A 72,089-nucleotide genomic window follows, 5' to 3' on the forward strand; every position below is an offset into this window, starting at 1 on the left:
CAGATCAGTTTATAAGGCAACTTCCTCCTGCTTCTCCTTGTGTTTCTTTGGGGAAGAACAGCAGGACAATTAGCTGACAAAGCATTCACTTTAAGTTTCCCTTCTGGAGTATCACCTCCATAGATACTCCAAAGAGCAGGGGGACCGATCTCCCCACTTCTTCCCCCTCACCCATAACCTGAGTACTTTGGAGTAGGATGAAGTTCACACCGGTCTAAGGTCAGTATGGTTAGCATTTGGGCAGAGCAAGGTAAACTAATCTGATCCAATATCTGTTTGTAGAGGAAACCTAAAAACTCACATCTCCCCCCTTCTCGCCCACACAGAGCAATGCATTTAGGTGAGCTGTGGTCATTTCTCATTTGGAAATAAACTAGATTAGAAGACTGAAAATTAACATTACACCAAAGGTGGGGCCTCAGTCATACATGCCCAAGGGCAGGCTATTCACAATGACAATATTGCTGATGTAGAGACAGTTTGTTTCTGTATTATCTTCTGACCTGTTATGAAGAGAGAAGGGGATATGGCATCCATCACTGTGCATGTGAATAGGGCTACTCAGACCCATGCCTATGGCAACTGATCTGGGATCAGTTCTACATATTAAAGTTCTCAATGTGGCCATTGTAGGCTGAAAAGCAAGTCGGGTCCTGTTACAGGTATTGAAGGCAAGAAGCAACCACAAGACCTAGGGACCCTGGCATGGTGGTGCTGCTTTGCCCCTTGATGGTCAGTGGTTAAGATGTGCACTTGGTCCCTCTGGCGTGCTGAAGGGCGCATGCCCCCTGCGGTGACGCCGCAGCTCCATGTGTGTTGAGAAGCGCACTATTTGGCAACAGAGGCGGTAGCGGGGAGGGCAGAAAAGATACAGGGTATACCCAGATTTTTTTTTAAAATACATTGAATAATCGGAGCAGATTGTCATCATAAATCCTAGTGGCCCGGTCTCGGCTGTGTTGCGTACAATATGTATTTGAGATTGTCGTACACAAAATTCAAATTCTTATTCCATATGAAGCTCTAGTCTTACGTTGACTCTGTGTCCTTGATTCCTCAACCTCTTTCACAAAACGCAGGTTGCTCTCCTCAGACCTTCTCCTCCAATGTGTTTTGAGAAGGAGGTTGAGGAATCAAGGACACAAGGAAAGACACTTGAGATTTACCTCATGGTTGTGCTACCACAGGGACACTGAAGAAGTGGGTAGAAGTACCCCCATACTGAAACAGGGTCATTTAATATGTGGATTGGGAATTGGGATAGTAACCCCAGAAGCCCGCAGCGAAAGGTCGCTGGTTCGAATACCCGAGCCGTCAATGTGAAACATCTGCCGTAAGACTATGGCTAGGGTTGTGGGGGCATAAACTGATCCTACATATGTATTTAGAGGCGTCTTCTACCTCGAGCGGACATGAGCCAGTTACTGAGATCGGTCCTTCAGAGACTCGTCACATTATTCTCTTTATGTCTGACTTGCCGAGGAGACTGTGACACCACAGCGTAAGGTAGAAAGTGCACTTAACCGCAGGTCTAGGATCTGACTACCCCTGATCTAAATCTTAACTGTTAGGGAGATGACAAGATATCTGAACCTGTATCAGAGTGTAGAGGCCACTTCTACCCCCTCAGACAGCTCCACTGAAAGGACAGGAGAAAAACACAAATACCCCCACATAGAATCTGCTTCATCTCAATGCACATGTGTACCCCCCCCCCAATGGTTTTTGAAAGAATAGAGTGAAAAGAGATGAGCTTGGAAAGAGAGGAATAGAGAGAGAAGGAAAAGGAGAGGAGAAGGAGGAGGGGGAGATATTCCAAGGCAATGCTGTAAGCGTGATACGAGCCACGGATACTTATTAGGTAATAGGTGTCTTAGCAAAGCTCTGAGGAGGAAGCCACTTCCTGCCAAATAGTGAGTGGGGCTGATAGTGACTGGGACACCTACTTTGTGCTTTGTTATAGTACTTAATGGGAATTAAGTTGAAGCTGTCATGTTGTTACTGGTGGCCATTACCTCATGTAGGGAGAGTAGAGAAGCCACAGTCCTGACCAAGCCACAGTCAAAGAAACGCAGTGTGAATCTGAAATTAGGACGTGGTTCTTTGTTCTCATCGATTGATCATTATAAGGTGTTGTGGTTGATGAATATTTAGCAGAGAGCATTCATTCACATTGTCACGTCTTTATGAAAGACGCATAATGAATGTGGTCTGTTTTCTCACTAATGCTTACTGTAAATAGAGAGAACAACAGAGTGAGTTAGAGAGCGTGAGGGAGTCAGGGAATAAAAGGGGGCCATAGCATGAACAAACTTACATCACAAGCACAACACTTCCATTGTATTACTACATTTACACACTTACAAGTGTATGGGAAATAAAGTTGTACGACAGGACAGCAGGTAGCTTAGCGGTTAAGGGCGTTGGGACAGTAACCGAATGGTCGCTGGTCCGAATCTGCCATTTAACGCTAATTGCTCCTGTAAGTCACGCTGGATAAAGTTATCTGCTAAATGACAAAACATGTCATGACACGGCAGTGCTAGGAGGAGGGCTGAGAGTGTTAAAGAAACCCAGTTGCTGCCTGAAGAGAGTGGTATTCAGTCTTCAATGGATGGGTCGCTTCTCGAACTGCAGTAGGTCGTTTCTCACTGAGAGACCAGGACAAAGAAGCAACCTGAATGTCTGCAGTAGTCTTCTATAGTAATATCCTACTCTTTGCTCCTAGTCCTGGGGGGCTGTAGGATTTTGTCTCAGCCTAATGCCACATAGATGAATCCCACCATTAAGTACCCTACGCAAACGGAGCGACGGAGTGTCATATGCGGTTCGTTACAGAATTTGAGCTGGATGAAAGTACATAAAATGTATGCTCTCCGTACCAAAGCATAGCACACACAATTGCCTCAAGGACTAGATTGCTGGTTGTTCACAGGAAAGGAAAGACCAGGCAAACAGAGATGGCAGAGTGGAGAGGTCTGACATCATTCAGGCAAAGGGAGAACGGCCCCATTCACTGCATTATAAACAAGCAACAGGGCTTTACTCTGACACTAGCAGACACAGGAACCTGTGAAGAGATGATAGAGATGTGTGTAGTAACTTAGGGCCAAGGATAAGACTACCCTGCAGCTTACAGGATATATCAGGGGCCTTTTGTGCTCCAGGTATGAGTTTACCCATAGGCACAGCCTAATCTATATCTAACATTACATTTACGTTTGAGTCATTTATCAGATGCTCTTATCCAGAGCCATTTACAGGAGCAACTAGGTTTAAGTGCCTTGCTCAAGGGCACACAGATTTTTCACCTAGTCGGCTCAGGGATTCAAACCAGCAACCTTTTGGTTACAGGTCCAACGCTCTTAAGCGCTAGGCTACCTGACGCCTTCATTAAGGAGGGGAAACACAAAACTGACCTCAGATCAGTGTTTATGGCAACTTCATCCGGCTCCTCCTTTTGTGTCTTTTGGGATAAACAGCAGGACAGTTAGCTGATAAAGCATTCACTTTGAATTTCCATTTTTGAGTGTCCCTCCCCCGGTCCCCCTGCTCTTTGGTGTATCTATCTCACCTCTTCACCCACCTGAGTACTTTGGAGTTGGATGAAGTTCACACTGGTCTAAGGTCAGTATGGTTAGCATTTGGGCAGAGCAAGGTAAACTAATCTGATCCAATATCTGTTTGTAGAGGAAACCTAAAAACTCACATCTCCCCCCTTCCCTCTCACACAGAGCATGCATTTAGGTGAGCTGTGGTCATTTCTCATTTGGAGATAAACTAGATTAGAAGACTGAAAATGAACATTACACCAAAGGTGGGGTCTCAGTCATACATGCCCAAGGGCAGGCTATTCACAATGACAATATTGCTGATGTAGAGACAGTTTGTTTCTGTATTATCTTCTGACCTGTTATGAAGAGAGAAGGGGATATGGCATCCATCACTGTGCATGTGAATAGGGCTACTCAGACCCATGCCTATGGCAACTGATCTGGGATCAGTTCTACATATTAAAGTTCTCAATATGGCCATTGTTGGCTGAAAAGCAAGTCGGATCCTGTTACAGGTATTGAAGGCAAGAAGCAACCACAAGACCTAGGGACCCTGGCATGGTGGTGCTGCTTTGCCCCTTGATGGTCAGTGGTTAAAATGTGCACTTGGTCCCCCTGGCGTGCTGAAGGGCGCATGCCCACTGCGGTGACGCCGCAGCTCCATGTGTGTTGAGAAGCGCACTATTTGGCAACAGAGGCGGTAGCGGGGAGGGCAGAAAAGATACAGGGTATACCCTGAATTAAAAAAAAAAAACATCGAATAATTGCAGCAATTGTCACCCTAAATACCTTGGACGAAGCGCAGTCGACGGATCGCTGTCGAATCGACCGAGTAAGTTGATTGAGGTGTTCCGAAGTTTTTTGGGGGGAAGAGGATTGAGGGAAGCCTTTTATTTGGAGTTATCGAGAGCCAGCTCCTCTTCCTCCACCTATCTGTGACGATAGAGAAACTGATGGGCTGTTGAAAAGTAGCACTTCTCCGCAGAATGAAAGCGTTTACTTACGGTTGGGAACGGGATTCATACGTTTATAGAAGTTGCATCTCCGGGCTTTATTCTTATGGACACACATAGTTTGACAATATTTCGTATTTTAATTTCACGTCGCCAATCTAATTTTAGAATGGGCTCGATCGAACAGACTGTCAATCTGGATTGTCGTGGACTGGGATTATTTTTAGAGCAGCACTTCGTTATTTAGTTATCTTTTTTTGTCAACCCAGGTAGATGGCTTGCCAGTGCGAATATTCATTATCACGAAGTACTTAACACATGTTATACTACTATTTAAATAGAAAGCGACTAGATTTAGCCAGTTTTGGAGTTGGCATTCTCCCCAACGAAGACAAGCTAGCCCTGGCTAACGTCCTAGTAGCTACTTGTTTCTCACGCCTGCTACATTAGGTTAGTCATTTACTAGATTGGCTTGGTCCTGGTACCTGGTTTATTTTCTAATGCAACAAAAAAACTCGCTACCGTAGCTCAATTTGAGCTTTTCATGTAACTTAAATGCACCAAGTTGTGGTTTCGTGAACTGCGTGTTGGTGTTTCACTTTTTTGGGGGCAAATAAATAACTGGACAGGTACTGGTAGCTGGCAAGGTGGACAATACTAATTCCTTGGCATTATTTATGCCCGCTGGCAGCTAGGTTATTTGCACGGTTGCGCGGTTTCTAGACATGTTGTGGTCGAACGGTCAGAATACAGCGTGGGCTGCGTTTCGTTTTTAAAGGGGGGAGTTTGCCTGTTCGGGATTTTGATGGTTAATGTGGGGTAGACGGTGGCGTAATGGTGGACGGTGCCTTGGTTTGAGCCCCTACCCTAGTCGTGCCACTTAACCCTATCGGCTGCCAGTGTTCTACTGTATCAAAATAGTCCTTGGTAATCTTCCTACTTCTGCAACGGCCATGGTCTTCCTCCTCTTAAAGCTGAACGCACACACATTTACACAAACTCGCACACACTTTCTCTCCTCCCTAGCGGTATGAGTCGGTGGATGCAGTGCAAAAGTATCTGAGCCAGTCACTGTATTGTAAGGCATGCACAGATTCAGTGAGTTGTGTTCAGTTGTCAGTTCCTGTACACCTCTGGTGTGTCCAGTTTTCTTTCGGCTTTAAAAAAAAAAGTGCTTTTTTAAAATTTGCTTTTTTGTTCACTTATGTCAGTTTTGGGCTCACTTTGGTTGGTGAAATATAGGCCAATAATGCAGAGGATTCTTGTAGCTGGAGTGTCATTTAAGAGTAGCCTCTGGGTATGGGTCCTTAGTAGTTCCTGTTCAGGTCACATAGTCAGGAAACACTCAGGCCCCAAGTTATGTGTAACAAAGTAGTATGCTACAGGCTCCTGTTTTAAAAAAAACAATTAGCATATGAAAATGGTTTGCCTGATAAGGCTATCTGCCTGCTGTAGTAACTGACTGGTTTATCTTAGGGACTCTAGAGTAATATGAAAGAATGGTTCTGGAATGGTCAATCATTTGTTCGGCAGAGCAATCGCTTTGGGGGTTCTTTGCAATGTGTTATCACATGGTTGCATTAATAAGCACCCTAATGGAGACAGAGATCTGTAATACAATGACAAGATGCTCATGTTTCCGCCCCGGCAATGGGAGTCATTGTCCCGAAGGCAGGCGACAAGCATAGGTTCAAAATAAGCCCATAGAAACGCATTGGGCTTCTTTTTGGCGAGTCCAATCTATTGCTTTGCCTCTTCTTCTCTGACGGGTGCGTCTTTAATCAGGGGGACCTGATAGGGAAAGGTGGATACCTAGTCAGTTATGCAACTTAAATGTGTAATGCATTTAACCCAACTCCTCTGAATCAGAGAGGTGCAGGGGGCTGCCTTAATTGGCATCCACATCTTCGGTGCCCGGGGAACAGTGGGTTAACTGCCTTGCTCAGGGGCAGAACAATACATTTTTACCCTGTCAGCTCGAGATTCGATCCAGCAACCTTTCGGTTACTGGTCCAACGCTCTAACCACTAGGCTATTCAGTAAGACATTCTGGGCTCATTGTAATATGGACTAGGGTGGAGAGTAGCAGAGTAGAGACGTTGTATCACTTGGCAGGCCTAAACAGGCTGCCATTTCAGGCAGACTTTTCAAACAGGCTGTGTTATTCCATTTCAAACACAGGACAATCATGTTTTTGACTGTTATGGGTCTTCAAAAAGTTAGGAGCACAACATATCATTTAATATTTTTTTAAATCAATTTAGATATAGCCTATGGGCATTTTCATGTAAAAGGACCCATGATCACCAAAATGTGAAGTTCATAGGAGCATATCAAAATGGGTGTCAAATGAATGCTAAGAGTATATATTTTTGGGAAATGAAGGCTTAGATACATTTTTCAACCATTTTACATCTTAAAAATATGTAAGTAAAGGATTTGATTTATGAAGAAACACATGGAAAAGGGGTCTTAGAAAACATCTACCAGAAAAAGTCTTCAGAAATGCATCAAAGCACAATGTTGATAAAGACCCCTGCAAACTAATATGAACACTTTTTGTATTTCGATTTGGATAACATTTTTGCATTTTGTAAGTTAAAGAAACATTGCCTTTTGCCTTGAAATTCCATTTCCAAAAACCCACTAAAATATTTTAAAATTTCTCTCCCCTACGAGGGAGAATAAGGAAAGTTCACAGAAGTATACAGTTATGTAGACTTATCAATTAGTTATAGTGATTTTACCAATATAAATGTTGTTTTTGAAGTGATTAAAACTCATTCCGTTGTTGGGTCACCTGCTACTGTCCTCCCTTCCATACTGTTATGTTCAGTTCATAACTGTTTTCTTTGTCTTTCTGTCATCTGGTGTTTAAACCAAGAGTGTTAAACCAGTCTGAGTCTGGAGTCGAGTCTGGAATCTCGCTCTCATATATATATATAGATATATATATTTATAAGTCAGCAAAAAAAAAGTGTCAACTGCGTTTATTTTCAGCAAACTTAACATGTGTAAATATGTGTATGAACATAAGATTCAACAACTGAGACATAAACTGAACAAGTTCCACAGACATGTGACTAACAGAAATTGAATAATGTGTCCCTGAACAAAGGAGGGGGGGTCACAATCAAAAGTAACAGTCTGTTGTGGCCACCAGCTGCATTAAGTACTGCAGTGCATCTCCTCCTCATGGACTGCACCAGATTTGCCTGTTCTTGCTGTGAGATGTTACCCCACTCTACCACCAAGGCATCTGCAAGTTTCCTGACTTTTCTGGGGGAATGGCCCTAGCCCTCAACCTCCGATCCAACAGGTCCCAGACGTGGTCAATGGGATTTAGATCCGGGCTCTTCGCCCGCCATGGCAGAACACTTGACATTCCTGTTTTGCAGGAAGTCACGCACAGAACGAGCAGTATGACTGGTAGCATTGTCATGCTGGAGGGTCATGTCAGGATGAGCGAGCAGGATATCTTCCCTGTAACGCACAGTGTTGAGATTGCCTGCGATGACAACAAGCTCAGTCCGATGATGCTGTGACACACTGCCCCAGACTATGACGGACCCTCCACCTCCAAATCGATCCCATTCCAGAGTACAGGCCTCGGTGTAACGCTCAATCCTTTGATGATAAGCGTGAATCCGACCATCACCCCAGGTGAGACAACACTACGACTCGTCAGTGAAGAGCACTTTTTGCAAGTCCTGTCTGGTCCAGCGACGGTGGGTTTGTGCCCATAGGCAATGCTGTTGCCGCTGATGTCTGGTGAGGACCTGCCTTGCAACAGCCCTACAAGACCTCAGTCCAGCCTCTCTCAGCCTATTGCGGACAGTCTGAGCACTGATGGAGGGATTGTGCGTTCCTGCTGTAACTCGGGCAGTTGTTGTTGCCATCCTGTACCTGTCCTGCAGGTGTGATGTTCGGATGTACCGATCCTGTGCAGGTGTTGTTATACGTGGTCTGACACTGCGAGGACGATCAGCTGTCCGTCCTGTCTCCCTGTAGCGCTGTCTTAGGCGTCTCACAGTACAGACATTGCAATTTATTACCCTAGCCACATCTGCAGTCCTCATGCCTCCTTGTAGCATGCCTAAAGCGCGTTTGCACAGATGAACAGGGACCCTGGGCATCTTTCTGATGGTGTTTTTTAGTCAGTAGAAAGGCCTCTTGAGTGTCCTAAGTTTTCATAACTGTGACCTTAATTACCTACTGTCTGTAAGTTGTTAGTGTCTTAATAACCGTTCCACAGGTACATGTACATTAATTGTGAAAGGTCCATTGAACAAGCATGGAAAACAGAGTTTAAACCCTTTACAATGAAGATCTGTGAAGTTATTTAGATTTTTATGAATTATCTTTGAAAGAGTCCTGATAAAGGGATGTTTTTTTTTTGCTGAGTTTATATACACAGTACAAGTCAAAAGTTTGGACACACCTACTCATTCCAGGGCTTTTCTTACATTTTTACTATTTTCTACATTGTAGAATAATAGTGAAGACATCAAACCTATGACATAACACATATGGAATCATGTAGTTGGCAAAAAATTGTTAAACAAATAAAAAAATATTTGATATTCTTCAAAGTAGCCACCCTTTGTCTTGACAGCTTTGCACACTCTTGGCATTCTCTCATGAGGAAGTCACCTGGAATGCATTTAAATTAACAAGTGTGTCTTGTTAAGTTCATTTGTGGAATTTCATTCTTTCCTTAATGCGTTTGAGCCAATCAGTTGTGTTGTAGGGGTGGTATACAGAACATAGCCCAATTTGGTCCATATTATGGCAAGAATATCTCAAATAAGCAAAGGGAAACGACAGTCCATCATTACTTCTAGACATGAATGTCAGTCAATCAAGAATGTTTCAAGAACTTTGAAAGTTTCTTCAAGTGCAGTCGCAAAAACTATCCAGCGCTATAATGAAACTGTCTCTCATGAGGACCGCCACAGGAAAGGAAGACCCAGCGTTACCTCTGCTGCAGAGGATAAGTTCATTAGAGTTACCAGCCTCGGAAATTGCAGCCTAAATAAATGCTTCACAGAGTTCAAATTACAGACAAATCTCAACATCAACTGTTCAGAAGAGACTGTGGAATCAGGCCTTCATGGTTGAATTGCTGCAAAGAAACCACTACTAAAGAACACCAATAATAAGAAGAGACTTTATTGGGCCAAGAAACATGAGCAATGGAGATTAGACCGGAGGAAATCTGTCCTTTGGTCTGATGAGTCCAAATTTGAGATTTTTGGTTCCAAGTGCCGTGTCTTTTTGAGACGCAGAGTAGGTGAACGGATGATCTCCGCATGTGTGGTTCCCACCTTGAAGCATGGAGGAGGAGGTGTGGGGGTGCTTTGCTGGTGACACTGTTTGTGATTTATTTAGAATTCAAGGCACACTTAACCAGCATGACCACCACAGTATTTTGCAGCGATACGCCATCCCATCTGGTTTGCGCTTAGTCCCACTATCATTTGTTTTTCAACAGGACAATGACACCAACACACCTCCAGGCTGTGTAAGGGCTATTTCACCAAGAAGGAGAGTGATGGAGTGCTGCATCAGATGATCTGACCTCCACAATCACCTGACCTCAAGTGTGCAACGCTGTCATCAAGGGTGGCTACTTTGAAGAATCTCAAATATAAAATATATTTTCATTTGTCTAACTTCTTACGGCTGAAATCCTGTTAATGGGATCGATTTGACAACAGACAGTGATATTGAATTGCAGGGCGCCAAATTCAAACAACAGAAATCTCATAATTACAATTCCTCAAACATACAAGTATTATACACCATTTTAAAAATAAACCTGTTGGTAATCCCACCACAGTGTCCGATTTCAATAATGCTTTACGACGAAAGCATACCATGCGATTATGTTAGGTCAGCACCTAGTCACAGAAAAACACAGCCATTTTTCCAGCCAAAGAGAGGAGTCACAAAAAGCAGAAATAGAAAAAATGAATCACTAACCTTTGATGATCTTCATCAGATGACACTCATAGGACTTCATGTTACACAAAACATGTATGTTTTGTTTGATAAAGTTCATATTTATATCCAGAAATCTCAGTTTACATTGGTACGTTATGTTCAGTAATGTTTTGCTTCCAAAACATCTGGTGATTTTTGCAGAGAGCCACATCAATTTACAGAAATACTCATCATAAATGTTGATGAAGATACAAGTGTTATGCATGGAATTAAAGATATACTTCTCCTTAATGCAACCGCTGTGTTAGATTTCAAAAAAGCTTTACGGAAAAAGCACCCCATGCAATAATCTGAGTACAGCGCTCAGGCACCAAAACAAGCCATACAGATACCCGCCATGTTGTGGTGTCAACAGAAGTCTGAAATAGCATTATAAATATTCACTTACCTTTGATGATCTTCATCAGAATGCACTTCCAGGAATCCCAGTTCCACAATAAATGTTTGTTTTGTTCGATAGAGTCCATTTATGTCCAAATACCTCCTTTTTGTTCGCGCATTTACTTCACAAATCCAAATTCACGAGGCACAGGCACTTAGTCCAGACAAAGTCAAAAAGTTATATTACAGTTCGTAGAAACATGTCAAACGATGTATAGAATCAATCTTTAGAATGTTTTTAACATAAATCTTCAATAATGTTCCAACCGGACAATTCCTTTTGTATTTAGAAATGCAAAGGAACGCAGCGCACGCTCATGGCCGTGCGCTAGACTTCGCTCATGACATCCTGTCAGACCTCTTAATCAAACAGCTCTTATTCGCTCCCCCTTCACAGTAGAAGCCTGAAACAAGGTTCCAAAGACTGTTGACATCTAGTGGAAGCCTTCGGAAGTGCAATCTGACCAAATTTTACACTGTATATTGGTTAAGCGAAGACTTGAGAACCTACAAACCTCAGATTTCCCACTTCCTGTTTGGATTTTTTCTCAGGTTTTTGCCTGCCATATGAGTTCTGTTATACTCTCTGGGATAGGGGGGACGTTTGCATCCCTCTTGGCCAATAGCCAGGGAAAATGTAGAGCGCCAAATTCAAATAAAATACTATAAAAATCAAACTTTCATTAAATCACACATGTAAGATACCAAATTAAAGCTACACTCGTTGTGAATCCAGCCAACATGTCAAATTTCAAAAAGGCTGTCGGCGAAAGCATAAGATGCTATTATCTGATGATAGCACAACAGTAAACAAAGAGAGAAAGCCTATTTCAACCCTGCAGGCGCTACACAAACCGCAGAAATAAAATATAAATCATGCCTTACCTTTGATTAGCTTCTTTTGTTGGCACTCCAATATGTCCCATAAACATCACAAATGGTCCTTTTTGTTCGATTAATTCCGTCAATATATAATCCAAAATGCCCATTCTTTTGGCGCGTTTGATCCAGAAAAACACAGCTTCCAATTTGCGCAACGTCATTACAAAATATCTCAAAAGTTACCAAAGTTAACTTTGCCAAAACATTTCAAACGACTTTTGTAATACAACGTCAGGTATTTTTAAACGTTAATAATCGATCATATTGTATACGGGACTATCTGTGTTCAATACAGGAAGACAACAATCTAACGCTACCTTTCTGGTCTTGCGCAAACAGTACACATAACGTGACAGTCATTCAAGATGGCCGTACTTCTTCATTACACAAAGGCATAACCTCAAACAATTTCTAAAGACTGGTGGCATCCTGTGGAAGCTGCAAACAAGTCCCTTAGAAATCTAGTTTCCCAATGAAAACTCATTGAATAGACAATGACCTCAAAAAAAATCTGAATGATTTGTCCTTGGGGTTTTGCCTGCTACATAAGTTCTGTTATACTCACAGACATGATTCAAACAGTTTTAGAAACTTCAGAGTGTTTTCTATCCAAATCTACTAATAATATGCTGCATATCTTAGCTTCTTGGCCTGAGTAGCAGGTAGTTTACTCTGGGCACCGTATTCATCCAAGCTACTCAACACTGCCCCCCAGCCATAAGAAGTTAACACTTTTTTTGGTTTACATGATTCCATATGTGTTATTTCATAGTTTTGATGTCTTCACTATTATTCTACAATGTAGAAATAAAGGGAAAACTCTGGAATGAGTAGTTGTTTCCAAACGTTTGACTGGTACTGTGTGTGTGTGTGTGTGTGTGTGTGTGTGTGTGTGTGTGTGTGTGTGTGTGTGTGTGTGTGTGTGTGTGTGTGTGTGTGTGTGTGTGTGTGTGTGTGTGTGTGTGTGTGTGTGTGTGTGTGTGTGTACATGCACAAACACTAACGTTCAAAAGTTTGTCACTTATTAATGTCCTTATTGTTTTGAAAGAAAAGCAAAAAAAAAATATTGGCCATTAAAATATCAAATTGATCAGAATTACAGTGTAGACATTGTTAATGTTGGAAATGACTATTGTAGCTGAAAACTGCTTATCTACATAGGTTTACATATGCCCATTATCAGCAACCAAGACTCCCATGTTCCAATGGAATGTTACCTAATCTAAGTTTATCATTTTAAAAGGCTAATTGATCATGAAAACCCTTTTGCAATTATGTTAGCACAGCTGAAAACTGTTGTGCTGATTTAAAGAAGCAATAAACCTGGCCTTCTTTAGACTAGGTGAGTATCTGGAGCATCAGCATTTGTGGGTTCGATTGCAGGCTCAAAATGGCCAGAAACAAAGACCTTTCTTCTGAAACTCATCAGTCTATTCTTGTTCTGAGAAATTAAGGCTATTCCATGCGAGAAGTTGCCAAGAAACTGGTTCCCTGCCCAGAACAGCGCAAACTGGCTCGAACCAGAATAGAAAGAGGAGTGGGAGGCCCCGGTGCACAACTGAGCATGAAGACAAGTACATTAGTGTCTAGTTTGAGAAACAGACTCCTCACAAATCCTCAACTGGCAGCTTCATTAAATAGTACCCGCAAAACACCAGTCTCAACATCAACAGTGAAGAGGCGACTCCGGATGCTGTCCTTCTAGACAGAGTTGCAAAGAAAAAGCCATATAGCTCAGACTAGCCAATAAAAATAGAAGATTAAGATGCTCAAAAGAACACAGACACTGGAGAGAGGAAGACTGGGAAAAAGTGTTATGGACAGACAAATCTAAGTTTGAGGTGTTCGGATCACAAAGAAGAACATTCATGAGTTCAGAAAAAATGAAAAGATGCTGGAGGAGTGAACCATCTGTCAAGCATGGTGGAGGCAATGTGATGGTCTGGGGGTGCTTTGGTGGCGGTAAAGTGGGAGATTTGAACAGGGTAAAGGGGATCTTGAAGAAAGGAGGCTATCACTCCATTTTGCAACGCCATGCCGTACCCTGTGGACGGTGCTTAATTGGAGCCAATTTCCTCCTACAACAGGACAATGGCCCAAAGCACAGCGCCAAATGATGCAAGAACTATTTAGGGAAGAAGCAGTCAGCTGGTATTCTGTCTATAATGGAGTGCCCAGCACATTCACCGGATCTCAACCCCATTGAGTTGTTGTGGGACCAGCTTGACCGTATGGTACATAAGAAGTGCCCATCAAGCCAATCCAATTTGTGGGAGGTGCTTCAGAAAGCATGGGATGAAATCTCTTCAGATTACCTCAACAAATTGACAACTAGAATGCCAAAGGTCTGCAAGGCTGTAATTTCTGCAAATGGAGGATTCTTTGATGAAAGCAAAGTTTGAAGGACACAATTGTCATTTCAATTAAAAAATCATTATTTATTAACCTTGTCAACATCTTGACTATATTTCCTATTAGTTTTGCAACTTTCTAAGTGACCCGAACTTTTGAACGGTAGTGTATGTGTGTGCGTCATCTCGCCTGGATCTTACTGACACCTACCCATGAGCCTCCTTTCTTTACGTTTAATGTAACCAGCATCCTCACCCACTGAGTACCAACCGAGGTGAAATATACTTGACATTTGGTCAGTCCACCCTGGCCTGGATGTTAACGTCCACAAACTGACTGGACCAAATCCAAACCCATCATTGATGTTTGAATAGCACAGTATTGAGTACAGACCAGTACAGCACCATACTGTACAGTGAGTTGAGCACAGTACAATACAGTAAGTACAAGTACTAAAGTTTACCCTTCTCTGCTGTATTGTACTGCACTGTGCTCTACTGAAATTAAGAAATATCAGAACGAGGCTGGAATATTTATATATATATTATATGTACATATATTTATATCTACATATAGTGGTGTGTTTTGTATGTAACATTATTAAAGTGACCAGTGTTCAATGACTAGAATACAGTATATACCTTGTGTTTGAAAAGTATTTAGACCAATTGACATTTTCCACATTTTGTTATGTTACAGCCTTATTCTAAAATTGATTAAATTGTTCAGGGGAAAAACTATCTACACACAATATCCTATGATGATGAAGCAAAAACTGTTTTATTAATTTTGGCAAATGTATTAAAAATAAAAAACTGAAGGGCTTCCCGGGTGGTGCTTGAGTCATAACTACAGTCCTGGGTTCGATCCCAAGCTGTGTCACATTGCATTTCCTTGTTCCATTGCGCTCTAGCGTCTCCTTGTGGCGGGCAAGGGCACCTGCAAGCTGACTTCAGTCGCCAGCTGGATGGTGTTTCCTCCGACATGTTGGTGTGGCTGGCTTCCGGGTTAAGCGAGCAGTGTGTCAAGCAGTGTGGCTTATATTGTGCTATAGCTTGTGACTCTGGGTGACAACATAAGGAAGACCTTTTTTTCCAACATTAGTACTGTTTTCCTCAAAACATTTATTCAAATCAAAGGAAATTTTATTTGTCACATGCGCTGAATACAACAGGTGTACAGTGGAATACTTACTTAGAAGACCTTAACCAACAATGCAGTTAAGAAAAATAAGTGTAAAGTTAACATTTAAAATAACAAATGGTTAAAGAGCAACAGTAAAATAACAGTAGCAAGGCTATATACAGGGGGTACCAGTACCGAGTCAATGTGCGGGGGCAGTCGAGGTAATTGAGGTAATATGAACATGAACAGTTGAAGTTGGAAGTTTACATACACCTTAGCCAAATACATTTAAACTCAGTTTTTCACAATTCCTGACATTTAATCCTAGCAATAATTCCCTGTCTTAGGTCAGTTAGAATCACCACTTTATTTTAAGAATGTGAAATGTCAGACTAATTGTAGAGTTATTTATTGTAGCTTTGACGGCTGCGTGGTCTCATGGTGTTTATACTTGCGTACTATTGTTTGTACAGGTGAACCTTCAGGCGTTTGGAAATTGCTCTCAAGGATGAACCAGATTTGTGGAGGTCTGCAATTTCTTTTCTGAGGCCTTGGCTGATTTATTTGGATTTTCTCATGATGTCAAGCAAAGAGGCACTGAGTTTGAAGGTAGGCCTTGAAATACATCCACAGGTACACCTCCAATTGACCCAAATGATGTCATTTAGACTAACAGAAGCTAAAGCTAAAGCCATGACATCATTTTTGGGAATTTTCCAAGCTGTTTAAAGGCACAGTCAACTTAGTGTATGTAAACTTCTGACCCACTGGAATTGTGATACAGTGAATTATAAGTGAAATAATCTGTCTGTAAACAATTGTTGTAAAAATTGCGTGTGTCATGCACAAAGTAGTTGTCCTAACTGACTTCCCAAAACTGTAGTTTGTTAACAAGAAATTTGTGGAGTAGTTGGAAAAACAAGTTTTAATGACTCCAACCTATGTGTATGTAAACTTCCGACTTCAACTGTAGGTAGAGTTAAATTGACTGCATAGATAATTATCGAGAGTAGCAGCAGCGTAAAATAGGGAGGGGGGGGCAATGCATATAATCTGGTTAGCCATGTGATTAATTGTTCAGCAGTTTTATGGCTTGGGGGTAGAAGCTGTTAAAGAGCCTCTTGGACCTAGAATTGGCGCTCCGGTACTGCTTTTTGTGCGGTAGCAGGGAGAGTCTGGAGTCTTTGATCAAGCCAGAAGAGGACTGGCCACCCCACATAGCCCGGTTCCTCTCTAGGTTTCTTCCTAGGTTTTGGCCTTTCTAGGGAGTTTTTCCTAGCCACCGTGCTTTTACACCTGCATTGTTTGCTGTTTGGGGTTTTAGGCTGGGTTTCTGTACAGCACTTTGAGATATCAGCTGATGTATAAATACATTTGATTTGATTTGATTTGGATCAATTTTAGGGCCTTCCTCTAACACAGCCTGGTGTAGAGATCCTGGATGGCAGGAAACTTGGCTCCAGTGATGTACTGGGCCGTATGCACTACCCTCTGTAGTGCCTTGAGGTCGGAGGCTAAGCAGTTGCCATACCAGGCAGTGATGTAACCAGGATGCTCTCGATGGTGCAGCTATACAACTTTTTTTAGGACCTGAGCACCCATGCCAAATCTTTTCAGTCTACTGAGGATAGTCTTTGTTGTGCCCTCTTTATGACTGCCTTGGTGTGTTTGGACCATGATAGTTTGTTGGTGATGTGGACATCAATGAAATTGAATCTCTCAACCTGCTCCACTACAGCCCAGTCGATGAGAATGGGGGTGTGTTCGGTCCTCCCTTTCCGGTTGTCCACACTGCCAGGTCTCTGACCACCTCTCTATAGGCTGTCTCATCGTTGTCTGTGATCAAGCCTACCACTGTTGTGTCGTCTGCTAACTTAAAGAGGGTGTTGGAGTCGTACCTGGTCATGCAGTCATGGGTGAACAGGGAATACAGGAGGGGACTAAGCACGCACCACTGAGGGGCCCCCCTGTTATGGATCAGCATGGCAGATGTGTTGTTACCTACCCTTTCCACCTGGGGACGGCCTGTCCGGAAGTCCAGGATTCAGTTGCAGAGGGAGGTGTTTAGTCCCAGGGTCCTTAGCTTAGTGATGAGCTTTGAGGGCACTATGGTGTTGAATGCTGAGCTGTAGTCAATGAATAGCATTCTCACGTAGGTCTTCCTTTTGTCCAGGTGGAAAAGGGCAGTGTGGAGTGCAATAGACATTGCATCATCTGTGGATCTGTTGTTGAAATGAGGTCAAACTGATTTAAGTTTTCCTGCATTAAAGTCCCCGGCCACTATGAGTGCTGCTTCTGGATGAGTATTTTCCTGTTTGTTTATGGCCGTATACACCTCATTGAGTGCCAGCATCAGTTTGTGGTGGTAAATAGACAGCTACTAAGAATATAGATGAAATCTCTCTTGGTGAATAGTGTGGTCTACAGCTTATCATGAGATACTCTACTTCAGGTGAGCAAAAGCTCGAGACTTCCTTAGATTTTGTGCACCAGCTGTTGTTTGCAAATATTCATAGACCGCCATCCCTTGTCTTACCAGAGGACACTGTCCTGGCGAAAAGCTTAAAACACGTCAGCTGTATGTTATTCATGTCATTGTTTAGCCACGACTCTGTGAAACATAAGATATTACGGCTTTTAATGTCCCGTTGGTAGGATATACGTGATCGTAGTTCGTCTATTTTATTTTTCATGGATTGTACTTTGGCTAATAAGACCGATTTAGTGAAGGAGTGGCAGGTAGCCTAGTGGTTAGAGCATTGGGCCAGTAATCGAAAGGTTGCTGGATCGAATCCCCGAGCTAACAAGGTACAAATCTGTCATTCTGCCCCTGAACAACCCACTGTTCCCCGGTAGGCCGTCATCGTAAATAAGAATTTGTTATTAACTGACTTGCAAAGTTAAATATTTAAAAAATAAAGGCTCACCGTCGGTTCCTTACAAGGAACCCAGAACTTTGCCCCCGATATCTCCGTCTCTTTCTCCTGTGAATGATGGGGATGAGGGCCCTGTCAGGCGTCTGTAGTAAATGCTTCCCATCAGGCTTGTTAAAGAGAAAGTATTCCTCCAGTACTGGGTGAGTAATCGCTGTCCTGATATCTAGAAGCTCTTTTCGGTCGTAAGACACCAGTTACACCAATGAGAAGTCCCACATTTGCATCAATACTGTTAGATTGACCTCATTCAAATTTGACCATTGCTGATGTGATCTTGATTTCCTTTGTGATGAGAATTTCTCTATGAGTGTATATATACTTCTGGAAGTTTGAAGACCACATACCTCAAGTCCATTTGTTTTGTAACAGCCCACTGGTTTCCTCTGTCCCATTGTCTTTAACAGAATGCCCGTTGTCTTTCCCCTGACGTTGAGGTCTGACAAGCTTCTCCGTACAGAATGTTGCTGAGCTGCCGGTATATAAAAACTCATAGGTCTGTATGATTTTGTTTCCTTTAGTATGTTTGATTTGCACAGGCATGATGGCGAGACGACAGCCTTTGTTGCCGACCCCAGTGTGGACACTTGTGGAAAGAGAAACCATAGCATTGCACACAGTGTCCTCTGTTGTCTCTCCAGCAGACTCTCTGGAAGACCTTTCAACCCTGGCCTTTAGCGTGTGGGGCACACTGGGTGTTTTTTTCCGGCAGAGTTTTTATATACAGGCAGCTCAGCAACATACCGTACGGAGAAGCTTGTCAGACCAAGTGTTGCATAGCTTCCTGACTTCAGCTGAAGCTTTGGTTTGACAGTATGGGTTTTGGAGTTCTATTCCCAATGAAAGGGTCTTGGATATCTGCCTCGCAATGAAAAGCACAAGGTTAGTTCATTCTTGAATATCACAGGCTACAGAACTCAAGTTTGAATGGTCATTTTAAAAGGATTATTCTCATGTTTGAGGTGCTATTCACCTTAATCCATAAATCCAATATGTTGTATAGCATTGCAGCATCCTTGCACGAAAAGCGCGTATGTGTGAAGAGCTGACTTGCCTCGTTAAATTAAATAAATACAATTACCATCCTCAGTTTCAATGGCAGACCAGCCCAATTCTCCATGTAAGCAGTAGATATTATCATTTCACATCCAAAATGCTGTTCTAATAGCCTCCTAGCTTCCCTGTAACCCACCCCAGCTTCCATATGATGACAGCTGCAGACTAGTTTTCTCTTGCTTGACCATTTGTAAGGAATAAATCTTGTCTTGACTCCTGTCAGCTTTGCTGTCTATACTGTGCTCAAAGGCTCTTATGAATGACTGGAATCTCTCTGACAGGAAGTAGTGACAACCTTTGCTGCTTGACAATGAGTTCAGTCACTTTGTGTAGAACAGCAGCAAATATATATAAATTATATAAATTGTTTGGCATATTGGTGCCACCTGTTGGCCATGATGATATATGCTGGTGGCTACTCCTAGGCGATACATCTTGACTGTGCTTTGGGTTCAGGCGAGGACTAGTGTATATTTCATCCTCCTCTGGTCTCCACAGACGACGGATTGACCTTTTCCAGGGTTCTAAGAGGCCTCATTATTCTGAACTCCTCATGATATAAATTCATGCAAATCCTTTTGTGTCTTTGGCCCCATTTGTAAGGACTCTTCATGTTCTTCCAGAACTTTTACTTTGGCATTAGATAACCTGGAAATGCAAGCCTTTCCTTTTTGGTGTTTAGCTTAGCTAGTATTCCTGCTTCTGAGTGCTTCTGCACTTGGCCAATAGAGCAGCTCTTATCCTACTTGAAGTTGTGGAGGAAGCCTCTGAGGATCTCCTCGAGTTTTGTGACGCACTGTCATCGGCATCTATTTCAGGGTGATGTTCAGTCACCAGAGATTTTGCATCACCAACCCATTTATCCATAAATTCAACAAACCTTATCATTTTTTGGGATCAAACTAATCCATTTGCTCCCCACCCTTGTCATCATCCGATAATAGAGTTTGAACGGATTTATGAAGCTGTATTTTTATTTTAAAATTACATTTATTTAACCTTTTATTTAACCAGGATGGGCTCATCCTGGCCAAGATAGGCAGCACCAAGTCATTACACAATTACAGACAGACAACATGAAAAACTACAGGTAATCTAGTAAAAAAACTATAAAATTCACAAGAGTATAACAAGAGTATAACAATAAAACTTATACATCAAAAAATCCATTTAGCCTCAAATAAATAATGAAACACGTTCAATTTGGTTTAAATAATGCAAAAACAAAGTGTTGGAGAAGTAAAAGTGCAATATGTGCCATGTAAAAAAGCTAATGTTTGAGTTCTTTGCTCAGAACATGAGAACATATGAAAGTTGGTGGTTCCTTTTAACATGAGACTTCAATATTCCAAGGTAAAAGGTTTTAGGTTGTAGTTAATATTGGACTATTTCTCTCTATACCATTTGTATTTCATATACCTTTGACTATTGGATGTTCGTATAGGCACTATAGTATTGCCAGTTTAACCGTATAGCTTCCATCCCTCTCCTGGCCCTACCTGGGCTCGAACCAGGAACACATCGACAACAGCCACACTCAAAGCAGCGTTAGCCATCGCTCCACAAAAGCCTTGTAGAGCAAGGGGAATAACTACTCCAAGTCTCAGAGCGAGTGACGTTTGAAACGCTATTAACGCGCACCCTGCTAACTAGCAAGCCATTTCACATCGGTTACACCAGCCATTAGGCTGATAGGCTTGAAGTCATAAACAGCACTGTGCTTGTGAAGAGCTACTGGAAATACGCACGAAAGTGCTGTTTGAATGAATGCTTACGAGCCTGCTGCTGCCTACCATCGCTCAGTCAGACTGCTCTATCAAATCATAGACTTAATTATAACATAATAACACATAGAAATAATAACACATAGAAATACGAGCCTTTGGTCATTAATATGGTCGAATCTGGAAACTAACATTTAGAAAACAAAACGTTTATTATTTCAGTGAAATACGGAACCGTTCGGTATTTTATCTAACGGGTGGCATCCCTAAGTCTAAATATTCCTGTTACATTGCACAACCTTCAATGTTATGTCATAATTACGTAAAATTTTGGCAAATTAGTTCGCAATGAGCCAGGCCGCCCAAACTGTTGCATATACCCTGACTCTGCGTGCAATGAACGCAAGAGAAGTGACACAATTTCACCTGGTTAATATTGCCTGCTAACCTGGATTTCTTTTAGCTAAATATGCAGGTTTAAAAATATATACTTCTGTGTATTGATTTTAAGAAAGGCATTGGTGTTTATGGTTAGGTACAGTCGTCCAACGATTGTGCTTTTTTCGCAAATGTGCTTTTGTTAAATCATCCCCCAGCGTTGCATCGATTATATGTAAAGCAGGACACACTAGATAAACTAGTAATATCATCAACCATGTGTAGTTATAACTAGTGATTATGATTGATTGATTGTTTTTTATAAGATAAGTTTAATGCTAGCTAGCAACTTACCTTGGCTTCTACTGCATTCGCGTAACAGGCAGACTCCCTGTGGAGTGCAACGAGAGGCAGGTGGTTATAGCATTGGATAAGTTAACTGTAAGGTTGCAAGATTGGATCCCTCGAGCTGACAAGTTGAAAATCTGTCATTCTGCCCCTGAACAAGGCAGTTAACCCACCGTTCCTAGGCCGTCATTGAAAATAAGAATGTGTTCTTAACTGATTTGCCTATTTAAATAAAGGTATTTTTATTTTTTTAATTCAGCAACATCAGCGCCCAAAAATACCGATTTCCGATTAATATGAAAACTTGAAATCGGCCCTAATTAATCGGCCATTCCGATTAATCGGTCGACCTCTAGTTCCAAGCTGATGGCGCGGAGTACATAAAAGCCCTTTTTACCAAGTTCAGTTCGGACATTTGGAACAGTTAACAGGATAAAGTCCTGCAAACGAAGAGAGTACCCACCACATTTCTGAACAATAAAAATGCCCAAATAAAAAGGTACTAAACCCAAATGGCTTTGTAAATAAACGTATACCAGTGACTGAGTCTACGATTGACTAGAGATGGCCAGCCAACCCTGGTATATAAAGTGCAGTGGTGTGTAAGGGTTTTGCAGTTTAAAATAAATCTCAATGCTAAAATAAAATCCCAACTTCCGATTAAATTGTTTTGTAAGTTGTTGAATATGCAATTTAAAAGAGGCCGTCATCAATTAAAATTCCAAGATATATACGAGTTTACAGTCACAATCTCATTGCCCTGACAGGTCGTAATAGGTGAAAGGTTCAGAGGTCTATTTCTTGCTTTAGAAAACACAATTATTTTAGTTTTGTCATTATTGAGGATAACCTGTTACGGCTGTTTCGACAACATCCGGTGAAATTGCAGAGCGAAATTCAAATTAAATTATTAGAAATATTTAACTTTCATAAAATCACAAGTGCAATACACCAAAATAAAGCTTAACTCCTTGTTAATTCAGCCACCATGTCAGAATTCAAAAAGGCTTTACGGCGAAAGCAAACCATGCGATTATCTGAGGACAGTGCCTCATCATACAAACGCATAACAAATCATTTTCAACCAGGGAGGTGTGACACGAAAGTCAGAAATTACGATATAATTCATGCCTTACCTTTTGAAGATCTTCGTCTGTTGCACTCCAAAATGTCCCATAAACATCACAAATGGTCCTTTTGTTCGATTAATTCCTTTGTTATATCCCCAAAATGTCAATTTATTTGGCGCATTTGATTCAGAAAAACACCGGTTCCAACTCGCCCAACATGACTACAGATGATCTAATAAGTTACCTGTAAACTTGGTCCAAACATTTCAAACAACTTTCCTAATCCAACTTTAGGTATCTTAAAACGTAAATAATCGATGTAATTGAAGACATAATATACTGTGTTCAATAGCGGATAAAATCCAAGTGGAGCGAGCTGCAGGTCGGGCGCCCCAAACAAGAGTTCACTTGGCTTGACACTCACTCAGTCTGAACAGGGCTATTTCTTCATTATTCAAAAGAAAAACATCAACCAATTTCTAGACTGTTGACATCTAGTGGAAGCCATAGGAACTGCAACCAGGTGCCTCAGAAATCTAGTTTCCCATAGAAAACCAATTGAAAACACAGTGAACTAAAAAAAAAATATATTCACCAGACTGTGGAGGTCTACAATTTGATTTTCTGAGGTCTTGGCTGATTTCTTTTGATTTTCCCATGATGTCAAACAAAGAGGCACTGAGTTTGAAGGTAGGCCTTGAAATACATCCAGAGGTACACCTCCAATTGACTCAAATTATGTCAATTAGCCAGAATCTTCTAAAGCCATGAAATAATTTTCTGGAATTTTCCAAGCTGTTTAAAGGCACAATCAACTTAGTGCATGTAATCTTCTGACTTCAACTGTATCTTGTTTCTTGTCACAAGTTCAGGAATGGTTAAAAAATCACAACATGCACTTAAAATGAACCTTACAAATAGCAATGTTGGGTGATTTGGAAAGCCATAGCCAGTCAATAAATAATATAATAATACTCATAGGAAAGGTTTTCATCTTTCACAATCTGTGGATACTGTATGATTTAGAAAGATTATGTAAAACATCAGTGCACAATTGAAAAATATATGGCACATGGAAACCAAACGAGGATGGTCTATGGTGATAGGTGGGATGGGCTGAGGTCTATGGTGATAGGTGGGGTGGACTGAGGGTTGGGTTAGAGAGCTGAGGTCTATGGTGATAGGTGGGATGGGCTGAGGGTTGGGTTAGAGAGCTGAGGTCTATGGTGATAGGTGGGATGGACTGAGGGTTGGGTTAGAGAGATGAGGTCTATGGTGATAGGTGGACTGAGGGTTTTTTATTTTTATTTTACCTTTATTTAACCAGGCAAGTCAGTTAAGAACAAATTCTTATTTTCACGGCCTGGGAACAGTGGGTTCAGGGGCAGAACGACAGATTTGTACCTTGTCGGCTCGGGGGTTTGAACTTGCAACCTTCCGGTTACTAGTCTAGCGCTCTAACCACTAGGCTACCCTGCCGCCCCGGTTGGGTTAGAGAGCTGAGGTCCCCATATAACTACCTCCCCATATTGACTTTTGCTTCCCAGTAGAGTGGGCGGGTTCAAGAGGTCAATCATGGCTCAGGTAAATGAGCTTCCCATATTATGGTCACTTATCTAAATAATAATGTATATCCTTCAAATGAATCATAAATCATAAGTCTTGTTTAAAGGGCCTTTTGACTCCTTCAATCTATGTTTCCATATTTCCAAGTTCCATTCTTGTAGATCAAGGGGTATTCAATTAGTTGGAATGACTGGAAATCAGATTTTTTAAATGTAAAGATATAGCCTAATCGTATTAATAGGCTTATCTGTAGTAGAAAGCAGTACGTTAGGAAAAAGCCAGAACTGAGCGATTTCTTCTAAATGGGTCAACTGCAAAGTCATAATCGGTATATTGTAAAAATTCTGAAAACAAAATGTGCTTTTTGGTGTCAATTTAAGGTTAGGGTTAAGCATTAGGGTTAGCAGTGGGGTTAAGGTTAGGTTTTAAAAAATCTGATTTTATGACTTGGGGCAGTGCAAGCTAGTGATGAATGATGATGAAAAACACTAACCTTCTCCACCTCAAGGGAAACTAATCTAAAAGTAACTTAAAGTAATCAGATTATGTTACTGAGTTTGGGTAATCCAAAATTTACATGACTTATTTCAATTTTGGACAGGTAACTCGTAACTAAAGTAACCTACCAGTTCTGAAAAACCTACGCGTCAGCTATCAGTGTAGAATGTTGAAGTAGCTTAGAGGGAGGTACTGTAGCTCATCCAAGCAGCTCATTGAAATACTATACATTTTCTCTCTATCACCTTTTACCAACATAGCATTGGACATAGGTTTAACAGGGTAAAGCCTAGGGTGAAAGGCCAGACTTTTGGCTCCTCTGTGTTGGCCCTGACCCCATACAGTCACAGGACTGACTAAAGGTGTCTTCATGCTTCCCAACCAAATGAGTTTGTGCATATATTATGATGACATTTTGTGACGTTTTGGACTTTGCGAAGGGTTTTTTGAGCTATCCGGACACATGACATTTATTCTTGAGGCAAGCTAAAAAGTCTAGGCCCCTTCATCGGTGATTGGTCAACAGTAGGGATTCTTCAATCAAGTCTTTCTTGTCATTCAAGGAGGTGACTAGTTTTAATGCAACAACAAAAAATGTCATTGTGAAATACTGCAACAGACATCTTAGTTAGATGTAAAATTGAGTGACTGAGATCTCCTCCGCGGAAACGTCAAAATTGATGACATTTCTCGAGTTATATTAAATTATTTTGGACTATTTTGAGGAAGAGTATATTAGGTATGGCATCTCAAAATGGGCAAACAGTACTATTGCACCTTTTTTCATTTTTTTCAAGCAAAGGTCTTTTAAGGGAGTATGCGAGCACATTGAAGCATGCTGATGCCTTAAGACTTGGACGATCTGCCGCTCACCCTCAGTACGTAAAACCCCATCTCATCCGTTAGCCGATTAATTAGGCAGAAAGGGTTATTAAGACTGTCTTCATATGTGACAAAAAATGTGTCTTTTTGTCTGTCATTATAGGCCTAAAATCTAGTCTGAAAGAGAAGATTAGACATACGGTTTAATACATAGAGAAGGGTTTCACATGTGTTTTAGAGGAGCTTTATGTTGGCAAAATGCCAGGCCCAACCATGATTCTAGAGCTATCATAACGTGTGGCTCTGCATAGATCCTTTGAGATGGGTCGAATCCCGCAGTGCGGATTGAAAAATGTCTTCTCACCAGGGTTACGGTCTGTATTGGTGAGTAAACAGCAGGCTGAAGACTGATGTGGCTGCAGATGACTGCTGCTGAGATTGAGTTTTTTGCTGATTATCTGATCTTGGAAAATCAGCAATATCATTGCAAGCATACCTACATCTGTATCCAATAGTTGGAATCAACCTGTCAAGTAGCCTGTTTCCTGTTTTCTCCATGTCGTGTGTTGATGATGTCCTAAAGTTGATACTTGGATATCAGGAACAAAATTATATAGATATGATACTCAAAACAATCTTCAACATCTTGTCTACAATTAGGCCTAGTTGGACAGGGACGTACAGAGATTGGGTGAATAGCGGGGTAAACAAAAATAGTATAATTTGGTCAGGAAGGACAAGATGTCACGGAGACAAAGGACTGTGATTCAGATGGAGACGCTGTGTTAACTTCTATTGGTTGGTGGTGGTTGTGCAGACACCCTCAGCGTAATCTGCAAAAGTCTGGTTTTCAGGGAAAAAGGAAGAGACCCTGTAACGCAACTTCTGCTTTTGGATGTGGCTCGTTGTTTGCAGTCCCCGGTGAAACATGTTGCTTTTGGACGTGCCTCGCTGTTTACAGTCCCCGGTGAAACATGTTGCTTTTGGACGTGCCTCGCTGTTTGCAGTCCCCGGTGAAACATGTTTCTTTTGGACGTGCCTCGCTGTTTGCAGTCCCCGGAGAAACATGTTGCTTTTGGACGTGCCTCGCTGTTTGCAGTCCCCGGAGAAACATTTGGACGTGAAACAGGTTGCTTTTGCTCGTTGCTGTTTGCAGTCCCCGGTGAAACATGTTGCTTTTGGACGTGCCTCGCTGTTTGCAGTCCCCGGAGAAACATTTGCTTTTGGACATTTGCTTTTGGACGTGCCTCGCTGTTTACTGTCCCCGGAGAAACAGGTTGCTTTTGGACATGCCTCGCTTTGTCACATATTTGTCACTTGTGCTGAATACAACAGTGAGATTACAGTGAAATGATCACTTACAAGCTCTTACCCAACAATGCAGTTTTAAGAAAAGTAAGTGTTAAAGTATTTACTAAAATATAAACTAAAGTTAAAAAAAAGAATATATATATATATATATATATATATATATTAATAATAATAAAGGAATAATAATAATAAAGGAAATAGAAAAATAACTTTGGGGTAGAAGCTGTTAAGAAGCCTTTTGGACCTAGACTTGGTAGCAGAGAGAACAGATTAGGGTGGCTGGAGATGTTGGCAATTTTTGTGGTCTTCCTATGACAATGCCTGGTATAGATGTCCTGGATGGCAGAAAGCTTGGCCCCAGTGATGTACTGGTCTGTACACACTACCCTCTGTAGTGCCTTGCGGTCGGAGGCTGAGAAGTTGCTATATCAGGCAGTGATGCAACCAGTCATCTGATCAGGGGACCCATGCCAAATCTTTTCAGTCTCCTGAGGGGGAATAGGCTTTGTCATGCCCTCTTCACGTCTGTCTTCGTGTGTTTGGACCATGGTAGTTCGTTGGTGATGTCGACGCCAAGTTTCTTGGAAGGTCTCAAACTTGCTCCACTACAGCCTTGTTGATGAGAATAGGGGCGTGCTCGGCCCTCCTTTTCCTGTAGTCCACGATCATCTCCTTTGTCTTGATCATGTTGAGGGAGAGGTTGCTGTCCTGGCACTGCACGGCCAGGTCTCTGACCTCCTCCATATGGCTGTCTCGTTGTTGTCAGTGATCAGGCCACTGTTGTGTCATCAGCAAACTTAATATTGATGTTGGAGTCGTGCCTGGCCATGCAGTAATGGGTGAACAGGGAGTACAGGAGGGGACTGAGCACACATCCCTTAGGGGCCCCCATGTTGAGGATCAGCGTGACAGATGTGTTGTTACTTATCACCTGGGGGCAGCCCGTCAGGAAGTCCAGGATCCAGTTGTAGAGGGAGGTGTTTAGCACCAGGGTCCATAGCTTAGTAATGAGCTTTGTGGGCACTATGGTGTTGAACGCTGAGCTTTAGTCAATGAATAGCATTCTCACATAGGTGTTCCTTTTGTTCAGGTGGGAAAGGGCAGTGTGGAGTGCGATAGAGATTGCATCATCTGTGGATCTGTTGGGGTGGTATGCTAATTGGAGTGGGTCTAGGGTTTCTGGGATAATGGTATGACCAGCCTTTCAAAGCACTTTTTGGCTACAGACGTGAGTGCTACGGCTCAGTAGTTTAATTAGGCAGGTTACCTTGGTGTTCTTGGGCACAGAGATTATGGTGGTCTGCTTGAAACATTTTGGTATTACAGAATTGGTCAGGGAGAGGTTGAAAATGTCAGTGAAGACACTTTCAAGTTGTCCCTCTCCTTGAAAGCGGCAGCTCGACCCTTTAGCTCAGTGCGGATGTTGCCTGTAATCCATGGCTTCTGGTTTGGGTATGTACATACTGGCACTGTGGGGAAGACGCCTGCTACGTTAGGTTATTGTGCAGAGGCCTGATTGTGTGTTGTTATTGGCTGATAACTGTTGTATAAGAGAACCAGCGGTCAACTTCCAAAGGTGATGGTGGAGATGATGTTGGTGATGATAAAGATCATGCCGATGTAGACCTGGTAGCCTAGTGGTTAGAGCGTTGGGGTTGCTGGATTGATTCCCCGAACTGACGAGGTAAAAATCTGTCGTTCTGCCCCGGAGCAAAGCAGTTAACCCACTGTTCCCCGGGCGCCGAAGACGTGGATGTCGATTATGGCAGCCCCCCACAACTCTCTGATTCAGAGGGGTTGGGTTAAATGCGGAAGACACATTTCAGTTGAATGCATTCAGTTGTGCAACTGACTAGGTATCCCCTTTTCTCTTTCCTGTGTGTAGCGAAGGGGGAGAGCTTTCTGATGGACCTATCATCTTGGTGGATGTGTGTGAGCTGCCATAGAGATGTAACCTGATACATGTCTGCCATTACGTCATTCAGAACCTTCCCTGTTAAAAAGCTGAACTGCCCTTGGGCCGGCTGCTGACGGGGTCAACTTCCACTACACTCTATAGACAGTGACACTGCACTTTTCACTGTAACAATAGGATCAAATAGACTTTAAACCAGGGAAATGAACTAAATATACTTTAAAATGACTGAAGCCAAACGGTGTAGAAATGATAATGGACTTACGTTCATAGACAGTCAGGGAGCATCGAAAATGAGTTTGACACTAATCGAAAGTTAGTTTTGCGTTTTCTGCCCTAATAGATGAGTTTAGGATTTGAGGAGGGTGAGCTGATCCTAGACCTGTGCCTTGTGGGCCCTACTGCCTAGTGCCTACAGAAAAGTTCTACCCAGAGTTGTAGTCTTGACAGCAGCAGACATGAGTGTGCTTCAGTATTTTGGGCGATTTATTCCTCCCTCCTTCTCTTTTTTTTCTTCCCTCATCTTCCCGGCAGACGTGTGTTTTGGAACGCTACCTCCCTCAACCCCCCCCCCCCCCTTCCTCTCGTCTCCCCGCCCCCTCTCTCACTCCCTATCCCTAATACAAGCATCTGTTAGTGTAGAAACTGAGTTTCCGTTCTGGCCCTCAAAGGGTTAAAAACTGCTTCAGCCTCACTGACACACACACACACACACACACACACACACACACACACACACACACACACACACACACACACACACACACACACACACACACACACACACACACACACACACACACACACACACACAAATCACTCGCCAACCGGTTTAGACTGGTTCTTAGAAAAAGTGCTTTGTGTCTCCCTATGAATCCTGGGAAGGGTCATGTGTGCCTCAGTGATGTCAGAGAGGTTGAAAACAACTTGAGTCGGCTTTCTTTTATCAGATGAGATGTGTGAGCGTGTCTGTGTGGCCCAGGTACAGCCATGAGTGTGTGCTGCATATTTGCCGCCATAACTACCCTGTTCTGAGAAAAGGAAAAAGGAGGGTGGTGAAAGGGTTAATGTGGCAGTTTTTTCCCGAAGCCGTAGCTTCCTGCGTCACTGGGCAGACAAGGGGCCTGAGTGAGTGAGTGTTCTGTTTATTTATGGAGGACAGCAGTGGGACCCCAGTCCACATGTATGACGCAGGACACAAATCCTCACACTACTTTCTCTCTGTTTCTTACTATGACTGTGATTAGTCTCTGAGTATCTCCTACAGACAGTCTAGTCTTGTCTCAGTCTAGTCAAGTCTCTCAACTTCTTGTTTCCTGGCACCTCCTCTGTCTTGTCTGTTTCCCTGTGTGTGTGTGTGTGTGTGTGTGTGTGTGTGTGTGTGTGTGTGTGTGTGTGTGTGTGTGTGTGTGTGTGTGTGTGTGTGTGTGTGTGTGTGTGTGTGTGTGTGTGTGTGTGTGTGTGTGTGTGTGTGTGTGTGTGTGTGTGTGTGTGTGTGTGTGTGTGTGTGTGTGTGTGTGTGTGTGTGTGCGCGTGCGTGTAAACGGGAGGTAGGGATTAAGACCCGCTAGCATCTGGGTAGTGGGCACCAAGGTGGTCATGTGTGTTCCAATCCCATAGCCATCGGTCGCATTGACAGACAAGGGAGAGGAGAGAGAAAGAACTACTGTAAGTCTGTCTCTATTCTGTTCCACAGGACAACATCGGGAGCCCACTTAGCGAGCTTAATAGAGAGGGACTGAATCTGGCGTTGTGTTTTGCCTCTGTCCTCAGTAAATGCTTCAAGGTCAGCTGGGCTTTATGTCTAAAAAGGGATTCAAGGTCAGCTATGCCTGTCCAAGTTCTATAGACTTTATGTTTTACAACTGATTTGAGGTCAGCTATACCCATCCTGGTCCAAGGCTATGTGCTTTACTGTCTATTGTTGTCAGCTTTGTCTATTCAAGTGAATGTCTGACCAAGTCTTCTTCTTCTGTCTCTTTGTAGGGGGATGTCTGAGGAGGCTGTTCGCCAGACGCGCAGTCAGAAGAGGGCGCTAGTGAGAGAAGTCCCTCCCACTGAGTCTGACTGCAAGAAGCCCAAACTAGACCGGGCAGAGACTGGAGCTCCAGACCAGGATGATGAGAGCTCAACTAAACGAAAACCACAACCCGAAACCACAAAAGATGACCTAGACCAGTTTAAACATGTGGTCAAGCCTGAGAAGGCACCAGAACTACCCAAGGTAAAATTATCGCTAGTGTTACCATCCCAACCAGCAAAGGAGCCAGAGCGGGACTGGGCCCCGAAACGGTCAGACCCAAGCTTAGACAACCGGACTGAGAGGAATGACCACAGCGACCAGGTCAGGGTGAAGAGTGAGGTGCCTCTAGATGGGCGGAACAGGACCGTGAAGTCGGAACCGATGGTGGCTAGTGGTATGATGACTGCAACGGAGGTGAAGGCTACCATTAAAGTTGAGGTCCAGACAAGAGAGCAGGCGCTGGACATGAGCACCTCTAGAGGGTGAGACCACACTATTTATTATCTTAAAAACTGATGTGAGATCAGCTCCTTTTACTATAGTTCTAGTACCATTTACTCTATGCCATTCAAAACTGACTTGAGGTCAGTTTCCCTGTCTACTCAAGTAGTTTCAAGATTAGTTAGTTTTAGAATTCTGTTCTGACTGAAGTCAAGTCTTTAAAACCTGTTTGGTGTGTGGTGGGGGGGAGAGGGAGGGGGGCATAGTGTGAGATCAATGAGAGTATGTTTTTAAGAAGATTTTGTCATTGTTATCTAAATTGCTTTTATTGAACGGAGTACCTATTATTGGGGGGGTGCAGTTTAATTTTATTTTATTTTAATTCAAAAGAAAACTTCCTTCAAAACTTCCAGTGTCTGGCCCTCCCTCCATTTCCCCTGTCACCACCTGAACCCTAAAACTCCACTCCACAAAATGAAGCCTGTGTTGTCACAAACCGGTTCCAACCAGCCGTTGCCGTGGTTTCCACTGTGGAAGGAAGGGGGGGGGGTGAGAGGCAGGGTCACGTGATGATGCCTGAGTGGAGGGTCATGTGACCTGCTTTGGATGAGTGATTAATCCACAGGAAGTGGTAATGGGGCGACACACACACACACTCTTAAGGTGCTAAGCCCTGGGGAGGAGAAGGCTGTGTATTGTAATGCCCACTTCTGAGGATTGACAATCTGTCTCATTAGAGTTCATCATTTACTCTACATTTAACCTTCATTTTCCAATCTAAACTGGGTTATTCATATCCATAAAAGTTTACAGCAATCCACATTTCATTGATGCTGATCAAACTCAAACAGAATGTCATTAGACTAGCGGCAACTGGCAAGCCCACAGAAGGTTCTGGACCCAGGTCGAACATACAACAGATATAAACTGGTAGCCTTCCAATACAAACCCTGCTACTCCTTAACAAATCAAATTGATTTGTCACGTGCAGAATACAATGGATGTAGAATTGACCATGAAATGCTTACTTACGAGCCCTTTCCCAGCAATGCAGAGTTAAGATATATGACAATTTGCAACAACAACAATGAAGATACTAACACAATAAAATAACAATAATATACTAGGAGTACCGGTACTGAGTCAATGTGCTGGGGTTATGAGGTAATTGAGGTAATACTGTGTGTACATGTAGGTAGGGGTAAAAGTGACGAGGCAATCAGGATAGATAATAAACAGCAGCAGCAGAATAATGGCGCCGGAGGGGATAGCTGCCGTTTTACGGGCTCCTAACCAGCAGTGCTATTTTGTTTGTAACTCATTTTGTACATAATGTTGCTGCTACCGTCTCCTATGACCGAAAAGAGCTTCTGGATATCAGAACAGGGATTACTCACCTCGAACTGGACAGAGATTCTTTCTTTAATGAGTCCGACGCGAAGGATTACCCGAGACCAGGCCCAAATCCCCGTCATCAGCTTGAAGAAATGATGGAAATACAGGGGGCTGGTTGCCTTGTGAGAATTAATTGGCTAGTGGGTAAACCGCCTTTACCATCCGTTCAATTGGCCAATGTGCAATCACTGGAAAACAAAAAGTGGATGATCTTCGATCGGGACTATACTACCAACGGGACATTAAAAACTGTAATATCTTATGTTTCACCGAGTCGTGGCTGAACGACGACACAGAGAATATAGAGCTGGCTAGGTTTTCCATGCATCGGCAGGGCAGAGCAGCTTTGTCTGGAAAGACGAGGGGCAGGAGTGTGTGTCTATTTGTCAATAACAGTTGGTGCGCAATGTCAAATATGGAATAAGTCTTGAGGTATTCCTCGCCTGAGGTAGAGTACCTCACGATAAGCTGTAGACTACACAATCTACCAAGAGAGTTTTCATCAATGGTATTCGCAGCCATCGATCTACCACCGCAAACCGATACTGGCACTAAGACCGCACAGAAAGAGCTGTATAAGGCCATAAGAAAATGCTCATCCAGAAGCGGCGCTCCTAGTGGCCGGGGACTTTAATGCAGGAAAACTTAAATCCGTTTAACCTCATTTCTACCAGCATGTCACATCTGCAACCAGAAGAAAAAACAGAGACTCATACAAAGCTCTCCCTCACCCCCCATTTGGCAAATCTGACCATGATTCTATCCTCCTGATTCCTGCTTACAAGCAAAACTAAAGCAAGAAATACAAGTGACTCGCTCAATATGGAGGTGGTCAGATGGAGCAGATGCTATGCTACAGGACTGTTTTGCTAGCACAGACTGGAATGTGTTCTGGGATTTATCCAATGGCATTGAGGAGTATAGCACCTCAGTCACCGGCTTCATTAATAAGTGCATTGACAATGTCGTCCCCACAGTACGTACATATCCCAACCAGAAGCCATGGATTACAGGTAACATCTACACCGAGCTAAAGGCTAGAGCTGCCGCTTATAAGAAATCGCACTATGCCCTCAGACAAACCATCAAACGGGCAAAGTGTCAGTACAGGAATAAGATTGAATCCTACTACACCGGCTCTAACACTCGGTGGCTGTGGCGGAGCTTGCAAACTATTACGGACAACAAAGGGAAACCCAGCTGCAAGCTGCCCAGTGATGCAAGCCTACCAGACCAGCTAAATACCTTTTTTTTATGATCGCTTCTAGGCAAGCAACACTAAAGCATGCATGAGAGCACCAGCTGTTCCGGATGACTGTGTGATCACGCTCTCCGTAGCCGATGTGAGCAAGACCTTTAAACAGGTTAACATTCACAAGACCGCAGGGCCAGACGGATTACCAGGACGTGTACTCAGAGCATGCGCAGACCAACTGGCAAGTGTCTCATTGACATTTTCAACCTCTCCCTGAACGAGTCTGTAGTACCTGTTTCAAGCAGAACACCATAGTCCTTGTGCTCAAGAAAGCAATGGTAACCTGCCTAAATGACTACTGCCCCGTAGCACTCACGTCGGTAGCCAAGAAGTGCTTTGAAAGGCTGGTCATGGCTCACATCAACATCATCATCCCAGAAACCCTAGACCCACTCCAATTCACATACTGCCCCAACAGATCCACGGATGATGCAATCTCTATTGCACTCCACACTGCCCTTTTCCACCTGGACAAAAGGAACACCTATGTGAGAATGCTATTCATTGTCTACAGCTCAGCTTCAACACCACAGTGCCCTCAAAGCTCATCATTATGCGAAGGACCCTGGGACTAAACACCTCCCTCTGCACCTGGACTTCCTGATGAGCCACCCCCAGGTGGTAAGGGTAGGCAACAACACATCTGCCACGCTGACCCTCAACACTGGTGCCCTTCAGGGTTGCGTGCTCAATGCCCTCCTGCACTCCCTTTTCACGACTCCAATACCATCATTAAGTTTGCCAATGACACAACAGTGGTAGGCCTGATCACCGACAATGATGAGACAGCATATCGGAAGGAGGTCAGAGACCAGTGTGGTGCCAGGACAACAACCGCTCCCTAATATGAGCAAGACAAAGGAGCTAATCGTGGACTACAGGAAAAGGAGGGCCGTTCAGGCCCCCATTAACATTGACGGGGCTGCAGTGGAGCAGGTTGAGAGTTTCAAGTTCCTTGGTGTCCACATCACCAACAAACTATAATGGTCCAAACACACCAAGTCATGAAGATGGCACATATTTTTGCCTTTAGGAGACTGAAAAGATTTGGCACGGGTCCCCAGATCCTCAAAGTTCTACAGCTGCACCACCAAGAGCATCCTGACTGGTTGTACCACCACCTGGTATGGCAACTGCTCGGCATCTGACCTTAAGGTGCTACAGAGGCTAGTGTGTACGGCCTAGTACATCACTGGGCCCCAGCTTCCTGACATCCAAGACCTATATACTAGGCAGTGTCATAGGAAGGCCCAAAAAATGTTCAAAGACTCCAGTCAACCAAGTCATGGACTGTTCTCTCTGCTACCGCACAGCAAGCAGTACCAGAGCACAAAGTCTTTGTCCAAAAGGCTCCTTAATAGCTTCTACCCCCAAGCCCCATAAGACTGCTGAACAATTAATCAAATGGCCTCCTGCACTATTTACATTGACCCCCCTGTTTTATTATCTATGCGTAGTCGCTTTACCCTACATGTACAAATGACCTCGACTAACCTGTATCCCCGCACATTGACTCTGTACCGGTACCCCCTGTATATAGCCTCCACATTGACTCTACCTACATGTACCAATGACCTCGACTAACCTGTATCCCCGCACATTAACTCTGTACCGGTACCCCCTGTATATAGCCTCCACATTGACTCTACCTACATGTACCAATGACCTCGACTAACCTGTATCCCCGCACATTGACTCTGTACCGGTACCCCCTGTATATAGCCTCCACATTGACTCTACCTACATGTACCAATGACCTCGACTAACCTGTATCCCCGCACATTGACTCTGTACCGGTACCCCCTGTATATAGCCTCCACATTGACTCTACCTACATGTACCAATGACCTCGACTAACCTGTATCCCCGCACATTGACTCTGTACCGGTACCCCCTGTATATAGCCTTGTTATTTTGTTACTTTTTATTAAATCTTTTACATTAGTTTATTTAGTAAATATTTTCTTAACCAACAATGCAGTTCAAAAAGTAGAGTTAACGGCTTGTAAGGTAGCATTTCACGGTATGGTCTAAAACTGGATAATTGACCCTCCTTTCTCAATACCCCCCGTCCCAAAAAACTATTTTTCATTAACACTCAATGACTTGATAATGTGCTATACATACAGTGCATTCGGAAAGTATTCAAACCCCTTCCCTTTTTCAACATTTTGTTACATTACAGCCTTATTCTAAAATGGATCAATTTACTTTTTCCTTCATCAGTCTACACACAAAATCCCATTTATTAAAAATAAAAAACAGATACCTTATTGGCATAAGTATTCACACCGTTTTCTATGAGACTCGAAATTTAACTCAGGTGCATCTTGTTTACATTGATCATCCTTGATGTATCTACAACTTGTGGTAAATTCTATTGATTGGACATGATTTGGAAAGGCACACACCTGTCTATATAAGGTCCCACAGTTGACAGTACATGTCAGAGTAAAAACCAAGCCATGAAGTCGAAGGAATTGTCTGTAGAGTTCCGAGACAGGATTGTGTCGAGGCACAGATCTGGGGAAGGGTAACAAAACATTCCTGCAGCATTGAAGGTCCCCAAGAACACAGTGGCCTCCATCCTTCTAAAAAATGGAAGACGTTTGGAACCCACAAGACTCTTCCTAGAGGTGACCAACAACACAATGGTCACTCTGACAGAGGTCCAGAGTTCCTCTGTGGAGATGGGAGAACTTTTCAGAAGGACAACCATCTCTGTAGCACTCCACCAATCAGGCCTTTATGGTAGAATGGCCAGATGGAAGCCACTCCTCAGTCAAATGCATATGACAGCCCGCTTGGAGTTTGCCAAAAGGCACCTAAAGGACTCTCAGACCATGAGAAACAAGATTCTCTGGTTTGGTGAAAACAAGATTGAACTCTTTGGCCAGAATACCAAACATCTCGTCTGGAGGAAACCGGGCACTATCCCTACGGTGAAGCATGGGGGTGGCAGCATCATGCTGTGGGGATGTTTATCATTGGCGGGGGCTGGGAGACTAGTTATGATAGAGAAAAAGAATGAAAATGAATGGCGTAAAGTACAGAGAGATCCTTGATGAAAACCTGTTCCAGGGCGCTCAAGACCAGTGCCAAGTATGTAGCGTCATATCCAAGAAGACTCGAGGCTGTAATTGCTGCCAAAGGTGCACCAACAAAGTACTGAGTAAAGGGTCTGAATACTTATGTAATATTTCAGTCTATTCATTATTATTAATTTGCCAACATTTCTAAAAACCTGTTTTTGCTTTGTCATTATTGGGTATTGTGTGTAGAATTAATCACTCTTTTCTCCTTTGATTAGCACTTTAAAGAGGGAGAAGTGTTCCCTGTCCCCAGACGATGACGTCATTGTCCTGTCGGACAATGACTCCTGCAGTCCGCCAATGAACGGCTTGAACCATCTCAAGGAGCTGAACACAGACCTACTTATGGTTAGTGAAAGAACTATACCAGTACCCTGAACTTGAGTCACTGTTTCTACCCAGTACTTAATCCTGCACCTTAGAGACTGATGCCCCATGTACATTGAACTGGTCCCTTTAATAATGTTAGTTTTTTACCCACTTCATATGAACAGCACATTCGGAAAGTATTCAGATCCATTCCCTTTTCCCACATTTTGTTATGTTGCCGCCTTATTCTAAAATTGATTAAATCGTTTTGAAATATACCATTTATACCAAGTATTCAGACCCTTTACTCAGTACTTTGTTGAAGCACCTTTGACGCTACAAGTGATGCACCAATATGACATTTTTGATATCCAATATTTTCCAACCCCGATACCGATATTTCAACTTTTTAGCGGCCTTTTAAGCATTCTAGTACAGTTTAAATAGTTAACGCACACACATGGACACAGCGGTCTAAGGCACTGCATCTCAGTGCAAGAGGCGTCACTACAGTCCCTGGTTCGAATCCAGGTTGTATCACATTCGGGCGTTATTGGGAGTCCCGTAGCGCGGCACACAATTGGTCTATCATCGTCTGGGTTTGGCCGGGGTAGGCCGTCATTGTAATTAAGAATTTGTTCTTAACTGACTTGCCTAGTTAAATAAAGGTTACACACACACATACCACACTGACCAAAAAGTTATTTTGTGAGGATTTACCTATGTCCCAATTACCAGTAAAACATAATCAAAACCCATTTCTTTCACTGTGCTGTTTCATTGTTCATTTGTTCAGTCTCAACCAGGATTTCATCATACATGTCAAGCAGTGAAGTTTCAGCTCTGTCTGTCCGTGGCCTCTTCTTCAGGTGCACACGGTCACTGTGTCTAACATTCCACGTAAACCCTTTCTTGTCTGCATCGAAGTAGTGGTCCTTGTACCTAGCATCGAGCATAGTTCACAGCCTGTGAACCATGCTCTTGTTCACAGCCTGTGAACCATGCTCTTGTTCACAGCCTGTGAACCATGCTCTTGTTCACAACCTGTGAACCATGCTCTTGTTCACAGCCTGTGAACCATGCTCTTGTTCACAGCCTGTGAACCATGCTCTTGTTCACAACCTGTGAACCATGCTCTTGTTCACAACCTGTGAACCATGCTCTTGTTCACAACCTGTGAACCATGCTCTTGTTCACAGCCTGTGAACCATGCTCTTGTTCACAACCTGTGAACCATGCTCTTGTTCACAACCTGTGAACCATGCTCTTGTTCACAACCTGTGAACCATGCTCTTGTTCACAACCTGTGAACCATGCTCTTGTTCACAGCCTGTGAACCATGCTCTTGTTCACAGCCTGTGAACCATGCTCTTGTTCACAGCCTGTGAACCATGCTCTTGTTCACAGCCTGTGAACCATGCTCTTGTTCACAGCCTGTGAACCATGCTCTTGTTCACAGCCTGTGAACCATGCTCTTGTTCACAGCCTGTGAACCATGCTCTTGTTCACAGCCTGTGAACCATGCTCTTGTTCACAGCCTGTGAACCATGCTCTTGTTCACAGCCTGTGAAACATGCTCTTGTTCACAGCCTGTGAACCATGCTCTTGTTCACAGCCTGTGAACCATGCTCTTGTTCACAGCCTGTGAACCATGCTCTTGTTCACAGCCTGTGAGCCATGCTCTTGTTCACAGCCTTTGAACCATGCTCTTGTTCACAGCCTGTGAGCCATGCTCTTGTTCACAGCCTGTGAGCCATGCTCTTGTTCACAGCCTGTGAGCCATGCTCTTGTTCACAGCCTGTGAGACATGCTCTTGTTCACAGCTTGTGAGCCATGCTCTTGTTCACAGCCTGTGAACCATGCTCTTGTTCACAGCCTGTGACCCATGCTCTTGTTCACAGCCTGTGAGCCAAGCTCTTGTTCACAGCCTGTGAGCCAAGCTCTTGTTCACAGCCTGTGAGCCATGCTCTTGTTCACAGCCTGTGAGCCATGCTCTTGTTCACAGCCTGTGAGCCATGCTCTTGTTCACAGCCTGTGAGCCATGCTCTTGTTCACAGCCTGTGTCGGCAGTTTTGTTACAGTGCCATGACAGAGGGTATCACGTCTGCTGCAGGCACAGTTGATGTGCTTATTTCTCGAGTCAGTTGTTCGAAAGGAGATAACTAGTGTGTTCAAGTTTTCAAACATGTTCTCAAATGCCATTTAAATGGCAGCAGCGGTATGACAACCAGCACATTCATGAGCATACAATATGACTTTCCTCAGTACGAAATCCTCGACGACCCACTGTGCTGTCAGACTCCGCATGCCCATGGGGCTGATATCGCTGGTCAAAGTGTCAGTCGTGACGCTAATAGCAGTGACGCTGTTATTGTGTAACTCCGGTACGGCAACATCTGAAAAATAGCGCACTTAGTCACCCACGACAGAGAATGGTTGTCTCTCAAGGGCAATGAATTCCATTATCTTGTAGTTAATGGATTTCGCCATTGAGTTGTCTCGCTGAAATGTTCTTACTCTTTCAAATGACTGCTGGACTTGTTGACTGCTCGATCCACACAGCAGACATTGTGGACCAGGTTAGGAATGCTGTGTTGCACGTGTTGGGCTAAATGTTACGTGGCGTCATCACGGCATGTACCTACATTATATAGGAATGCACATCAGCTTTGACATCGGTTTTGCACATCAGCGTTAAACTAGACATCGGGTCGATACCGATGTTGGCATTGTTAGCTAATATTGTCCGATTCCAATATGTTCACCGATATATCGTGCATCCCTACTTAGCACACCTGTACTTGGGGAGTTCCTCATATTCTTCTCTGCAGATCCTCTCAAGCTCTGTTAGGTTGGATGGGGAGCGTCACTGCACAGCTATTTTCAGGTCTCTCCAGAGATGTTCGATCAGGTTCAAGTCCAGGCTCTGGCTGGGCCACTCAAAGCCACTCCTGCTTTGTCTTGGCTGTGTGCTTAGGTTTGTTGTCCTATTGGAAGGTGAACCTTCGCCCAGTCTGAGGTCCTGAGTACTCTGGAGCATGTTTTCATCAAGGATCTCTCTGTACTTTTCTCCGTTCATCTTTCCCTCGATCCTAACTAGTCTCCCAGTCCCTGCTGCTGAAAAACATCTCTACAGCATGAAGCTGCCACCACCATGCTTCACCGTAGGGATGGTGCCAAGGCCCCTCTGCCCCGATTGCTCAATTTGGCCATGCTGCCAGCTCTAGGAAGAGTCTTGGTGCTTACAAACTTCTTCCATTTAAGAATGATGGAGGCCACTGTGTTCTTATGGACTTTCAATGCTGCATAAATGGTACCCTTTCTTTGACCTCATGGCTTGATTTTTGCTCTGACATGCACTGTCAACTTTGGGACCTTTATATAGACTGTGGGACCTTATTTTCACAGGTGTGTGCCTTTCCAAATCATGTCCAATCAATAGAAATTACCACAGGTGGACTCAAATAAAGTTGTAGAAAAATCTGAAGGATGATCCATGGAAACAGGATGCACCTGAGCTCAATTTCAAGTCTCATAGCAAAGGGTCTGAATACTTTAGTAAATACGGTATTTCTGTTTAAAAAAAAAAACTTTTCTAGAAACTTTGGCATTTTAGATAATTAACCACTTTAGCATTTAAGATCATTAACTACTTTAGCATTTAAGATAATTAACAACTTTAGCATTTAAGATAATTAACAACTTTAGCATTTTAGATCATTAACAACTTTGCAACTACTACTTTTTAGCTACTTCTCTCTGTCTGCTGTACCGGCCTTTCTTGCACTGGTCTCTGTCTCTCTGTCTCTGTCTCTCTCTCTCTGTCTCTCTGTCTCTCTCTCTCTCTCTCTCTCTCTGTCTCTCTCTCTCTCTCTCTCTCTCTCTCTCTCTCTCTCTCTCTCTCTCTCTCTCTCTCTCTCTCTCTCTCTCTCTCTCTCTCTCTCTCGTCAAATTGGTCTTTATCTCTCTCTCTCGTCAAATTGGTCTTTATCTGGTCTCTGTGTGTAGAAGACCAGTCCAGAGGACAGGGATCGCATCATAAAGCAGTTGAAAGAGGAGCTGAGGCAGGAGGAGGCCAAGCTGGTGCTTCTGAAGAAACTACGACAGAGCCAGATACAGAAGGACACACTGCAGAAGGTATGGACGCATATAGCCAAGGTGAGTTGTTGTGATGAGGGCCCTGCCTGTGACATAAAATCAGTGTCACCCTCTGCCCAAGAAGGAATTTGGTTTCCCAAAGCAGAAAACAGGAGTTCAGATCCCAGCTCTCTCTCTCACTCACTCACTCACTCACTCACTCACTCACTCACACACACACAATACAGAAAAAGCCACACAGGTAAACACATACATTCACCCAGATGCCTACTTCCACAAACTTACAAATAGACACACACCCAGCTCATTCTATCCATCTCTGTCTTGTTCCACAGCCCTCAGTATTGTCAGGTTCTGCAGCTCCTCCATCTCTGATCCGCGGATCCATTACAGCCAGCAAAGGCTCCCAGCAGGTCAGACATCTCTCTCACACAAACAAGCTTGTTTGCATACACAAGTTAAAAAAAAAATGTTTACCACGTTTCTGTTAATTGAATAATTTAGTTTAAGACCGAGACATGAGTCCGAAGACTTTATTTCATCCCCAGGTGGGGTCAAGTAGGAGTTCAGGCACAGTCATTCCTCCTCCTCTGGTGAGGGGCGGGCAGCAGATCTCCTCCAAGCATGGCTCCCACAACTCCCAGATCATCATGCCACCCCTAGTTAGAGGGGCACAGGTAAGAGAGACCACCATCTACCTGCCAAACTGGTCATCAGATGATATCAATCCTCACTACTAATGACTGACTTTTGTGTCACCTGTTTTTTTCTTTTCTCTCTTTGTCTCGGTCTCTTTCATTCCCCTCTTGTCTCTCCACCCTCCCTCACATATTGCTGCTGTGTCCCTCATCCTCTTCTTTCCCATGAGCTGTCCAATGCTCTCTTCTATATGCCCTCTCTCTGTCCAATGTTGGCCCTCTTTATCCCTGCCCTGTCCCTCTTCTCCTCCTCGGTCCAATCTCTCCCCTGACCCCCTTTTGTAGCCAATTGCTGTGTCTCCTCAGCAGATCCAGTCTCTCCAGCAGCAGCAACAGCAGCAACTTTCAGGGTCTGGCTCTGGAGGCTCTGGCCCCCCTCCCCTGCTGCTGGCCTCCAGGGCCAACGTACCCGGCACCCAGGCCCAGAGAGGCCTCATCAGGGTGGGAAACGTCAACAATGCCAGCCTGCTGGTCAACATCTCACAGGTGGGGCAGAGGCAGGGCTCTATTCTTTAAACATTAGATTCAAATACAGCCTATATGAATTCTAGCTACTTCTGAAGCACATGTTGTGCCCTCACCTAATGTGTAACCCTGTAAAGACATTTGTTTATCATAAAAACCTAAAATGTTGATATAAATACCTGTGATTCAAATTACAAACTAATTTGTGGAATATTAGGTTTCTACATGATTTAAAAGCGCTATTTTCCTAAAATTGTACACTGCCTCTTTTAAGAGCATCACGTCAGTGTTGATGATAATAACAACTAGATCCATTTCCATTAATAAAAATTGTGACTTCCTTCAGTATTTTTGTGGCAGTGGATAGAATAGCCTGAACGTGTGAAAATTGCTTTGGTGTCTCCAGCTTGAACAGTTCAAGAGTTAGGAAAGGGAAAGAGGGATACCTAGTCAGTTGACCAACTGAATGCATTCAACCGAAATGTGTCTTCCGCATTTAATCCAACCCCTCTGAATCGGAGGGCTGCCTTAATCTACTGTTGGTTGGACATTTTTATGCTAATTTATACAGTTATAGTTGATTAACGCTTTAAAGAATTTGAAGTTATGATAGCCAGAACATGTGCAAGTTGGTTTGGTGTATCTAGCTTGAACGGTTCAAGAGTTACTGTTGTTATGTTACTTTATGCTAATTTATGCAAATGTTTATGTAGGTAGTTGATAAAGATTCTAAAGAACTTGAAGTTTGCATAGCCTGAATGTTTTGAAGTTGGTCTTGTAGCTTCATTGGCCAAGGAGCAGAACCATTTGTATTCCTATGGTTCTCATTCAAAGCCACAATGTCTGCTGTGTTTCTGCACATTTTAAATGGTTATAGTTCCAAAAGTATATATAAACTCAGCAAAAGAAGAAACCTCCTCTCACTGTCAACTGCGTTTATTTTCAGCCAACTTAACATGTGTAAGTATTTGTATGAACATAACAAGATTCAACAACTGAGACATAAACTGAACAAGTTCCACAGACATGTGACTAACATAAATGGAATAATGTGTCCCTGAACAAAGGGGGGGTCAAAATCAAAAGTAACAGTCAGTATCTGGTGTGGCCACCAGCTGCATTAAGTACTGCAGTGCGTCTCATGGACTGCACCAGATTTGCCAGTTCTTGCTGTGAGATGTTACCCCACTCTTCCATCAAGGCACCTGCAAGGTCCCGGACATTTCTGGGGGGAATGGCCCTAGCCCTCAACCTCCGATCCATCTGGTCCCAGACATGGTCAAAGGGATTGAGATCCGGGCTCGTCACTGGCCGTGGCAGAACACTGACATTTCTGCCTTTGCAGGAAATCACGCTCAGAACGAGCAGTTTGGCTGGTGGCACTGTCATGCTGGAGGGTCATGTCAGGATGAGCCTGCAGGAAGGGTACCACATGAGGGAGGAGGATGTCTTCCCTGTAACGCACAGTGTTGAGATTGCCTGCAATGACAACAAGCTCATTCCGATAATGCTGTGACACACAGCCCCAGACCATGACGGACCCTCCACCTCCATATCGATGTAACACTCATTCCTTTGATGATAAACGCAAATCCGACCATCAACCCTGGTGAGACAAAACCACGACTCGTCAGTGAAGAGCACTTTTTGCCAGTCCTGTCTGGTCCAGCGACAGTGGGTTTGTGCCCATAGGCGACGTTGTCTAGTGAGGACCTGCCTTGCAACAGGCCTACAACGGACCTCTCTCTGCCTATTGCGGACAGTCTGAGCACTGATGGCAGGATTGTGCATTCCTGGTGTAACTCGGGCAATTGTAGTTGCCATCTTGTACCTGTCCCGCAGGTGTGATGTTCGGATGTACCAATCCTGTACAGGTGTTGTTACACGTGGTCTGCCACTGCAAGGACCATCAGCTGTTCTTTCTGTCTCCCTGTAGCGCTGTCTTAGGCATCTCACAGTACGGACATTGCAATTGATTGCCCTGGCCACATCTGCAGTCCTCATGCCTCCTTGCAGCATGCCTAACAACAGGCTGACCACACCGCTCGTGTCGCGTGCGCGTTGCCAAGGGCTAAAATAGAAGTCAGTTCTATTTCTGACGCAGGTCGAGATCAGTGACGGTAATGCAGCTAATTTATGAAAGTTGCCAATCGCAATATAAAGTCAAGAGAATGAAAAGCCTGGAAGGAAGAGATGACTAGAAAGGATTTGGTTGACCGTTTTATGTTTGGATTAATTGGCGGAGTAGATGACCTTGTACATTACAGGTAAAATAACAACTCAATGTTTATATCCCAGGACAAATTAGCTAGCAACAGCAAGCTAGCTAAATTGGAAAAATTAGCTAGCAAGTGCAAGCTAACTAGTTAAATTGGACAAATTAGCTAGCAAGTGCAAGTTTAACATGTTTAATGTTTTTTGACCTGTCCCCAAATTAATATAATATATATATATTATTATTTTTTATTTATTTAATTTTCCCCCCTTTTCTCCCCAATTTCGTGGTATACAATTGTTAGTAGTTAGTAGTTACTATTTTATCGCTACAACTCCCGCACGGGCTCGGGAGAGACGAAGGTCGAAAGCCATGCGTCCTCCGAAACACAACACAACCCAACCAAGCCGCACTGCTTCTTAACACAGCGCGCATCCAACCCGGAAGCCAGCTGCACCAATGTGTCGGAGGAAACACCGTGCACCTGGCAACCTTGGTTAGCGCGCACTGTACCCGGCCCGTCACAGGAGTTGCTGATGTGCGATGAGACAAGGCTAATCTGAAAACAAGACTCCCTAAATTTTATCAGCATATCGATTGCACAACCAGGGCTGGAAAAACCTTGGATCATTGCTATTCCAACTTCCACGACGCATATAAGGCCCTGCCCCACCCTCCTTTCGGAAAAGCTGACCACGACTCCATTTTGCTGATCCCTGCCTACAGACAGAACCTAAAACAAGAAGCTCCCACGCTGAGGTCTGTTCAACGCTGGTCCGACCAATCTGATTCCACACTCCAAGACTGCTTCCATCACGTGGACTGGGATATGTTCCGTATTGCGTCAGACGACAACATTGACGAATACGCTGATTCGGTGTGCGAGTTCATTAGAACGTGCGTTGAAGATGTCGTTCCCATAGCAACGATTAAAACATTCCCAAACCAGAAACCGTGGATTGATGGCAGCATTCGCGTGAAACTGAAAGCCCGAACCACTGCTTTTAATCAGGGCAAGGTGACTGGAAACATGACCGAATACAAACAGTGTAATTATTCCCTCCGCAAGGCAATCAAACAAGCTAAGCGTCAGTATAGAGACAAAGTAGAATCTCAATTCAACGGCTCAGAATCAAGAGGTATGTGGCAGGGTCTACAGTCAATCACGGATTACAAAAAGAAAACCAGCACCGTCACGGACCAGGGTTTTCTTGCTCCCAGGCAGACTAAATAACTTTTTTGCCCGCTTTGAGGACAATACAATGCCACTGACACTGCCCGCAACTAAAACATGCGGACTCTCCTTCACTGCAGCCGACGTGAGGAAAACATTTAAACGTGTCAAACCTCGCAAGGCTGCAGGCCCAGACGGCATCCCCAGCCGCGCCCTCAGAGCATGCGCAGACCAGCTGGCTGGTGTGTTTACGGATATATTCAATCAATCCCTATCCCAGTCTGTTGTTCCCACATGCTTCAAGAGGGCCACCATTGTTCCTGTTCCCAAGAAAGCTAAGGTAGCTGAGCTAAACGACTACCGCCCCGTAGCACTCACTTCCGTCATCATGAAGTGCTTTGAGAGACTAGTCAAGGACCATATCACCTCCACCCTACCTGACACCCTAGACCCACTCCAATTTGCTTACCGCCCAAATAGGTCCACAGACGATGCAATCTCAACCACACTGCACACTGCCCTAATCCATCTGGACAAGAGGAATACCTATGTGAGAATGCTGTTCATCGACTACAGCTCGGCATTTAACACCATAGTGCCCTCCAAGCTCGTCATCAAGCTCGAGAACCTGGGTCTCGACCCCGCCCTGTGCAACTGGGTACTGGACTTCCTGACTGGCCGCCCCAAGGTGGTGAGGGTAGGCAACAACATCTCCACCCCGCTGATCTTCAACACTGGGGCCCCACAAGGGTGCGTTCTGACCCCTCTCCTGTACTCCCTGTTCACCCACGACTGCGTGGCCACGCACGGCTCCAACTCAATCATCAAGTTTGCGGACAACACAACAGTGGTAGGCTTGATTACCAACAACGACGAGACAGCCTACAGGGAGGAGGTGAGGGCCCTCGGAGTGTGGTGTCAGGAAAATAATCTCACACTCAACGTCAACAAAACTAAGGAGATGATTGTGGACTTCAGGAAACAGCAGAGGGAACACCCCCCTATCCACATCGATGGAACAGTAGTGGAGAGGGTAGTAAGTTTTAAGTTCCTCGGCATACACATCACAGACAAACTGAATTGGTCCACCCACACAGACAGCATCGTGAAGAAGGCGCAGCAGCGCCTCTTCAACCTCAGGAGGCTGAAGAAATCTGGCTTGTCACCAAAAGCACTCACAAACTTCTACAGATGCACAATCGAGAGCATCCTGTCGGGCTGTATCACCGCCTGGTACGGCAACTGCTCCGCCCACAACCGTAAGGCTCTCCAGAGGGTAGTGAGGTCTGCACAACGCATCACCGGGGGCAAACTACCTGCCCTCCAGGACACCGACACCACCCGGTGTCACAGGAAGGCCATAAAGATCATCAAGGACAACAACCACCCGAGCCCCTGTCTGTTCACCCTGCTATCATCCAGAAGGCGAGGTCAGTACAGGTGCATCAAAGCTGGGACCGAGAGACTAAAAAACAGCTTCTATCTCAAGGCCATCAGACTGTTAAACAGCCACCACTAACATTGAGTGGCTGCTGCCAACACACTGACTCAACTCCAGCCACTTTAATAATGGGAATTGATGGGAAATTATGTAAAATATATCACTAGCCACTTTAAACAATGCTACCTAATATAATGTTTACATACCCTACATTATTCATCTCATATGTATACGTATATACTGTACTCTATATCATCTACTGCATCTTTATGTAATACATGTATCACTAGCCACTTTAACTATGCCACTTTGTTTACATACTCATCTCATATGTATATACTGCACTCAATACCATCTACTGTATCTTTCCTATGCCGCTCTGTACCATCACTAATGGGGGGGAAATACAAACATTTTAGAACTGTATCAGTGGACTAATGGGGGAAATACAAACATTTTAGCACTGTATCAGTGGACTAATGGGGGAAATACAAACATTTTAGAACTGTATCAGTGTACTAATGGGGGAATACAAAATTTTTAGAACTGTATCAGTGGACTAATGGGGGGGAAATACAAACATTTTAGAACTGTATCAGTGGATTAATGGGGGGGAATACAAACATTTTAGAACTGTATCAGTGGACTAATTGGGGGGAATACAAACATTTTAGAACTGTATCAGTGGACTAATGGGGGAAATACAAACATTTTAGAACTGTATCAGTGGACTAATGGGGGGAAATACAAACATTTTAGAACTGTATCAGTGGACTAATGGGGGGAAATACAAACATTTTAGAACTGTATCAGTGGACTAATGGGGGAAATACAAACATTTTAGAACTGTATCAGTGGACTAATGGGGGGAATACAAATTTTTTAGAACTGTATCAGTGGACTAATGGGGGGGGGGGATACAAACATTTTAGAACTGTATCAGTGGACTAATGGGGGAAATACAAACATTTTAGAACTGTATCAGTGGACTAATGGGGGGAATACAAACATGGGGGGGAATTTAGAACTGTATCAGTGGACTAATGGGGGGGAATACAAACATTTTAGAACTGTATCAGTGGACTAATGGGGGGATTTTTTAGAACTGGTGGACTAGAACTGTATCAGTGGACTAATGGGGGGAACTACAAACATTTTAGAACTGTATCAGTGGACTAATGGGGGGTAAATACAAACATTTTAGAACTGTATCAGTGGACTAATGGGGGGGGCAAGATACAGTCCTTGTGTATGTCATGTAGCAAGTAAAACATTTTAGAACTGTATCAGTGGACTAATGGGGGGAATACAAACATTTTAGAACTGTATCAGTGGACTAATGGGGGATGGAGACTTGCAATACAAACATTTTAGAACTGTATCAGTGGACTAATGGGTCATGATGTATTTGCCTGACAACCTCAACTGGAATACAAACATCGCAGTGCTAGAGGCGCTACTACAGACCCGGGGACGATCCCGGGCTGTATCACAACCGGCCGCGATTGGGAGTACCATAGGGAGGCGCACAATTGGCCCAGCGTCGTTCGCGTTTGGCCGGGGGAGGCTGTCATTGTAAATAAGAATTTGTTCTTAACTGACTTGCTTGGTTAAATGAAGGTTAAATAAAAAGATCTTATCCCCTTCTTTCTCCCTCTCAACCCCTTCTCATTCCTCTCTCTCCCAGGCCTCCGCAACTAACGTGAAGGTTCCTTCTATGACCTCCCAGTCTGGAAACAGCAATGTGTCTGTGGTCAACGTGAACGACTCTCCTGCTGCCTGTCAGGCCGCAGCTAAGCAAGCCCTGCGTAAGCAGCTGGAGAAGACCCTTCTGGAGATCCCTCCTCCCAAACTTCCCACCCCAGAGCTAAACTTCCTGCCCTCTGCAGCAAACAACGAGTTCATCTACCTGGTGGGCCTGGAGGATGTGGTGCAGAACCTGCTGGACTCCATGATGAGAGGTACTATACATATTATGCTTGTGTAAACACTATATAACACTATGCTATCAGAGGTGCAAACACTACATACAGTATTCCATCCAATTACATACAATTAATTTACACAATAATATCACTTCCTTACTCACCCCTCCCCCTGCTGCGCTATCCTTTTTGTCTTCTCCAGCTAAAACAGGGAAGCCCCCAGTCAAGCCCTCCATCAAAGAGCCCTTCACCTGCACCCAGTGCAGCACCGATTTTACCTGCCGTTGGAGGCAAGACAAGGCCAAGGGCGGGACTATCCTCTGTGCGGATTGCATGTCCTCCAAACAGAAGAAGGCCCTGAAGGCCGAGCACACCAATAGGCTGAAGGCTGCATTTGTCAAGGCCCTGCAGCAGGAACAGGAGATAGAGCAGCAGATCCTCCAGCAGGCTGCCGCCCCCGTCTCTCACACCCCCTCCTCCTCTTTCTCCTCCTCATCCACCTCTCTGTCGGTGAAGGCGGAGCATCTAGTGTCCCAGCAACTGAAACAGGCCCAGGCCCAGGCTAGGGCCTCCTCTCTGCATCACCATCACCAACAGCACAACAGAGGACAGAGCATTGCACGCCACCACTCAACCAACATCAAACAGGTAGGGGTGACGCACTACTCCGCAGTTCCCTGAAACTGTCACATCACCTGTGCCACTCCAGGCCCTGTCACATTCAATGACTACAGGCCCTGTCACATTCAATGACTACAGGCCCTGTCACATTCAATGACTACAGGCCCTGTCACATTCAATGACTACAGGCCCTGTCACATTCAATGACTACAGGCCCTGTCACATTCAATTATTACAGGCCCTGTCACATTCTATGACTACAGGCCCTGTCACATTCAATGACTACAGGCCCTGTCACATTCAATGACTACAGGCCCTGTCACATTCAATGACTACAGGCCCTGTCACATTCAATGACTACAGGCCCTGTCACATTCAATGACTACAGGCCCTGTCACATTCAATGACTACAGGCCCTGTCACATTCAATGACTACAGGCCCTGTCACATTCAATGACTACAGGCCCTGTCACATTCAATGACTACAGGCCCTGTCACATTCAATGACTACAGGCCCTGTCACATTCAATGACTACAGGCCGTGTCACATTCAATGACTACAGGCCCTGTCACATTCAATGACTACAGGCCCTGTCACATTCAATGACTACAGGCCCTGTCACATTCAATTAGATATAGACGGTTATAATATTCACTTACATATGGTTCCCTTTTTAATATTTTGAACAACTACAATACAACATCAATACAAATGGCTGCTCCCATCAGTGGGTGTTCTGATCAGTGGTTACGCTCGCCCCCACCCGGCCTGAGATGCTTTTCCAAGGGCGGGAAGGACCAAGACCCGCCGACGCCCGGGCAGGCATGGAAGCAAGTGCACCCATAACCACCAGGATCAGCACACCCTTCGCTCACAGCGTGAAACGAAAACACAAAACGCACATAACTCAACGCACCCCTGATTAGAGGACCTCAAACCTTTCCACTGTGCATGTGTGTATGTAGTTATCCCATCACTCATTCATTCCAACATGCAGCCACAGATCACCCCATCTTTCCCATTAGATCAGCATTGTACCATTTCCTCTTGCAGTACATCCCTACATTCTACCATGGTGTCTCACTAGGGACTTGAACCTCCCCATCTGCAACAGCCCAATGGTTCCCTTGGCTTGTGTTGTATGTTCTTGTCACTCAATCTTCTTTTTCATTCTCCCCCCCTCCCTTCCACCTCAGGGCCAGCTCTCCCGTGGCGGTGTCCCGTCTGTGGGGGTGAGGGGAGTGTCCCACTCTTTCTCCTCCTCTCAGCTGCAGAGTGCAGTGGCCGCTGCAGGCTTGGTCAGCCGGCCAGGTAAGCATGCCCATGTGCGCTCGGCTGCCCAGGGTTCAAAGGGCAGCTCCAGTGGGAACAGCAGCAGTGGTAGCGCCCAAGCCACTGCATGGAGGAAGCAGAACAACATCAACACAGGTAGACTAATACCGTCTCGGACTCCAACCCACCACCACACCTCACTGCCCCAATGAAAATAATGAAAATAAGTACAAGCATTTAAGCAATATAGCTCCTTTACGCCCATCAGAGGGTTAGATGGATCACAATATGGCTCATTTACGCCCATCAGAGGGTTAGATGGATCACAATATGGCTCCTTTACGCCCATCAGAGGGTTAGATGGATCACAATATGGCTCCTTTACGCCCATCAGTGGGTTAGATGGATCACAATATGGCTAATTTACGCCCATCAGTGGGTTAGATGGATCACAATATGGCTAATTTACGCCCATCAGAGGGTTAGATGGATCACAATATGGCTCCTTTATGCCCATCAGAGGGTTAGATGGATCACAATATGGCTCCTTTACGCCCATGAGTGGGTTAGATGGATCACAATATGGCTAATTTACGCCCATCAGAGGGTTAGATGGATCACAATATAGCCCATCAGAGGGTTAGATGGATCACAATATGGCTCCTTTACGCCCATCAGAGGGTTAGATGGATCACAATAGAGGCCAGGGATTGTTTTTTTTTGACTAGGCATCTGACTGCTCTTTGTGCCCCCAATGCTCTGTTTCCTTCTCTCTGCTTCAGTCCCTCTGGTGGCTGGCATTCTCATTTGACTCCCTGGCTAGCTCACCTCCCCAATAGTAGAGTTGGTCCATGATTTCCCTGCTATGATATCAATGTTATGTGTGTGTGTGTGTTTTATTCTGCTCAGTGCACCCTCCCATTCAGAGACTGACCCCTCTCCCCTCTTTCTCTCCAGGTGTGACCATGGCCTATGTGAACCCCAGCCTGCCAGTCCATAAGACCTCGTCCACAGTGGACGCCCGCCAGAGAGAGTACCTCCTGGACATGATCCCCTCGCGCTCCATCTCCCAGACAGCTAACACGTGGAAATAATCATCTCATACTCATTATCAATAACCTTTTACCAATAGCTACTGTTGTCAACGCAAACAATGCAATTTACAGTTAAGGAAACGCAGTCTTCAAACTTTTGAGGAGAAGCATTCTCTTTTCTTTTTTTTTGCAGAGTGTTTTTGTTTCTCTTATGTTATTTTTCATGTCTATTGTTTGTTCTGAAGTTCACCGATGTTTGGTCAGTGTGCATAAACAGCGATTTACTCAGAAGGAAAGAAATACACGTGCCTAAAGGGCTTCCTTCCATATGTTCGTCAGCCATGATGTCTGCGAGTTCATGATGGTTTGAGAATGCTGCTTTTCTCTCAAGAACTCATGAGACGCCGTTCTGCCAACTGTGCGTTGATATCCGACCATGGAAACGATGTATGGAGCTTTACCTATTGGACGGCACAATGAGCTGATTGCCCTTTTGTCATCACAGACTCAGCAATGGGATGCAGACAAACTGTCAAGGTGTGTTCAAGATTAAATGACTGACTAGTTGAACTGTTTGCCTTATATTCAAGAGTACCCCCCCAAAAATATATAAAAGACAAAAAAATATGATCAATAAACATCCTCTTTAACTGAAAAGTTAGCTTTTTACAACCAAATCTCTATTTTTGATGTAAATTGCATGTTATAGAAGGGTCCACACACTTTCTGCGATTTCCCTTAATTGTACTTACCTGAACCAACAATTCACTTCCTCATGTTCATTGTCCAGTACGGGGGCTCTGAAAAAACATGAACAAACGCTCCAAAAACACCTAAATACAGAAACGCTCTCAGTATAGTGACGCAGGTCTTTAGATGTTGTACACATGCAATTGTGTCATTCCAAACTTCATCCGCAACGTTATATTCCATTTTGTACAACATCTAAAGACCTGCATCACAACAGAGCATTTCAGTCTCTAAAAGGGTGTTTTTGGAGAATTTGTTCATGTCTTTTCAGAGCCCCCCGTATGGCACAACGAGGGTGAATGGCTGTTTGGGGTAAGTTTCTCAAAACAAGTGAAACTGGGGGAAAAAGTGTCTAGACCTTTCTATAACATGCTATTTGCTTATAGAAAAGGAAAATTCTCATTTTAAAGAAAAACTGAGCAGTGATGTTTTCAGTGTATAAACTCAAACAGTTGATTTTAGATTTGTTGGGGTATTTACAGTAAGTTATTGGTTATTTTTTGGGACTGATGTATAAATGAACAATTCCTGTTTTGGTGTTATGGTTTTAAAAACTGAACAATTAATACTAGCCTCACACAGATGTATGTTATTCAGCTATTTACAGTTTGACAGAGCCTCTCTCCTTTCATATGTTTTACATACGCTGAACAAGTAGAGATGATCTCTTTATTATATTGTCTGTAGCCTCTGCTTTGGTTTTACATGACTTAATTCCCGAGTTGCCCCTTCATATGTGTAATAACATGTCTGTAAAGAGAACTAGTGGCAATAATAAAGACTGTCCGAATTACATGCAAACAAAGTTTCAGTGGAAGACAAAACTCTAGACTCACAGGAGTCATATCCCAGATCATTTTACAAAATGTTCTCATCTGGTGATAAGAAAAAAAAAGTTAACATTGCAGGTATTGTCACCTGCTCAGGTACATTTCAGGTTTTTGGTTGCCATGTCATGAAGCTTGGTTAGGTACAGCAACTTTTTGGTGAAGTTTGAGGATGTACAAAAGACTGAGGAGAGAATAAACATGTCTTATATTGAAATCACTCATTGATTGTTTATGCTTGGCATCAGGACCAATAACTTGTATCCCAGACAGGCCTGTGGTGAGGTAATTGGGTTTACTACAGTGCTCCTGTAGGCTCCTTTTACTTCCTCAACTACAGTCTCATACATGCTTTTCAGTTTTGTTCTCTTCTACTGTAATTCTCTTCTGTAAAAGTTCCATAGGCCTGCTATGTGGTTTATAAATGAATTAACATCTGTGTTTGGGTTTCTGTCTACTGCTGTGAAAATTGTTTAGGAAATCATTTTCAGCGCTAGTTCAGATGCCATCACTGAGAAATCTGAAAAATGTGACACCTAGCGCGAGAACTGAAGTTGGACCACAGAACCACGGTCAGCCAGCAACCACCCTGTTTCTTAGGGCAGATTGGGCTCTTCACTGTCAAGCGTTACCCTCCCACCCCTTCATGGAAACTGATTGTCCAATTTGTTTGGTTTGATGTTTCCCAGCTCCAAGAAGTACCAATAAAAATAAGAAGTCATTTGAACCATTTCATTTAGTGGGAATGTGTCATTAAATTGTTGCTTCTGCCAGTCATAGTATTATTTTTCAGGACTTGATTTTCTATTACACTTTTGCTTGGCCGGGGGCGAAAGAGCCCATTCTCCTGTGGTTTGTCACGCTAGACAAGAAGTAGATTAATATGGTATCACGCGCAGATGACCGAAAGTGACTTTTCGTAGCAGGTTAGGATCGCATTTGACCTAACCCTAAACGTTTTCCTACTGTAACCTTATTCTCCTAACCTGCTGCACAAAATATCCTAACTCCTCAATTACACAGACAGGGAATTTGCGTTTTGGTACACCAAAAGTAGATACATTTCCAATGGAACGCTACATTTGCGTTGCAGAGGCAGTATGTTGTCGAACATATGCATAACGTGTATGTGTTGAAGGCTTGGCAGAAAGGGTAGCAGAAGGTGAATGTGGTTGCGCACATATCCAGATGATGCTTACCATTTTTGCGATTGGACACTCGGTGTGATCGAGGCGTTATTGTGCAAATTGGCACGCGGCATCATCTGGATATGTGTGCAACATAAATTCAACATTCACCTTCTGCTACCATTTCTGTCAAGCAGTTTGCATACAATGTGATGTATACATTCGATAAATGCAACGCCACCCAGAACAGATCGCACTGCAACTGCCTCTGCAACGCAATACTGAAAGGCACTTCTGGTGTTCCAAAACGCAAAACATTGTGTGGGTGATCGAGGAGTAACCTCCTACGAAAAGTCACTTCCGGCGTAGCTGTATACCACTTAGTCAAAACCGTCACGCTCCGGTCTGTTTTGGAGAAGGGAAGGAGTGGAAGATGGCGGCGACCAAGGTGAAGCAGGACATGCCTCCTTCTGGAGGTTATGGCCCTGTCGACTATAAGAGAAATCTCCCGAAACGGGGACTTTCTGGTCAGTATACTAGTTACAGTTGTAATGGCTTGAGGATATAATTTTACAGTCAAACAATTACCCCAATGCTGTGTGGCTAACAAGTTCAATATTTTAGCTAGCCCGTGATATTAGCTATTTATTCTACCATTAAATAGTTGTTCCCATGTTTATTATCCCACTTTTGTACTTTATAAATATGGAAACCGATGTAGCGACGTGTAGTTGCTACCAACTATAGTTTGTTGGTTCAGCTTGCTAGCTTAGCTGGCAAACTGATCAGTTGCCTAGCTTCATGGTGAAGTCTAATCAGTGAAACATCATGTACATTCCCCCTTGTCAGTTGAAAATCAGGGCTGTGTTGGCTTTATTTGAATGTATGCCATGCATGGCGCAGTAATGTAAACAATGAACAGATCAGTCCAAGTTCAATTGTAACAGATCTAACATCAAAACAGTAGAAGCTAGGTTTCCAAAGATTTTCATTGGAATATTCAAAACTCACCATAAAAACAATGTGCATTATTTTCCCACCAAAGCTGCGTTTCCATCAAATTGACTTGTTGTGGATGAAAGTATTTGCTTGATGAAGTAGTGCACATAAACATTACAGTTTGCAGTTAAATTCACATGTACTGAATAAAATAATAGAAGTTAAATGAGTTTCCATTGAATTTGAAATAGTGAGTGTGCCCACTGGTATATTGGCATATGCCAACAGCTCGCAGATACAGTGCAGGTAGGATAGTCTACACCAGGTGTTCCCAAACCTTTTCACTCAGGCCTCCCTTCCAGCATTGGGGAACATCTTGTGCCCCATCTGTCTATTTCGATGAGCACAAACACTGTTCATGACAGTTTGCCTAATTTAAGTTTGTGACAAAACTACTTAGTATAGCGTAGAGAATCATTGTACAATATAAACCAATGTGAAATATGTTTTCCATAACCAGCTGTTTGAAGCTGGTGTACAAAACAAAGTAAAATATGAAAAAATGAATCTTAAGCATGGAAATAGCACACATAAAATATATCTACAGCTTCTTAGACTTGCTTTCAATGCCAGTAAAATCTATAACACAGATTTCTATGTGAATTTGGTCAGGTCACCCAAAAAGTTAGATATTGCAGCTTTAAAGCACATTTTCTTCAATTCTACACATTTTGCCATGTCTAATGTGTATTCATGTGATATTTGAGTGATTCAAACATTACAACAAAAGGCCTGTTCACTTTAAAAAAAATCAGATGTGTACTTTACTCGCATAAAGGTTGGATGGAAACCTGATTAGTAACTTGCATTAGTGGTCAAATTGGTTGTGGTGATTCTTATCTTGCTGACAATTAATATACATTCTTATTTTCAGGGTATAGCATGCTCACCATTGGAGTTGGTGTCATGTGTTTCGGTTATTGGAGACTCTTCAAATGGAACCGGGAGAGGAGGTAAGAATTGCCATAATCCAGTTAATGTCACTGATTCATTGTACCAATTCAGATCATTGTGACAAGTTATTGTTGGTCAATGTCCTTCTGTTATGTTCTGCTGGTTGTAGGCGGTTGCAGATTGAGGAGCTGGAAGCGAGGATAGCTCTTCTGCCTTTGCTGCAAGCAGAGCAGGACCGGAGGTAAGGGAGAGAGAGTCAAAGGCTACTTCAACAAGGTGATGTGCCAATGAACGCATTACATAATCAGATTACTTTTATGAGTAAGGGAGTGAAGTAAAGCATTCTTTTTCCTAATTAGGTAATATTATTAGTCTGTACAGATGTTTGGCTTACAGTACATATGGCTAATTAAGCAGCTGATATGATAGTGCAGCACTTGTAGACTAGCACAGGAAAGCAGCGCCACAGATGAAAGGAGAAACTAGCGATCAAACCTAAGTTAGTAAGTAGCCTATCTTTTACGACTCAGGGAAACCATGCAGTTTAGGCTACCGATGAAATAAGTTATGAACTTCACAGGGTGGTGAAAGTCCAATAAATATCAAGGGTTTTATTCTGGTGACATGATGGTCGATGCTTGACTACCGTTTGGGAAAAATATAAATATATCTAATACATACAGTGGCTTGCGAAAGTATTCACCCACTTGGCATTTTCCCTATTTTATTGCCAACCTGGAATTAAAATTGATTTTTGGGGGGTTTGTGTCATTTGATTTACACAACATGCCTACCACTTTGAAGATGCAAAGTATTTTTTATTGTGAAACAAACAAGAACAGAACATTCACCCCCCAAAGTTAATACTTTGTAGAGCCACCTTTTGCAGCAATTACAGCTGCAAGTCTCTTGGGGTATGTCTCTAAGCTTGGCACATCTAGCCACTGAGCTTTTTACCCAAATGTTTCCCCTTAAACCACTCGAGTGTTGCTTCAGCAGTATGCTTAGGGTCATTGTCCTGCTGGAAGGTGAACCTCTGTCCCAGTCTCAAATCTCTTGAAGACTGAAACTGGTTTCCCTCAAGAATTTCCCTGTATTTAGTGCCATCCATCATTCCTTCAAGTCTGACCAGTTTCAATTATTTGAAACAAGTTTTTTTGTGTTCACTTCACCAATTTGGACTATTTTGTGTTTGTCCATTACATGAAAGCCAAATAAAAATACATTTAAATTACAGGTTGTAATGCAACAAAATAGGAAAAACGCCAAGGGGGATGAATACTTTTGCAAGGCACTGTAATAATCTCATCATGTAGGCTAGCCTACCTGCACATATCTGCACTGTATCGTGCTATTGGCTAGCGCAAACATGCCAAGACCAGAGTAGGAACATGTACTATTTAAGTGTTTGTGACAAAATTATCAGTACAGATAAAAATATGAGGGAAGCACATTGAACTTCTTATTCGTTACATAAAAAATGTAAGCAGGAAAAGTACACTTTCTGTGGACGACATCATGCAATTAAAAAACAATTGATCCACAATAAGTCAGTTTAATGGAAACAACACTTGGGAAAATGTGAATATTTTCTTCATGTAGAATATTCACATGAACTTATGTCGTCAATTGGATAGAAACCTAGTTACTGGATTATCTGTTTTAGGAGCTCTACATTTAGCTGATGATTTTTTTTCTGTCTCTAGGCAACTACGGATGCTGAGGGAGAATCTGGAGGAGGAAGCAGTTGTAATGAAAGGTGTCCCCGGCTGGAAGGTAAAGAGAAGCTTGATTCCATTTCAGTCTAGACATACACATCTGTTTTATTTGTCAATTGTCATGAAGCGGGAGATGGTAGTTCTAAATGTTCTAGAATATGCACTAAAATGAAAGCAAGAAGAGGTAATAACCCTGCAATGTTGCTTATTCTACAGTGAGGATGAATACTAAGCTCCTATTTGTTTCCATCTAGGTGGGCGAGAATGTCTTCCACACAGACCGCTGGGTGGCCCCCCTCACAGAGGAGCTGTTTAACCTTCGACCCCGTGAAGAGCTTCTCCACAAGCGCTTTGGCTTCCTGTGGTACGTGTAGCCGCACCCCAGTCCAACTGTGTACACCTCAGCTACCATACCAGCCACAGCCAGTACCCTTTTGACCGGAGTCCACAACTCCACACAGCTTGTAAATGTTCTATATTAAAGTAATCTTTTCTGTACCCCATACTGATTCTCTGTCGGTTTTGTTTATTTTAATTACTGAAGGAATATTACAGGATTACCAGGATCTTGAATGTATTCTATAGCCAGGCCTACATGGTTGTCATCGAGTTCCTGCTTCTTTTTCCCCCCAGGTTAGTGAAAGTGTGTAGTCTACCCAACATGTAAGCACCTATTCAAATCACAAGTCTGAATTCTTCCCTTATAACAATATGCAATAGAATAACATGTTGTCAGTGCAATGTGGATTTCCTTTATTAACAATGGCTGTCTGTGCAGCCCCGAACACAGTCTTCCAGCCCTAATGGACGGAGTGATTCTGTTGAGCGGTGCCAAACAGGCTACTCTTCAGACTCCTTTGAGCCTTGTTGGGGAATTTCAACCAAATAAAGTTGTTTTCCTTTTAGCCTGCTATTCAGTGAGATGCAGTCATGTTAAATTGCTCTTCGTTGTGCTGGCACCTGTTACAACAGGAAGCCTGACTGCAGCGGTCAGTGGAGGCAAGGACCATCACCAAGCTTATTCAGGAGCGCTCTATATAACAGAATGCCTAGCCGCATGATAGAAATGTGTTGTGTAGAACAGACATGCCTCTGTCATGTGGAGAACTGTGTCTGCCAACTACACATTACTATTTGCAACCAAAATCCAGTCCAAACAGGCCAACATATCTGATCTTAAGTCAGTTGTGCATGTTATTTATTGTTTTGTTGTGGTTAAGATTGGGGCAAGAGGTAGGGAACTGGTCTAGCTTCCCAATATAAAAGATCAACTGGCAGACAAACAAAAATAGCATACATAGGAAAGTATACCAGTTTAATTTGAGGACCAGGATGTTGACAGCTGCGGAGGGGGAGGTTTTTCAGGCGCTTATGGGGCAGCTCTCGGGGAACTGTGGGGGAATCTTGAATGGTTGGCCTAGTGGTTGGGAGCTTGGGCCGGTGGCCAATAGGTCGCTGGTTCGTGTCCCCGATTTGACTTGGCTGGAGATCTGTTGACGTGCCCTAAGGTGGGGCGCTTGACCCTGTTGCTCCTGTGGGTCGCTCTGGATGGGAGTGTCTGCTAGATGACTGAATTTAATGTAAATGTTGTGCGGCTTCACTGCAGGTAGAGTGTATGTTTTAAAATACAATAAATGTCCACCCAACAAAAAAGATTGAGGCAAGAAACGCAGATCCTACATCTGCTTCAGTGGTAATGTCTTCAGCAATTATTTTGTCCCATTCAACAAAGGGGGCCAACACTTGTCACTCCACCCAGACTATGTTCAACATTCACACTGAAAGAAAAACTGTGACAGATGAAAAGAGACTTGCCCTTTCCTTGTTCTTTTCAGCCTCTTGCGGTCTCTGGATGACACCTATCTGCTGTTGGTAACACTGCTTCATTATGTGCAGATGGACTGAGAGGCCTCAACGCTTTCATTGTTATGTCCGGTTCATCGGTGGGAGCTTGAAAATCGGTTACTAGGTCCCTGCATCTGGCACACGCCCACATACCCCTCTCAACTTCTTTGCATTCCAGCTGTGTTTTACTTTAGCTTAGTTAGACTGTTTACTTTGAACTAATCAGATTCACCCACATTGAGTCCTGAAAGGGCATCACTCACACAGGAGGTGTGCATCACTGTGAGTTTGAGAGACGAGACAAACAAAAATACCAATTTGTGACAGATTCTGAAGATGAACTACAGCTGTTCTGACCTGGAGGAAATGCCCAGAAAGCCTCCCTCAGGTGAGACTGAACACCGTCTCACTCATGTAGCTACTCTTGTTAAGGCATTCTTGTCATTGGATGATGTTTTTTCATGTGTAGTGTTTGAGGAAGTTCTCTCTCCTCCCACAATGCTGAAAAAATATTGTTTCCACATGATTTGCTATCATTCCCTCAAAATTCTCACATTCCTGTTACAAGTATTTATGTAAATATTCTTGTAAAAATTGTGACAGACCGGTGTCAGATTGATGGTATGTTATGAATAATTCCGCTGTGTGACATTTGAGGATTACCGTGGCCCCATAGGGATTAGTAGAGGGGTTGGGAGGTCTTTACCTGCCTTTAATGTTCTCTTTTAAATCAGACCATCAATCTCATTTAGTAGTGTTGAAAATATTTTCTCACAGAATTCCTAACGAATCGTCTAAATCCCATAAAAGAGAGAATTTAGTGTAACATCAGATGAAGAAAAAACTCCCAAATGGAGGAAGAACCATTTAGAGAAACCAGTTGCAGCAGTCCAGCCCTCCACCCACCATGCCACACTCCCCCTCATTTCCCCTACCCATCACCAGCTTCCAATCTGGGGCAAAGAGGCCGGCATCACTCATTCATAATGGATATACACTGAGTATACAAAACATTAAGGACACCTGCTCTTTCCTTGACATAGACTATCCAGGTGAAAGCTATAATCCCTTATTGACGTCACCTGTTAAATCCACTTCAATCCGTATAGATCAGGGTTTTATTTTGTCCCCATGTTTTCTGTGCTCCCCAAAGGTTTTTTGTTTCTTTCAATGTTGGATATAAAACAATTGAACACCAGTAATTCAGCTGTTCCCAAGCGTAAATCTGTTCCCAAGCGTAAATCTGTTCCCAAGCGTAAATCTGTTCCCAAGTATTTCCATGCATAATAGAGAGATCATATACAAATGTAAGCAAGGTTTGAAATAATGTTTTTGTCCAATTATCTGTTCGGGCTTCTTGCGGTCAATTTACAGTATACAAATTATTTGTAATTATGTTCCGGCCACCGATCATCCACTCAAGACAAAAACCGACCCACGGCTGTATCTAGTTGATGGTCCCTGCTGTAGATGAAGGGGAGGAGACACGTTAAAAATCGACCCACGGCTGTATCTAGTTGATGGTCCCTGCTGTAGATGAAGGGGAGGAGACACGTTAAAAATCGACCCACTGGCTGTATCTAGTTGATGGTCCCTGCTGTAGATGAAGGGGAGGAGACACGTTAAAGATCGACCCACGGCTGTATCTAGTTGATGGTCCCTGCTGTAGATGAAGGGGAGGAGACACGTTAAAGATCGACCCACGGCTGTATCTAGTTGATGGTCCCTACTATAGATGAAGGGGAGGAGACCGGTTAAAAATCGACCCACGGCTGTATCTAGTTGATGGTCCCTACTGTAGATGAAGGGGAGGAGACACGTTAAAGATCGACCCACGGCTGTATCTAGTTGATGGTCCCTACTATAGATGAAGGGGAGGAGACCGGTTAAAAATCTACCCACGACTGTATCTAGTTGATGGCCCCTGCTGTAGATGAAGGGGAGGAGACACGTTAAAAATCGACCCACGGCTGTATCTATTTGATGGTCCCTACTGTAGATGAAGGGGAGGAGACCGGTTAAAAATCGACCCACGGCTGTATCTAGTTGATGGTCCCTACTGTAGATGAAGGGGAGGAGACCGGTTAAAAATCGACCCACGGCTGTATCTAGTTGATGGTCCCTACTGAAGATGAAGGGGAGGAGACACGTTAAAGATCGACCCACGGCTGTATCTAGTTGATGGTCCCTGCTGTAGATGAAGGGGAGGAGACTGGTTAAAGATGGATTTTAAAGCCTTGAGACATTGTGTATGTGTGTCATTCAGAGGGAGAATTGGTAAGAAAAAATATTTAAGTACCTTTGAACGGGGCATGGTAGTAGGTGCCAGGTGCACCAGTTTGAGTGTGTCAAGAACTGCAACGCTGCTGGGTTTTACACGCTCAGCGGTTTCCCGTGTGTATCAAGAATGGTCCACCACCCAAAGGACATCCAGCCAACTTGACACAACTGTGGGAAGCATTGGAGTCTACATAGGCCAGCATCCCTGTGGGACACTTTGCCCATGCCCCAACGAATTGATGCTGTTCTAAGGGCAGAAGGGAACAATATTAGGAAATTGTTCCTAATGTTTTGTACACTCATTGTATATGCTGTTAATAGAGCTGTGTATTAAAACAGGATGCACTGAAAGTTCAACGCTTGCTTCCTGATCTCACAGTGGCCATTGATTAGACAGCAGAGGGTAGTGAGTACTGCCCAGTACATCACTGGGGCCAAGCTTCCTGCCATCCAGGACTTCTATACCAGGTGTCAGAGGAAGGCCCTAAGTGCTCTATTCTTGCCCTGCACTGGGACTTTACAGCATTGTGAGAGAACTGACTTCCCTTTCCTCTCATTTCTCCCCGCAGAGGTAAGGGAACTACTATGAATCAATGAATGCTAACCAAGGTTCAAGCATCTTGCTTTCCCTCAGACACAGAGGCATCCTCATCGCCAGCGTGGACATCCCCTCATGTGACGACAACGTATACACACACTTGGATGAAAGCATCAAGACAGCCTAATCAATAATAAACTGCTTGATATGATATCTACCTGCAGGATTACCAGGGGCTAAAAACCTATCCATGGTTAGTGTTATTTAATAGGGCTGGACTGACGATGCCGTAATGTGTTCTTTTACTGCAAGTATAAGATAAGACATGATATTGTTGGATAATTGTGCTGGAGGGGAGCGCTGCCGTTTTACTAGCTCATAACCAACTGTGCTATTTTGTTTGTTTTTGTTTGTAACTCATTTTGTACATAATGTTGCTGCTACCGTCTCTTATGACCGAAAAGAGATTCTGCACATCAGAACAACGATTACTCACCTCGAACAGGACAGAGATTTTTTCTTTAATGAGTCTGACGCGAAGGATATACTGCTTTGTCAAGACAAAGCCCAAATCTACAATTAAGACTATTCAATCAACGGGACATTAAAAACTGTAATATCTTATGTTTCACCGAGACGTGTCTGAAAGACGACACGGATAATATAGAGCTGGCTGGCTTCTCCGTGCATCGGCAGAACAGAGCAGCTACGTCTGGTAAAACGAGGGGCAGGAGTGTGTGTCTATTTGTCAATAACTAAGATAAAATGTAACATGGGTCCCCAGATCCTCAAAAAGTTTTACAGCTTGTCAATCGAGAGCATCCTGACCGGTTGCATCCCTGCCTGGTATGTTAACTGCTCGGCATCTGACCATAAGGCACTAGTGCGTACGGCCCAGTACAGCACTGGGGCCAAGCTTCCTGACATTCAGGACCTATATACTAGGCGGTGTCAGGCCCCAAAAATTGTCCAGTCACCTGTCATACTGTTCTCTCTGCTACCGCACAGCCAAGTCTAAGACCAAAAGGCTCCTTAACAGCCTTTATGCCCAAGCCATAAGACTCCTGAACAATTATTCAAATGGCCACCTGGACTATTTAGTGTCATTTTTTTCCCCCTTCACTTTAGGTTAACTATTTCTTGAACTGCATTGTTGGTTAAGGGCTTGTAAATTAACATTTCACGGTAAGGTTTGAGGCCAATGTCGACTGTATAAATCCAACAGTGCTAATACATGGCACCAAAGTGTGCTGTCAGTGTCGGTGGGACACATTACCTGGTGGGACTAGTGCTTAATTTGAGCCTGATCCTGTTCATCTCTCAGGAACCCATTTTCCAGGATCCAGTACCTTTCATGACACATTCAGTTTATGCAACATTGTAGCCTATATAGACCAATGTGTGGCCAGAAGTACATTCTATTATCTCTCCCTGCTGTGATAGACATGAGCATGCAACTCATCTCTCCAGCATTGCACTGAATCATGGGTGCTGGAGGTGCCGTAGCACCTCTGATAAATTTAAATACATTTTAAAGTTATAAAATTACTGTCAAGAGCGCATTGGCCATCGCCAGTGGGTGAGCTCCACATCATTCCAGTTTCATTGAATTGTACAATGTCTCCAGACCAAGGCTGTTTTCATTGATCTCAGATTGTCAAAGGAGCTTGTCATTTCCATCATTTGTGAGGTATTAAATTCTCCAGGCATCTAAAATGGTGTAGAATTGTATGAAATCAAATATGTTCCCAATGTGTGAAACTTCTGCAAACCCCTCTTTACACCAGTACGTAAAAGCGATAAGGCATGCAATGCTCTATGGGATTTCTTTCATGCGTTCCAATTCCCCAGGTCACCCCAATTTACAACTTAAGCACTGGGCAGGATACATCTTTCCCTTAGATCACATATGTCAGAGTCAAGGCCCGCGGGCCACATCCGGCCCGCGAGAAGGTTTTTTACGGCCCCTGGGATGATCTTGATTTATTATTAGAACCGGCCCGCAGACCGCAGCAAGCCGGCAAGCCCGCAGATCTTTTACACGCACCAATACTACATTTCCCACAATGCAACGGTGACGCACCGAGCAGTAGGCTGCTTCATTTCAATATTTATTGGCACAGCAGTTGTCAGCATCACAGTAAAATTAACTTTCAGATACCCATCAAAAATGGCAAAACGGAAGGTGGACACTGAGAACCGGGGGTTTCAAACAAGGTGGGAGTCGGAGTATTTGTTCACGGAGGTAGCTGGAAAACCTGTGTGTCTTCTGTGTGGAGAAAGTGTGGCGGTACTGAAAGAGTATAATCTGAGACGACATTATGAAACGAAACACGCGGACAACAACAAGAATATGGACATGGAACAAAGGCTACAAAAGGCAGAGGAATTAAAACGAGGCCTCAAATCTCGACAGGCTCTGTTCAAAAAAGCCAAATCACAAGACCAGGCTGCTGTCAAGGCCAGTTTTATTTTGGCAGAAGAGATCGCTAAATCAGCCCGGCCATTTACGGAGGGGATTTCATCAAAAACTGCATGATTAAAGTTTGTGACGAAGTTTGCCCAGAAAAAAGGCAACTCTTTTTAAATGTGAGTCTGAGCAGAAACACCATTGCCGAGAGAGTAGACCAGTTGTCCATCAATCTAAAAGAGCAGCTTGTGAAAAAGGGAAAAGATTTCATTGCATATCACCGCCAGTTCAAGGCATTTCTGACGGAGTTAGAAACGGAGCATGGTGATTTGCCTTATCACACAGAGGTGCGATGGCTAAGCCAGGGAAAGGTGCTTCAAAGATGTTTCGAGCTTCGTGAGGAGATTTGTCTGTTCTTGGACAGCAAAGGGAAAGACACAACACAACTCCGAGACGAAATGTTTCTGTGTGAAATGGCTTTTCTGTGTGACATTACGAGTCATCTGAATGCAATGAACTTGCAGCTGCAGGGTCGGGATCGTGTCATCTCTGATATGTACAGTACAGTGAAGGCATTTAAAACCAAACTGACTCTGTGGGAGACGCAGATGCGGAAAGAAAATTTGAGCCACTTTCCCAGCTGCCAGACCATGAAAGAGAAGCTCTCTACCAGTGCGTTCCCGAGCGCACAGTTGGCTGATAAAATAGGTATGCTTGCCGCTGACTTTCGACGCCGATTTGCTGACGTTGAAGCACAAAAGCAGGTTGGAACTGCTCGGTAACCCATTTGCTGTTGACGTGGAAAGCTCACCACCAAACCTCCAAATGGAGTTGATTGACCTCCAATGCAATGATGCACTGAGGGCAAAATATGCGGCAGTGGGTGCTGCGGAGTTCGCCCGTTTCCTCCCCGACACAATGCCCCAGCTGCGCATCCAGGCTGCTCAAACGTTGTCTATGTTTGGCAGCACATACCTGTGTGAACAACTGTTTTCTTTGATGAACTTGAACAAAACATCACACAGAAGTCGACTTACTGCTGAACACCTCCACTCAATTCTGAGGATTTCCTCAGCTCAGAGCCTTACCCCGAACATTGATGAACTTGTGGAAAAGATGGGACACCACCAAGTATCACCCTCAACCTCAAACAAGTGAACATTACTGTGCAATCACATATTTAGAGTTTTTACTCAGTTCAAGTTTAAAAGTTAAAGTTTAATATTTGTTTTCACTGCATGTTACTTCTCCTTAAACAAAGTGTTGTTTTTGATTAATAGATTTTTGCACTTTATTTTATTGTATTTCAATCCAATTATATTTTAAAAATATTTCAGTTGAGTGGATGATAGAAAATTGCTATTGTTTTTTTCTTTGAAGTCAATTTAGCCCACTTTTGCTAAAATAGAAAATATAGGCTACTGATGGTGCCTTGAATACCGGTTTCTTTCATTTAATGTTCATGTTATGGGGATTTTTATATAAAGGAAATTTGTCTGTGTCTGTTGAAAATTAAAGATTACTGACAGAGCCATAAGAAAATATTGCTTTATTTATCTGATCATATTGGAATATATTTGTTAGGTTTTCAGTAGGTTCAATTAGGTTCACTAGACTATATGCGTCATTTAAAAAAATTTCAATGAACATTCGAACAGTCCGGCCCTCGGCTTGTAGCTAAAATTTTTATTTGGCCCTCCGTCCATTTGACTTTGACACCCCTGCCTTAGATAAATGCTCCAGAGTACAGCAGCACAATGTCTGAGCTGGGATAACCAAACATTGCTTGCCATCTTTCAGGGATTTTAACTAATCAATTCCATGTCTAATTGAAAGACTCAGAGGTTTGTCCCCATAGTCTATTTCCTTAGAGAAATAATTTGATATAAGCAATATGGGATTGAGCACTTAATGATTTGCACATTTATTGAAGATACTTGAATTCACAATACATCATATACAAATGCATCACATTAAAACTAGTTGAACACATGCGCCAACATGTTACACAGCCATGAACACCAACAACTGAGCCATGAAATGTTGAAACTCAAATTAAAACAAGTGCATGTTTCTTCTGTAACATGTCAGTATAGCGAAAATGGTCACCTAACAGCAGTTTCCTAAATGAGGTGCAGCTTGTAGGACCTTAATTGTTGATGATTCTTTTATATTTTAATGTACAAAAGTCTTCGGACTAATGCAGATTTCCGACTCCACTTCTGCACACACGCCATACACTGGACCTGAGACCGAGGAAAATAAAGAAACCAATTATAATCAATGTATTGTCAGAGCATTAGAACAGTAGCGGCTTAATGGACACGCTTAAAGGATCAACGTAATATTTTTTGCATTGAAATGTTAAGTCCTTAATATCTGCAGTAATATTGTTTCAATAATTTTGCATCCTAATGAAAAATTCCCTTCTAATTGTGCAGCCCTCTGATTTCTCAACCAAAGCTTGTCTGTCTCTCGTTATCAAATTGGAAGGCTGCACCATCCCCCTCTTCAGTCACTCAGAGGCATGGGCATCTCGAGCAAGAATTCAAAAGATATATCTGCCATTTCCTGGTAACCAAAATCCTACATTAGCCTAATTTCAGTTTGTGACAAACCAAGCCAGCGTAAAGAATCATTGTATTGTACCATCTAAATGGCTGAAAAATGCTGTCTCTTTTCAATAACAAAAAAAATTGTATGTTCAGCTGTTAGACAAAAACAGACGACTAAAAAGCGAGTCGCCAACCAGGTTGTGGTGGAAGGGAAGCATCCGAATTCAGTGGTTACAAGTCACCCTAGTTTCCAGACGAACACAAAATTAAACTTTCGAAAGATATCTGCACTACCCAGAAGTAAAGTTAAGGCTTGTTCTGGAGCTGGATTTGCCAATCATATTAGGGAAAACTTTGCAACAGATGGCAAAGTCAAAGATACTGGTTTCCATCCATTTGTTCATATTTCCAAATGTTTCTCATCTTCCATAGTATTAATAGATTGGATTTATATTGTGCCATTCTACCAACTGAGGAAAGCACTTCACATAGTAAGGGGGAAACTCGCCTCATCCACCACCAATGCACGGCAACCATTGTGCCAGAACCACAGTTATCAGATGGAGGTGAGTGACGCCAATTAGGAATGAGGGGGATGATCAGGTGACAATGATGGAATGGTGGCAGGTTAGGAATTTAACCCTGGGGTCATGGCTAACACCTTTACTGTTACATTAAGTGTCATGGGACTTTTAATGACTACAAGGGTCATGACAACTGCTGGCTTGCCGCTGGTAAAAGGTGCAAATGCAAGTTTGAAACCCCTATTTTAATTTGTGCCATGGCTCAGGCAGGAGATTTACATTATATAGGCTCCTGGCAGGCTTGGCACAGCCAACCTATGCTCATGGTTCTCACAGGGGAAGTGGAATGAGATGCTACAATGCACATCGCAAATGACATGTAACATCTTGAGTGTGTCGGACCTGAGACGCCAATATAAATCTAACAGCACAACAAGATACAAATTCCTTTAATTTTTTTGCAGATGCCTGTTCATTGTAGGATAGACGTGTGGTTTAGCTGCACCAAAGCCGTGAATCGCATAGTGAAGCAAAACCATGTCTTGGGGACACATGGGGAGCAGCAGCATTGTAAAATGCAGTCAAATCAAAAATCGTTCATTTACAGGTCAAAAACATGTTTCCTTTATTTTAATTTGCTCTATGGCTCAGGCAACCAAGTGTAGGCTACGAAAAAAACCTGTTTCGATTAGTCAAAGAATTGAAGGCGTTTTTCCGATTAATAAACGCCATGCTGGTGAGTGGTAATATTCAAATTACAACCCAGCCCTGAAAATAAAGACCAAAGTACTAGCACATATCAAGTAGTAAAGCACGGCATTGCCCCCCAAAATATATATATATATATATATTAATTTCCACCCGTGGAAATTTACAGGAACAAGAGACAAACCTGAAAAATGTAGCTGCAAGCAGTAACTGCAACTCCAGCTCATCACCATCTGACACTGGATAGTTCAGGACAGGTTAGTCTCCAGAGGGTAAATTCATCCTAACGAGAAGACATTCATGAGATTAGAACAGAAGCTCACACAAACACCAACACTTTAGCAAGCAGTCGTTTCATAACATGTTCAGCTACCCAGACTTAACACAATGCTTAGAACCACACTATAAAAACAAGGGGGGGGGTTGTTAAAAATCAGGCCTGGAGGAGGGGACAATTGAGCCAGTTGAGGTGATCAGATCATTTCTGAAGGACATGATGCAAAAGTAATTGGACTGAGGCCAGGTGAATGGTAATTTTGTTAAGGCACATTTGAAAGGGGGGGGGGGCGCAGTTGTTCTCTATGTGGATTTAAGAGTGTAGAGTTGTGAAATTCAGAAGTGGCCAGGGAACATTGGCCTGTGGCAATCTTTGCAGCAGAGGGGGACAATGGATAACATATTTCTGGAAATAATGAGAACTCAGTTTGAAGGATGTGAGCAGGAGAGCAAAAGGAGATTACCTCACGTGAACTGGCCTATCGATTCTCCACAAATGAACTAGGCAAGAGCAGCTTTCACTTCTGACGAGCACTTGTTGGTAGGCGCAACACTTCATTCTCCAAGGACTTGTAGGCATTTTCTGTAGCTGAGCAATGGAGCATTAACAGGACCACCACCTACTTCCCACTATTAGGCCCCACTTAAGTCAAGGAAGATTAGTCAACCCAAGAGGTTGAAATGTACCCCTCAATTGTCATATGCATGTCTTAGCACTGTTTGACAAACTTTTGAAACAAAGTCGTACTGAACGGCCGATTTGGAAACTGCCATTGACTACAGCTAGAGGATTATATGACCATTTACCAACCACTGCTGTGCCCTGCAGTGGCAAGCCAGCAGAAAATGAGAACAATACTTCAGTGAAATTTTGCTTTGAGGAAACTGGAAAAGTGCATTGACTATACTTTACCAGTACCCCACTCACTGTTAACCACTTAAAGGCAAACACCACACTTGAGTCAGTGGCAACATAAGCCACCAGAGAAGCATCACTTAAATAGGCCAAAGACTAGACAAATACTGGAACCATGTCACTTCCTATGAATCTCTGTAAAATTTCAAAGTTCTTGTTCTCACTTTTCGGAAGTTTAAACCATAGAAATTAGCTCTAAAGCCCCACATAAGGGAAACAAGCCAACGCTATGAAGATAAACTATTATAGTCACTGACAATAAATCAGCCAATTCCCCCATAAGCATGTTCAAGGCACAAGAAAGTATTTTCAACAAATCGTTTTAATAGGCTCCATGAAGCCAAAATTGACAAAATAATCTTCAATGTTGATGATACAAAGAACAGAAAGTACAAAATCGTTCCCAGGTGGAATACTATTGGGCAAGAAGAGCAGTAACATTGATGTTGATCTTTGTGTTCAGTCCATTATAACAAGCACATTTAAAATGCAGGCATTGAGCAGAGCAAAATAACAAAATACCGTGAGCAGACTGTAGCATGCTGCAATTTGCAACTTCATGAACAGTTTTACCAGTCTGAAAGGAATTCACTCTTTTTGGAAACTGAACATACAGGACCCTCAGCTATTTTAAGAACCTCAATTGTATAGATAAAGGTTGTCAAAGGAATCATTTTATTTCTCGCTCAGTTTAAAACTTGGCAGGAGGTAGGTTGGACATTGTCGTTTAAAACAAAAACAGGAAGGTAAACAAGCCTCGTTGATATCCACAATACTAATATCAAGGATTTAAATGGAGATGTCAGTGCTGATAGGGACAGGGAGTAGAATGTAAAGAACAGTGGGCGTTTATATACAAACAGCCATGTGAAGCAACGTTTTGGTTTTTACAGCACCAACAAGTCAGACATTATGCTTTATCAATTGAACTAAATGCCATAAGAGCAAATTGAGATGCATCCTTTAGAGATCATTAACTTTTTAAACATGGTTTGTAAATTAATGGCCAAAACTCATGGCTAAATTTAAAGACGCTCGAGCTACTTAAACACAGAATAGGACTACAAAAATCAGGTCAACATGTGGACAAATTCTTGAGGAGCTTTTTAAATACAGCCAGCCAAGGGATGATCTTGAATCAGGGGTGGATTTTTACTCGTGTGCAGCTGAGGACAAGAATTGGGCACACAGGTAAAGACACTGAGTTTAGGAAACAAGTTTCACGAACATTTGAGCTTGATAACATCCCCACTAAACCAGGTTTCTCCAAACAATATTCCTAGAGAGCTACCCCCTGTAGGATCACTCCAACCACTTGTAACTAACCAGATTCAGCCAGCTAAGTATTAGAATCAGGTGTGCTAGATTAGGGCTGGAGCAGAACTAGAT

The 72,089-nt window shown here is 43.3% G+C and overlaps 3 protein-coding genes across 16 annotated transcripts in view; 2 read left to right on the top strand and 1 right to left on the bottom strand.

Moving 5' to 3' along the window:
* The first annotated feature begins 4,198 nt into the window (after positions 1-4,198).
* Positions 4,199-53,075, top strand: LOC124041672 (transcriptional repressor p66 alpha-like). 10 transcript variants are annotated; one of them, XM_046359535.1, is made up of 12 exons: positions 4,199-4,386; positions 18,594-18,682; positions 30,861-31,379; positions 37,299-37,428; positions 41,398-41,547; positions 41,823-41,900; positions 42,036-42,164; positions 42,471-42,671; positions 49,168-49,441; positions 49,608-50,053; positions 51,224-51,338; positions 52,257-53,075. In XM_046359535.1, exons 2-12 carry the CDS (start codon positions 18,648-18,650, stop codon positions 52,391-52,393), a joined length of 2,214 nt encoding a protein of 737 aa, XP_046215491.1. In that variant the 5' UTR covers positions 4,199-4,386; positions 18,594-18,647; the 3' UTR covers positions 52,394-53,075. The 10 variants fall into 10 exon arrangements, with proteins under 10 accessions (XP_046215491.1, XP_046215483.1, XP_046215481.1 ...); XM_046359527.1 differs by having other exon boundaries at positions 42,492-42,671; positions 51,224-51,455; XM_046359525.1 differs by having other exon boundaries at positions 4,200-4,386; positions 51,224-51,455.
* A 2,331-nt stretch (positions 53,076-55,406) lies between these two features.
* On the top strand, positions 55,407-59,151 carry LOC124041673 (NADH dehydrogenase [ubiquinone] 1 alpha subcomplex subunit 13-like). Its single transcript, XM_046359536.1, has 5 exons — positions 55,407-55,564; positions 56,911-56,989; positions 57,100-57,171; positions 58,637-58,706; positions 58,903-59,151. Exons 1-5 carry the CDS (start codon positions 55,471-55,473, stop codon positions 59,020-59,022), a joined length of 435 nt encoding a protein of 144 aa, XP_046215492.1. The 5' UTR covers positions 55,407-55,470; the 3' UTR covers positions 59,023-59,151.
* Positions 59,152-71,810: 12,659 nt separating this feature from the next.
* The window catches only part of LOC124041674 (cold-inducible RNA-binding protein B-like), a 2,934-nt gene continuing 2,655 nt past the window's right edge, over positions 71,811-72,089 (bottom strand). For all 5 annotated transcript variants that reach the window (XR_006839975.1, XM_046359541.1, XM_046359540.1 and 2 more), the window contains exon 7: positions 71,811-71,866. The gene's annotated coding sequence lies outside the window, so the exon portion shown is untranslated. The remainder of the gene's footprint in view (positions 71,867-72,089) is intronic.

The sequence above is a fragment of the Oncorhynchus gorbuscha genome, linkage group LG08 (assembly GCF_021184085.1).
Source record: "Oncorhynchus gorbuscha isolate QuinsamMale2020 ecotype Even-year linkage group LG08, OgorEven_v1.0, whole genome shotgun sequence".
Classification (NCBI taxonomy): domain Eukaryota; kingdom Metazoa; phylum Chordata; class Actinopteri; order Salmoniformes; family Salmonidae; genus Oncorhynchus; species Oncorhynchus gorbuscha.

Excerpts from the sequence above, each read along its gene's own strand:
- LOC124041673 (XM_046359536.1), top strand. The coding sequence starts at position 55,471 with ATGGCGGCGACCAAGGTGAAGCAGGACATGCCTCCTTCTGGAGGTTAT. Across the intron at positions 55,565-56,910 it reads CCCGAAACGGGGACTTTCTG|GGTATAGCATGCTCACCATT; the intron begins GTCAGTATACTA and ends TCTTATTTTCAG. Across the intron at positions 56,990-57,099 it reads AAATGGAACCGGGAGAGGAG|GCGGTTGCAGATTGAGGAGC; the intron begins GTAAGAATTGCC and ends TGCTGGTTGTAG.
- LOC124041672 (XM_046359525.1), top strand. The coding sequence starts at position 18,648 with ATGTTGCTGAGCTGCCGGTATATAAAAACTCATAG. Across the intron at positions 41,901-42,035 it reads CCAGCAAAGGCTCCCAGCAG|GTGGGGTCAAGTAGGAGTTC; the intron begins GTCAGACATCTC and ends TTTCATCCCCAG. Across the intron at positions 49,442-49,607 it reads GCTGGACTCCATGATGAGAG|CTAAAACAGGGAAGCCCCCA; the intron begins GTACTATACATA and ends TGTCTTCTCCAG.